This window comes from Halichoerus grypus, chromosome 7 (assembly GCF_964656455.1).
Source record: "Halichoerus grypus chromosome 7, mHalGry1.hap1.1, whole genome shotgun sequence".
In the NCBI taxonomy this organism is placed as follows: domain Eukaryota; kingdom Metazoa; phylum Chordata; class Mammalia; order Carnivora; family Phocidae; genus Halichoerus; species Halichoerus grypus.
In genome coordinates this window covers 61814102-61886190 of record NC_135718.1, presented here as the reverse complement: position 1 = coordinate 61886190, position 72089 = coordinate 61814102, and the positions used below count along the sequence as shown (strand labels likewise).

General features: G+C 42.9%; 2 long non-coding RNA genes across 3 annotated transcripts in view; one reads left to right on the top strand and one right to left on the bottom strand.

The window, feature by feature from the left end:
• The first annotated feature begins 23320 nt into the window (after window positions 1-23320).
• LOC118519330 (uncharacterized) lies at window positions 23321-33742 on the top strand. The gene is made up of 3 exons (XR_004909108.2): window positions 23321-23637; window positions 31422-31577; window positions 33426-33742. It is a non-coding gene; the product is annotated as an uncharacterized LOC118519330 (long non-coding RNA).
• Window positions 33743-69674: 35932 nt separating this feature from the next.
• LOC118519329 (uncharacterized) overlaps window positions 69675-72089 on the bottom strand; it is a 5603-nt gene continuing 3188 nt past the window's right edge. The window contains exons 2-3 of one of the 2 annotated variants that reach the window (XR_004909107.2): window positions 71568-71720; window positions 69675-69698 (exon numbers count right to left, since the gene is read on the bottom strand). This is a non-coding gene — a long non-coding RNA (uncharacterized LOC118519329). Of the gene's footprint in view, window positions 69699-71519; window positions 71721-72089 lie in introns of those variants that run through there. The other variant, XR_004909106.2, reaches the window with a different exon arrangement.

The window sequence follows — 72089 nt, the reverse complement described above, 5'->3', positions numbered from 1 at the left end:
TTTAACTCTGAACCCACTTTCTACCCTTCCTCACTCTGCTCTGTGCCTTGCTCTATCATCCTCTTTGAACTGAATCAACAAGCTCACTTGACCTTTGGCTTCCATTTGGGAAAAGAATGAGGTTGGGCTATCTGTGCCCTGCACAGTCAGGCTGCTACCCATAGGCTGTGTTCCTCTACCCAAGCCCAGTGCCTGGCAGGCACCTTCTAGGTGCCCCTCCTCCCTGGGGGTCTGTAACTGCTCCTGCCCTTGCCTCCCACGGGCCTTTGGGTGTAACAGCTCTTCATCCTCGCATGACCTGGAGCACTTCACAGCCTTTGCTGGTCTTCTTAACTCTGTCCATACCTTTTAAATAGTCCCTTCATCAAATTTTCCTCAGTTATCCAATTGAGTATGCCACCAATGTCTTGCTGGGTTTCTGACTGACAGTGTGCAAAATGGGGAAATGTGCCTACAGTCCAAAGAGCTAATGTCTAATGCCCCGTTTCTTCACCGGTTTGCTCAAGGCCAAAGCCTCAAGGCTCTTTGGGTTCAAATCATCGGAAAACTAAGAAATTTGGGCAAGATGACCTCTGATATTCTGTGATTTTAAGAAACCCTTTGCTTAGATAATGAAATAGTTACTCCTCTATTAGCTAGAAAATGTTAACTTGATCTGGATTCTGAAAAGAGCCCAGTTTTCCAGAACCTTATCCACAATTGTTGTAGCTATACTATTGACAATCAATCTGAACTTGGCAATAAGACAGCCAGCAAATCCCAGTCCTTTCTTTGCCCTCACTTTAGCTACGTGTCAGTAAGTTGCTGTAAAATCGGGGTTACATTTTTTAAAACAATCATTACACAAATAACACATCTTTAAAATAGAAAAGTCAGAATCTGTAGCTAGCAAAGAGATAATTCCTGAGCACTTGCTGTGATGAGCACTGGGTGTTGTATGTAAGTGATGAATCACTAAATTCTACTCCTGAAACCAATATTACCCTCTATGTTAACTAAGTAGAATTTAAGTAAAAACCTGAAACCACAAAAAATAGAGAGAGAATTACTTTTAACATTCACAGTTGAGTTAATGTATGTAAAATGCTTACCATGGGGCCTGGCACATTGTAAACAGTTAAAAAATGACACGATTACCCACCTCTCTTCCTTCTCTACACGCAGACAGCTTTCCTGATCTGCCCCTAAGGATTCCATCCTCATTCTCATAATTAACTGGGTCCGTGTGCCCTTCCCTAGACACACAAGACACACTGATGGTGTTTCATGGTATCTCCATTAGAGACGTTTGAAGATTTTAAATAAACTTGACACTGAAATTAACTTCAATCGGCAGTCGTCCCCCCTTGACCTTCCTCCTGTGCCAGATACTGTAAGTGTGCAGAGAGAACAGCAAGGCACCATTGGAACCCAGTCGATCTGGTGACTGAAAAAGGCAGTTTACGTTCTTACTCCCATTTATCCAACACATATTTATTTGATGCCTGCTGTGTTTTGAGCCATGGCAGAAACACCAGGATGAATCAGATGTTAATGTTTTCTTAAAAGAAATGTCTGGGGGCACCTGGGTGGCTCAGCCGGTTAAGCCTCTGCCTCCAGCTCAGGTCATGATCCCGGGGTCCTGGGATCGAGCCCCGCATCGGGCTCCCTCCTCCGCGGGAAGCCTGCTTCTCCCTCTCCCACTCCCCCTGCTTGTGTTCCCTCTCTCGCTGTGTCTCTCTCTGTCAAATAAATAAATAAAATCTTAAAAAAAAAAAAGAAAGAAATGTCCGTCAGAGGGTGGGGAAAATCAGATAGCTTATGAATACAGGTAGAAAGTGACGTGGGCCACGGAGAAGCAGGGCTGGAGTGCTGTGGCCCTTCAGTGATGGGAGAGACTCGAGAAAAAAGAGTAGAGTTCATACAAATGCAGGTCACTGACGCCTGCTGTGGGTAGTGACTCAACCTGTCTTAAGACAATTACCTTAAATGTAAGGATGTGGTCCGTGTCCAGGGCATTTTGTTCTGCCAGGACGGAGATGCTGGCCAAGTCTGCCATGTTGTACGCCTTTATAACCGCAGTCCCCCTCGCTGCCACAGCCACCGTAACTCCTACCCATGGCAGCAATGTGTCCAGCACTTCATCTGGACCTGTGCCCTTTGCCAGTCTCATCTTGATCAAAATGGCCCCTCTATATGTCCGTTGTCCTTCAGGGTCCCCGGGTGGCTGTGGCCAGTCCTCAGAGAAATACTCACCAGCGCCATAGGCACCATGGACGTGACACGAGAGACCTCTGAAGCCATGAGTCTATTCTGTCCATGTTTAAAGCACAGTGGATACTTAGTCAAGGTAATAACCAATCAGTGGGTTTTGACCAGCTCAATCACAGAAAAACCTCAATAACTAGCTGGGACACTGCAAAGGTTAATGCAACTTCGGTTTGGTTATCACATTGAACTCTCTATGAATGGCATCAGCTAATGTTGTGCCAAGTGCAATCTACTCACCAAAACTTGGAGGCCCTGACTGAGAAAGCCACAGGGTTTTAACAGCTAGACTTGTCAGATGAAAGGACAAACGTTTTTAGATAAAACATATCACAAGTAATTACATTGGTTTCATGTTTTAAGCATACTAATGGCAAATGGCTAATGCATGTGGCTTTGTAGATGTCTTTCCGAGTTGCATCTCTATCTTTGTCAATATAACAACATCTTACCTGGGTATAACACCGTGTGATTTGGGTAACACATCATTCTTTTACAAGACTGTATTCTGGAAAGGTCAGCACTGTGCCAGCCCACCCACAGCCTCTTCTGTGGGGATCCACCCAGCCCACACTTCCTGCTGAAGGGGCAGGCCCAGACTGCCACATTAAGTATTCAGTGCCCCACCTCCTCTGTCCAATGATGACTAACCCTGGCCCAGGCCCCTGGGCCAACTGGACGCACAGGGAATTACAGTCTGCCCTAAAAGATGGACTGGACCAATCAGATTCTCTCTTAAGGCCCTGAACTTGAAGCAAACATAGCCATCAATTAGTACTAGGACCAGAAGAAGACATGTAGTGTGTTGCCTAGTCATAGAAATAAAAAATCCATGAGCTCCTGCAGCTGAACATCCAGGAGCCTTTGTGAGCTCTGGGCTCCTTGAGGCCAAGACTTAATGTGGCTCCTGTTCTTGGATTTCCATGAAAATTCCTTTATCATTTAAAAATAAAAATAATGTGACAGGGGTGCCTGAGGGGCTCAGTCAATTAAGAGGCTGACTTTTGATTTTGGCTCAGGTCATGATCTCAGGGTCGTGAGATAGAGTCCCACTTAGGGCTCCATGCTCAGCGGGGAGTCTACTTCTCTCCCTCTCTCTCTCTACCTCTCCCTCTGCCCCTTACCCTGCTTGGGCTCGCTCTCTCTCTCTAAAATGAATAAATAAACCTTTATAAATAAATAAATAAATAAATAAATAAATAAATAAATAAATAAATATAACGTGACGTAATACAATATGCTAAAACCCTTTGTCTCCAGCTGACTTGAATGACTTACTATTCCTCGCACGAAGAAGAGCCAGACTGAAAACAATGAGAAATTAAAACTGGGTCCCAGCTGAACTCCTTCCTGGGCCATGAAGTCTTCTAGAGAAATCATGAGAAGAAAGACAAACTGGCAATGTCTTAACCACTACTGGGAAGGCAATAGAAACCAAAAAAAAGAAAAAAGGGAACCGAAAACCTTTAAAGACGACTTGGAAAGTGTGTGCGTGTTGAGCCCCCTTTTGAGTATACGGTGACTTATAGAACCAACACCATGAATGGAGAAGACATGGCCTCCTCAAGCTCTCTCCCATGAGCGAGACGTAGCATTTGAACAACCAAACTTAAAATAGACGACGAACGACCCACTGCTGGTGATGAGATATACTAAAGGCACAGGAGTCACAAGTGATGGAAGCCAGTTCACAAGAAAAACAGGATCGGATTTGAGGCCACCTCAAAAGCAGGTGCTCAGTGTAGGGCGTGTCTACATGGCCCTAGTTTTTGTTTCCACTCGGCTTTGGAAACTAAATGACACTGCTCTTTATTTAAAAATGTAAATGTATTGGGTCATATAGACCGTGTCTAAATAAAACACAGTTTCCAAATATCGCCTCAATGGTGGTATTCCATGGCCAAAGATATTTCATGGCTTGGAGTTAAATACAGTTTGGCCACTATCTAAATATTCAAATTGATTTAGAAATTGAATGATTATCATGCTTGATCCATGAAGACATTCCAGTAGTTTAAAAACTAAACTGTAAATTGAATTTCTCACTACTCAGATAAATTTTTTCTATGCCTGCATTATACTAATTGTGTCTGCTTGTCAAGGGGAAGCAGTGTGGTGATGTGGCTAAGTTACAGACTTTGGAGACAGACAGGCTTGAGTTCAAATCCAGATTCAATGACTCTCTAGTTATGTGGCCTTGGGCAAGTTTCTCCTGCAGTGTCTTTATTTCTCAAATAAGGATGATGATAATAATAGTACATACCTTACAGGATGTTGTAAGACTTAAATGAATTAATGTACATTAAATGCTTAAAGCAGGGATGCCTGCGTGGCTCAGTCAGTTAAGTGTCTGCCTTTGGCTCAGGTCATGATCCCAGGGTCCTGGAATCAAGTCCCGTATTGGGCTCCCTCCTCAGCAGGGAGCCTGCTTCTCTCTCTGCCACTCCCCCTGCTTGTGTTCTCTCTCTCTCTCTCTCTCTCACACACACATAAATAAATAAAATCTTGAAGAAAAATGCTTAAAGCAGTCCCTGGCACATAGGAAATAATCTACAAATGTTTGCTTCTATTACTCGTATTATTTTCATTGAACTCACGAAGTAAATCATTGAGGACATGGAAATATTGTGCTTGGTGTGTACTTTTGTAATTTTGTTTAAAACTCACAAGGGGAGGGTAGGAATTATCATCTCAATTTTACCGTTGCAGATGCGAAGCATAGAAAAAAGTTAACTAATTTGTGAAAAGTTGCCTGGTTATTAACTGGCAGAGTTAGGATTCATTAATTCACTCAACATGTTTTTATTGAGCACTGGCTACGTACTATCCTAGGTGCTGGAACACAGAACCAACCAAACATGCTTGCTTTCATTGAACTTACTTTCAACTAGGCGAGACAGTCAAAAAACAGGAGAAGTCAGTAAAATGTATAGTAGGGGGGATAGTGGAGTGTTCTGAGTAAACAAAAACAGGCAAGAGGAGAAAGAGCATGTGTGTGTGTTGCGGGGGAGGGTTGGAGTTCAGAATGCAGTTATGGCTAGCATAGGTAACTAGGGATGGTCTTAAAGGGGAATGTTTGAGGAGAGGTTTGAGAGAGATAAAAGTCATGGGGTATCCAGGGGAAAAGGTTCCAGGCAGAAGAGGAGCATGTGCAAAGGCCCTGAGGCAGGAATGTGCCTGGCATGTTTCAAGAAGAGCAAAAGGGCCAGTGTGGCTGAAGCAGAGCAAATAAGGAGAACAATAGGAAATGAGGTCAGGGAGGGCTCAGCTAACATTGGTAATTGTTCAAGAGAACCCTGCCCCATGTTCCTGTTAACTGGGGTTCTGCCTCCACAAAGCCAACACATCTTAAGAAGCCACTGATGGAAGAGTCTCCCGCTTGGAAAGGCCATCTCACCTCCCATCCTTTCCATCCTGTAGAGAGGAAAACCCAGGCTTGGCGTTGGCAGTCAGGTAGTTCATCAGAACTGGAAACCACCTAACCAGCACCCCCTCAGCCCACTGGAAGCAACCATGACGGTGGTGCTCAGAGCCCTTGCAGAGATGTGCTGTGGTCTCTCTGAGCTCATCACCGCACCTCCCTAGGCAAGAGTTTCAATTCAAGGTCATTTTTGGTTCCTTTTCAGTAGCAGACTCAGAACCAGATCTATTCAAGTGTAGGAACAGTGCAGACACATTAATAGACAGACCCAGTGGGGGTTTTATTTTCCATTTCCTCCTCCCTCATATTTATTTGTTTCTCATCTCCTCTGCGTGGTAAAGGTACCCTTGCAGGATATTTTCAGATGAAGTCTGAGAAGGTAGGGTGGAGAATGGAAGGTGTCACCCTAGGTTGGAACCCACTCCTCCCCCAGACCCTGCCAGGCTCTCTGGAGTTGGGCTGCCTGGGTTCAAATCCCCATTCCCCCACTTAGAACTGGGTATGATCATATCTGTTTCTAGTAAGCTTCTAGTGAGAATGGAATGAAATCACTGAATGCTATTGTAGAATTTAGCCAAAATTAGGGACCGCCTCCTGTCCCTGGGGTGCCGTTGCAATGAGAAAGATGTTTCAGGACTCCTTAGAGGTATCCAAATGGTGTGGTTGTATCTGAATTTCCGCTTAAAGCATGATTCAGATATTTCCTGTGTCCTGTATCCAGTAGTTCCTCTACTGAACATTCTTGTCTTCCTCTGCTGGGTGGTCCCAGACCCCCATCCTGATAAGCCTCTTGAGTTCTTAGAAGTAGCCACGGGGCGGTCTCAGCCCTGTCTGTGGTCTAGAGAAGCAATAGCCCCAGTGCCTCCAATGGGGATGGGATTCCAACTGCACTGACTGCAGCTCCTGGAACAGACTCTGAGCTGTTCTTACGTCGTGAAGGGCGTTGAGGTATATTTGCAAATTCTCTGGTAGAAATATGAAACAATAAGCAAGTGCCCTTTCTAGACAAGGAGGCCTTTAGTGAAAGAATCTACGGGGCTTATATTTTTCCTCCTTTGGTCGAATTTATCTTTTGGGAAAAGGACACACAGAATTTAGTGAATGTTGTTCAGTAGTTGCAGCTTATTAACTCTATGTGTTCCTGTAGAAGGGAAAAAAGAAATCACTACACGGTTATGCCAGGAAGTCTCCCATGCCTAGGATATAGCAGACAGTCAGTGTTACTACTGTCAGTGCTGTAAGTCAGTAAATAAACGACACATTAGTAACAGCTACCTCCGTGCATAGGAACAGCCCAAACTATTGCCTTTGGATCATTGTAATTGAAAAAAGTGTCCTAGAAATGTTTCCGTAGCTCACTGATTTAAACAAACAATGTTTTCTTATTGGCCCAGAGCTCCATCTCTGAGATGACTTATCAGGGTTCCTGCCGAAGCTTCAACAGGAAGACCCCCTTCCGATTACGATTTTTTGTTCACGTAGCTCAGGCTTGTCATCACACAGGCTCAGTGTCAAATAGTAAAATGACTTTGACACAAACCCCTGAAATGTATTTAAAAGCCATAGAAAGGATTCCTCGCAGACCAGAAGCCAAGTGCAACATGGATGTTGACCCCCGGCTTAACTCAGTTGTAAGTTTAGATTGAGATGTGCCAGGACTTTCTGAAGGATACACCACAGGACAAAAGAACCTGATTTAATGATACAGACCCACCAGTCCCACTCTTCATCCTATCCCCAGAGACATGCCCACCAAAACGTGTGTGCAAGAATATTCATAGCAGCTTTATTCATAACAGTCCAAAGCTGAAAACAATCCAACATCTGATAGTAGTAGAATGCATTAATTGTAGTATATACATTCAACAAAATACTATTTTTGTATTATTGTTATAGAATAATACAATAAAATTATTGTTATACACAGCAACTTGATAGGATCTCAAAACATACTGAGGAAACGAAGCAGAAACAAAAACATACACACTGTATGATTCCATGAGCATGAGGTTTTGAAGCAGTAAAACTAACCTAGAGAGATGGAAATCAGTGGATCTCCACTGACCAGCTGAGGCAGGGAGGGTGTAAGGGAATCGGAAGCGTACAAAGGAGCCTGATGGTTTCTAGAATATTCTTGATCATGATTGGGGTTATATTTCCATGGGGTATACATATGAAAAATTCACCTTCTGTGCATTTAGTATTTGTGCAGTTTACTCTGCATTAAGTTATACCTCAATTTTAAGAAGAAATATAAGGAAACAAACAAAAAATTAAATCTAGAGATAAACAAGACTTGCGTTTTCTGGGTGGCTTCTCTAAGACTCTGGTATTGCAAACCTAAGAACTATGACTCCTCTGTGAGGAGAGAAAATGTGAATTCCACCTTTTTCCACACTACCCAGAGAGGAGTCCCCACACCGTCCTTCTGCGTTTCCTGTCGTAACTGAAAGGGAAACTTCCACAATGTCCAGAGCCCTTGATGTCCTGCCAGTGAAGGAAGAGGATGCCCTCAAATTCCTTGCAGCAAGACCCACTTGGGTGGCCCTAACCTTGGCTTCCACATGGACCAGTACATCTGCGGAAGGAAAAGTGAGGGTATCTACAGCATACATCTGAAGAGAACCTGGGAGAAGCTTCTGCCTGCAGCTCGTGCCATCTTTGCCCTTGAAAACCCAGGGAGTTGTGAGCGTCCTCTCCTCCAGGAATGCCGGCCAGCGAGCTGGGCTGACATTTGCTGCTGGCCCCGGAGCCACTCCTACTGCAGGCCGCTTCACCTCTGGGACCTTCACCAACCAGATCCAGGCAGCCTCCCCGGTGGCTTCTGGTGGTGACTGATCCCAGGGCTGAGCGCCCATGGGAGGTCCCGCATGATCTCTACTTCAGCAGAGAGCCGAAGAGACCAAGAGCAAGCCGCTGCTGGAAAGGCAGCGACCCAGGGGGAATTTCAGGGTGAATGGGCTGCTCCGGCTCCTGAATCCCCTGCTACTCAGCCTGAAGTCGTGGCCCGGTCTGGAGTAGGGGCAGGTGCCCTCGGTAGCGACTCAGCAGTTCCCTACTGAAGACTGGAGTGCTCAGCCCACCTGCTCCCACTGCCCGGGCCACTGAATGCGGAGGAAAACCCATTGAGTGGCCTTAAGCTGCTCTTCCACAAAGGCAAGCAAAATGGAAATAAGGCTGGAAAAAATAAACAGCTTCTAAAAGTCGGAAAAAAAAAAAAAGTGAGTTCCTTACAGTTAGATTTATCCCAGGATTACGATGTGGGATATTTATTCATCATTAACCAGCATTATGGAAAGTTGTGTGTCAGACAGTGGGCTAGCTGCTGGCAAGACGTTGGGGAACAAGACTGTTATATCCCCACTGTAGAAGATGGGGCAACAGTCCAGAAAGCAACTAGACACATTATTCTCTGATTCTGAAATGTGACACAGGCTCTAAGAAGAAAGCATGGGAGAGGTGTTCTATGAGAAAGAGTAAGAGGTGGGCCTAGGAAGAAAGTCTCCCAGAGAAAATCACATATGCACAGAGATCTGAAGGCCGGGTGGGAGTCAGCCAGGAGAATGAGGGAGAGAGGGAGGGAGGGAAGAAAGGGGCAGGGGAGAGGAGAAGAGAAAGAAGCATGGGCGAGGACTTGAGTTCTCCGATCTGGGATTCTGGGAGAATTCTAATGTGCCTGAACTGTAGTGGCGGGGAGGGGAGGGGATGCAGAGAAGAGGGAAATGAAGCTGAGGGAGGAGGATTATACTGGGGCCAGGTTGTGGAGCTCTTGCCAGACCAAGATTAGGGTTCTGATCAAATGCCAAGTATAGTACAAAGAGTCGACGTGTTCTAAGTAAGATCTAATTTACATTTACAAAAATTTCCAAAATTCCAAGAAGAGAATAAACTAAAAAGAAGTAAGAATAGGGGTGCCTGGGTGTCTCAGTTGGTTAAGTGTCTGACTCTTGATTTCGGCTCCGGTCATGATCTCATGAGATCGAGCCCCAAGTTGGGCTCTGTGCTCAGCGGGGAGTCTGCTTGAGATTCTCTCCCTCTGCCTGCGCCCCCCCCACCCACTCTCTCTCCCTCTGATCTCTATCTCTGTCTGTCTGTCTGTCTCTCTTTCCCCCTCCTACCCCATCACAGCAAACCCTCACACACTACCTGCTAGACCCCAGCTGCAATGAGAGTGCAGGAATGATGGTGCACACTCAGGGCCCCACTACAAATTCCAATGCATCACTCAGTTCAAGGAAAGGAAATCAGGCGTAAATACTGCATTTACTCAACGTTGACTATGTGCCAGCCACTGTGCCATGTACTTTCACATTTGTTAGCTTGGGAACTGTGATGGACTTCATATGTTGGAATCTAAATTGTGATGGTGTCAGGAGGTGGGGCCTCTGGGAGGACATTAGGTGATGTGAATGGAACCCTCATGAATGGGATTAGTGTCTTTCTAAAAGGGCCCCTGGAGAGGTTCCTTGCCCCTTCCACCACGTGAGGGTATATCAGATGATTGCCATCCATGGATCAGGAAGCAGGTCCTCACCAGACACAGAACCTGCCGGGAACTTGATCTTGGACTTCCCAGCCTCTAGAATATGAGAATAAATTTCTGTTGTTTATAAATCAGTCAATGATATTTTTATTATAATAGCCTGAACAGACTAAGACATATATCAAATTAGATATTATTATTTCCATTTTAATAGGTGAGGAAACTGCAGCTTGAAGAGATTAATAATCATTTTATTGATGTCTCACAGCTATCTTAAAGGGCAGAGATAGGATTTGAATTCAGAACTATATGATGATCCCTTTATGAAAGCTGTATGTCATGTTTATAACAAACATCAAGAAGAGTCATCCAAAGGAATGACTCTCTAATGGTGAAATTTCAGACTTTAAAACACCTAGATGAAGGCAGATACTTTTGAGCACTTGCTATAGGCAACACCTTACTCTACCCTGATGGTGACTAATCGCAACCCAGCTCCATGCACAGCAGCTGGCGGCCAGTGACGTCTGAGAGCAACCATTAGGAGGTGGGGGTGGCTGCACAACTCCACAAGCAGTGACAGCAGAGCTGAGTTCAGCTCAGGTTTGCTTGGGCAGGTACAGCCTTGAGTCACTCTGTGGCCTCTTACCCTGGGTTTCACTACGAGTCACATCTGATCCAGCTCCAGAGACAGCACCAGAGTCTTGTGGGGAGAAAATCAAAAAGGGCATGAGAGGCTCACCAATCCTGGGTTTCTTCCTGCCTGTGACGGTGACTTTGCCCAATCACCAGGAACAAATTTCTATACCCTGGGGACCCCGGGAAGAAGGATGAATCAGTTAGAGTTTGATCAGAGAAGCAGAGCTGCTCTGAGTGACACAGAATAAGGGATTTGTCATAAAGGTTAGACCTTGCCCAACGATGGAAGCTGGTGGAGTCGGGGGCAGCTTGTGGCCTCTGCACCTGGCGGGGGCCTCAGCTCGCTGTAGGTCAGCGGCTCTGGGAATCAGGAAGAAGCACGGGACTTAAAGCAGGGCAAGCAACCCAAACTGGAGGCACCGGAAGCACCAGAAGCAATGAGCATCGGCTGCAACCCATGGCTGCCTCTCACGGCCAGTGATTTGACCAACACAAGGCACCTGCCGGAGCCAGCACCTTCTCCATGGACCTGCACACACAGCGAGCCGGTGGCTCGGAGACTCTGTAGGAGGAGGCTGGGTGGCAGCTGGAGGAAGTGCGGACTCAGGTGTTGCTGCATGCCCACAGGAGGAGCCTCTAGGTCAGCCTGAGCTGGGGGCCCGCCTGGAGTTGATAACAGTGCAAAGAGGAATACAAGAAATATTTTGAAGGAGGGAAGTAATGGTTCGTGGTGCCTACTTGCACACTGGAGCAGAGATGCTAAGTAGGAGCCAAGATTCCAAGCCTGGGCGCCGTGAAGAGACACAGGGAGGCTGGGGGTAGGGCGTAGAAGAGAGAAAAGAGGCTGTGTTCCATATGGAGATTCTGTGGGTCCCACCAAAGATCAGTGTAACCTGCCTGAAGAACCTGGCTAGTTGAGAGCAGAAGGGATGGGCGTGAGAGGAGGCCTGGCTGAACTTGGGAATGCCCAAAGGCAGTTGACTTAGTGTCCACAAGGTGGTCATCATGGCCACAGTCAGGGTCCCTTGGGAATCAGATGGTACATTCAAAGGGCCAAAGAGCGATCATGAAGGGACTGTTACAGTGATCATGAAAGATCAACCATCCTCCTCGACCTGAAGAGAAGAGGGAATGATGTTCCCTGGAGCCCAGTGAGGGCCATAGGGGTGGAGGAGGCTGTCCAATTAGAGCGGTGGCTATGGGAGAACGCAGCTACTCCCCGAAGCTCCAGTGGTCAAGGAGACAGTAAGAGGAATACATACTCCAGCTTTTCTCTCCTGACACCTTCCCATTTCTTAAGAACAGTTCTCATTGGCCAAACCCAAGCAGAAGCCACAAGATAAGGAAGTGTGGGCAGAAAAGGGTGCACAGACCTTGGGGAGAAAATGGAGAATAACCAGAACATTGACCCAGTAGGATTCCTTAGCTCAATGTCATCCTCGGAGCAAAAGTAGAAATAATACATTTTTATCACTAGTAATACATACTTGTGTAACGTTTTATGCTTCATAGAGCGTCTTCACATAGATTCTCCCTTCTGAGCTACACAGCACCCCTGTATAGTTCTTGTGAAGTAGATAAGACCTTGCTATTCAGGTCAGTTTAACTCTGAAGCCCAGAGAGGTTAAATGATTTATCCGAAGTTAGTCACACAGTGAGTGAATTATGAAATTCGTATTCGAAATAAGGCTCTCTGACTCCCAACCCAGTGCTCCTCCCCAGGTGTGAAATTTATTTCCCTGGGAAGACACCATTGCTGTGAACGACATGACGAAATTGCTGTCCTGAATGTGGTATGTCTCCTGGCCCCAGCCCCGCTGGGGGTTCGGGGCCTTCCTGGGTTGTTTTCAATAAGCAAATATTCCTGACACTTCAATTATCCCAATCCAAACAATGAACACACTGTGTAAGAAGCTTCATAAAATTCATTCAGTTGGATGCAATGAGAAAGCTTTGTGTGTATTCCCTCAAAAAAAAAAAAATTATCCAACAAAACAGAGATTGTTGTAATGGAAATATCTAGGCTAGAAAAAAAAAAAAGGCTCTGTGTTTTAGGAACCTGGCTCTGATTCTTTCATCTTCATCACTGTGTCTTGGCAGAGAAAGTGTCTTCTGTCAGGAACCCATGTCTTCCTTTCTACAAATCAAAGCAAGGCCTTCTGACATGTGGATAATGCTGAACTGTGTTTGGTAAGGTATTTTTTAAAACTTTCCTATGTTGGGTGTCTTGTCATTTCCATATACATCCTCCCGAGCCCCTCCTTCTACCCCACTGTTATGAGTTGAATTGTGTCCCCCAGTAAAAATATGTTGAATCTCTAACTCAGTAGAGTAACTCAGAATGCGACCTTATTTGGAAATCAGGTCCATATAGAGGTAATCAAGCTAAAATGAGATCATTAGGATGGGCCCTACTCCAATATGACTGGTATCCTTTAAAAAGGGGAAATGTGGACACAGAGACAAACACCCAGAGAGGGAAAATGATCTGAAGAGACAGGGGAGGATGGCCATCCACAAGACAAGGAATGTCTGAGGCCACCAGAAGCTAGGAGACAGGTCAGGACCAGATCCTTCCCTGGTGCTTCTATGATGTATACACAGTTATGCCCAAGATGTAACCTGAAAATGGTAGTTATTTCCTTGGCAGAACTCAAGGTTTTATCAAAACATGTCGAAAGGCAATGTTAGGAAACTTTATATAAATTAAATATCACTCCTCCTCTTTTCTGCCCCTCGAGAAGAATTCTAGTATCAGTGGCTAATGTGTTGTTACCTAAATTCATTAGGACACTTTGGGTTACAAGGAATAGAAAATCCATACCAAAGTGGCTTAAACAATAAAGATGACTTCTGGGTTCGCACACCTAAAAATGCAGATATAGTCTTGACTTTAGACCTGGTTTGATCAAGGCTCTAGATGAATTTCTCTGTGACTCTTTCAATCTTGCCTCTTTGGTGTGTAGCTGCCTTCCCTCATGGTAGCAAAGTGATTGCAGTGTGTCTCTCTGAAGCCCACAGTTCCCAGGGGAAAAAGGCTCATATACTCCAGAATCCCCAGCAAAAGTCCTAGATGTGGTGCTGATTACACCATCCCTAGCCAATCCTAAGGGAAATCCAACTGTTGATTGACTTGTGCCTGGCCTGTGTGGTCTAATCACTATGGCCAGAAGCCTAGGACTCCCTGCTGGCTTAGTCATTCAGGGCCTACTTCTGGAGCTGGAGGGGAGTGACCAGACAACCGGATTGCTACTGGATAGGAGATGAGCAAAACAGATGAGGAATCAGCACAATGTGCCATCCAGGACTAAACCTAACCTTTGTACATCACCCTTAACATACCAGCCTTACATAAAACCTTGCCGTATCAACACTGTGAGGATCTGACTTTTAGGAAACATGAGCTTGGGCTATGACCATCTGCTACACTATGAAATCCAGAATATGAAGGTTTCTTTTCATATCTTAGGAGGGGTTGTGAGTAGAGGAGGTGAGACTGTATTTATTTTATTTATCAAGCACTGTTCCAGTTTCTATGGCGACATAAGAAGTTATCTCAAAACATAGTATCTTAAAATAACAATGATCATTTATTATGTCTCACTGTTTCTGTGGATAGGGAATGCGGGCCCCGAGTCGGTGGGCATTTCTGGCTCAGGGTCTGCCCTGTGCTTGCAGTAATTAGATGGTGGGGCCTGAGTCATCACAGAGGATGCTCTGCTCACTCCAGGATACCTTCAACAGCTGAGGCTCCTTGGCCATCCCTCTGTCCTTGTGTGGTCTCTTCATATGACCCCTCCAGTGTGGCAGTCTATGGCAGGGATCCCAAGGTGCATGCGCGCGTGCGCGCGCGTGTGTGTGTGTGTGTGTGTATCTATATACATATATACAGAGAGAGAAAGAGACAAAAAGATAAGCAGACCCATGTGACCCAGACACGGAAGCCAGCAGCTTCCCTTCTGCGTCCCTGTGTTCACCAAGGCAACATAATGTCCCACTGGGTCAGGAGGAGGAGAAACAGACTGACTACCTGTTATTAGGGAACATTTTATTTATTTATTTGAGAGAGAGAGAGCACACACAAGCATGAGCAGGGGGGAGGGGTAGAGGGAGAGAGAGAAACAGGCTCCCCACTGAGCAGGGATCCCGATGCTGGGCTCGATCCCAGGACCCTGGAATCATGACCTGAGCCAAAGGCAGACACTTAACTAACTGAGCCACCCAGGCGCCCCAAGGGAATGGCAGGGTTCTTGATAAAAAAAAAACCACTGTGTCTGTGTACGGACAATATAATCTGCCACACTCAGAGCGTTTGTATACCCTGCAGTGCTCTAAGTGCGTTACAAATATCAACTCACTTAATGAGCTGGGTACTAGGCTTCTTTTTGCAGAAAGCAGATGGCGTGTTCATATGTGCTTGGTCCTCACTGTTGCAGCACCTAGTAGCTCAACTTCCAAATGCCAAGACTGGGCCTGAGACTGTCTGCCCACTGTGTTCTGGCATGCCGCATATGTTGGGCAAGAAATATCCCCTAGGAGTAGCCATCAACTAGTCATCAACAGGAATTAGTGTATACATTCTCTGGCCCCCTTGCCCTTTGGTTGGCAGGGCGTGGATGTCATTCTGGGGCACATGTTCTAGCCTGACCTCCCAAGTTCCCCAGGGGGGTTAAGCTCCAATGGCCACAGTGGTGACCTGCATGGTAATACAATTCAATCAGCTGCCGTCCTTTCCCTGTCATCTTCCCATCACTACTACTTCCTACCCATACCTCCCACATAAACTAGGTGGATTTGAAACTTTGGTGGGGGGAACCCAAACTAAGACTTTTAACCAGCCCAAGATCCCTCAGCTAGGACTTCAATTCCAGATTACAACTTCAAGTAGTTTTGAGAAACCCTTTCTTAGCACCTTAAACTATGTGACATTAGAGAAAAGGCAGTACTGAAGAAAATAAAAAGCCCTGGGAGAGGAGATGGAAAACATCCATTTCAGACCCTGGATGCTCCAAGGTTACATCCGCCAAACACTTATCGAGCTTCCAGTGTGAGTCAGCCATTGCACGAAATGCTAGAGAATCACAACTAGCTTGATTCTGGGACGGACATAAAAACTCCTGGCCAAGCTCGCCCTCAAGGCCATGGTGGGAACCATAGTAAAGCTTTTAGATGAGAAAGGCTGCCTCCGGTGTAAGACTCATTTCGGTAGCTCTGGGACTTCGGCATGACCCATTACGAGTGAACTAGGGTGATTGTGTCAGGCGGCTCTGGTGGCCATAACAAAACGCCACAGACTGTGTGGCTTACACAACAGAAACTATTTTCTCACACAGTTCTGGAGGCTTGGTCCAAGATCAAAGTGACAGCCAGTTCAGTCTCTGGTGAGGGATCTCTTCCTGGCTAACACGCAGCATCTTCTTGCTACACCCTCACATGGGGGGAGAGGGTGGGAATGAGACAGAGAGAGAGCACGCACAAGAGAGCGAGCTCTCTGATGTCTCTTCTTTTAAGGGCACTGATCTATCAGATCAGCCCCAGCCCCACCCCCACCCCTGATGCCATTTAACCTTAGCTACTTCCTTATAGGCTGTATCTCCAAATACAGTCACATTAGGGCTTGAACGTAATTTTGCAGGCACTCAGTTCAGTTCATAGCAGTGAGATTCTGGTAGATTTCTGCAGGTGCGCCCACCTCTTAAAGCATTTTGCGTTTGGTTTAGTTCGCAATCATAATCATTACCGGTGGCAAGTTAACGTGGAAGCACTTATGACTACAAAAGATAGTTTTAAAATGTAAAGGGCATACATATTGTGTGATTGGATGGCCCAGTACCCCATCTTCAACTACCTCCCAGGGCAATCCGTGCTGCTCCACTTGTGGGGGGGGGGGTGCAATCTGCGTTAAAGAGCCTTCGTTAAAACATCGCCCACTTTTCCCCAGAATCCAAAGTTGTTTTCCTAGCAACATGCCATCTCACTCTCCAGTCTTCTGAGTGATACCTGTGTAATAAAAAATAAATTAGAAGCATGCTGCTTTGGCCAAACAGCTGGATTTCATAGCTGCTAAACAAACCAGCACAATCTTGGACTTTAAGCCAAAAACTCTGATTGGTGAATCTCATCATTGTCCCTTTTCTCTCTCTTCATAGACTAATCAACAATCATTTATTTTATAATGACTGAGGAGTTTCTAGGTGTGAGGCATTGTGCCATCTGCTCTTCATAGGGCTGTGCTTCCAGCAGCTAACAGAAATGAGAAGAGGTGAAAAGTCAGTAGGACCAGGCCTCAGTCGTGGACCTGTGGACGCCCTGTCCGTACTCACCTGGCTGCACCTGTGAGAAACCCTTTACCATGTTCTGGCAGCTTCTCACTCAGGTGTCTGTACTGCTCTTCTCTCTTCCTGAGGTTACCTCTGACCCCACTGGGGGCAACCCTCAGTCAATGCCCAGCCTCCCTCACTCTGATGGAGGATTCTGAGGTAGATCAGTTTCCCAGAGAGTCCTCAGAACGATTGTGCACAAGTGGTAGCCCACATTTGAACAGACACTTTATTGACTTCTCTCCCTTCTTTGTCTCATCTTCCACACTTTGTCATATGTTGGTTCTAGGATTCGTTTCCCAAATTCACTGCCGGAACCCAAGCCTTTGTCCTGGCAGCTTCTTTTGGGGAACTCAAACTGAGACCATCATTTACTGAGGTCAGCAAGTACCCAGCACGTGTGCCACCCTCTCCATTCCAGTGCTCTTGACAGACATGCCTATGGACCATGGCTTCTTCCCACTGAATCAGGAAAACATCTTAGAATTCTCTGAGCAGCCAGCAGGAGCTGACCAGTATTGGCATGTGGGATGAAATCCACTTCCCATCCCAGCCATAAAGAATAAATGTTAAAAGAGCAGTAGTCAGGAAATGTTTTAAGAGCTTAGGAGCAGGAGAGTTGGACTGTGGTGGGCTAGAGAGAAGAGAAAGTATCCACGGTGGTAGGACCTGTACTGAACCTTGAAAAATCGCCACGGTCCTGACAGAGCTTCCTGGGTGGTGAATAACAAACAGGATAGATAGGGAGATGTGCCCAGTATGTTCTAAAAGCAGAGGATCTAAGCAATAGAGGAGTTTATATTGACTCCACTAGATGGATTATGTCTAAGATCTTGAGAATTTTTTCCTACAAAACACGTGTAGGTTTTAGTTTCTTGATCTCCCTAATTCCGGTGATTTTGATCTTCAACCAACTGGATCCATTCATCACCCTGTATCAGACTTTGAAACTGCCCCTCTACAATCTTGAACTCTGAATGTTGTCTTTCTTCTAAATTCCTCTCTGACTCTTTCCTTCAAAGTTCTTACCTCCTCCTATCAACCCCCATAATGATGGCTCTAAATTATGAAGATGGTTCAGAAATTTCTGTCTATCCTTCACTTCAGTTACTCGATGGATATTTCCAACTGGTTGTCTTAACAGCCACTCAAAGTCCACATGCCCCAAGTCAAACTCATCTTTACCCACAAAACAGGCTGGCTTGCTGCTTCCCTAGTTTTCTGAAGGGCGCCACCATTCCTCTCTCTATCAACCATGCTCTCGAAACCCAGGAGGAAAGAAAACAAATCTAAAAAGAATGCCAGGCTAACCCACCCCTCCACCTCCCTCCCCTCTAAAACCCTCAGTTTGTTTCTCAGAGTCCATAGTCTCTCATGATTCATCTCTCCCTCCGATTTCCCCCTCTTCATTTTTTACTTCCTTCTCCTAATGTCCTCCATGCTATTCCTTATGTTCCACAAATAAGTGAAACCATATGATAATTGACTTTCTCTGCTTGACTTATTTCACTTAGCATAATACCCTCCAGTCCCATCCATGTTGATGTAAAAGTTGGGTGTTCATCCTTTCTGATGGCTGAGTAATATTTTGTATATATGGACCACATCTTCTTTATCCATTTGTCTGTTGAAGGGCATCTCGGCTCTTTCCACAGTTTGGCTATTGCGGACATTGCTGCTATGAACATTGGGGTGCATATGGCCTTTATTTTCACTACATCTGTGTCTTTGGGGTAAATACCCAGGAGTGCAATTGCTGGGTCATAGGGTAGCTCTATTTTTAATTTTCTGAGGCACCTCCACACTGTTTTCCAAAGTAGCTGTACCAACTTGCATTCCCACCAACAGTGTAAGAGAGTTCCCCTTTCTCCACAACCTCTCCAACATTTGTTGTTTCTTGCCTTGTCAATTTTTGCCATTCTAACTGGTGTAAGGTGGTATCTCAGTGTGGTTTTGATTTTAATTTCCCTGATGGCTAATGATGATGAACATTTTTTCATGTGTCTGTTAGCCATTTGTATGTCTTCTTTGGAGAAGTGTCTGTTCATTTCTTCTGCCCATTTTTTGACTGGATTATTTTTTTTGGGGTGTTGAGTTTGAGAAGTTCTTTATAGATCTTGGATACCAGCCCTTTATCTGTAGTGTCATTTGCAAATATCTTCTCACATTCTGTGGGTTGCCTCTTTAAAGGGGGCACGTACTGCATGGAGAACTGGGTGTTATACAAAAACAATGAATCGTGGATCCCTACATGAAAAACTAATGATGTATTTTATGGTGACTAACATAACATAATAAAATAAAATTAAAAAAAATTTCAACTAAAAAAAAATAAAATAAATAAAAAGAATGCCAGGTACCACGCTACTTATCATCACCCCGTAGTCTCATTTAATCCTCACAACAGGCAAGGAGGTAGACAATACTGTCTCCATTTTTAAGTGAGAAAACAGAGGCTAAGAGGAGTTAAAGAATTTGCTTGAGATTGGAAAGTAGAGCTAAAAATAGCTTTAAAAAATAGAGCTGGGATTCAAACTCAGGTCTGTTTGACTCTAAAGTTTGTGTTCTCATCATTCTTCTCAAGATCTTTTATTTTCCCCTGAAATAACTCTTGCCTCTGTCTATCCCTTCCATTTCCCTGCTACCACTCCCATCTAATGTCACACCCCATGGGCGAGTCTCTATCAGGTCTCCCTGCTCATAACAGCCGAGGGCAGCAGGTACACACAGCATAGCAGTAGGTGCGTGCTATGGGGAGACTGATGTTCAACCTGCCTAATGCATGGTTTCTGGCCTCAGAAGAATGTACAACTCAGCAGAGACTATAGGAGAGAGATGGTGGGAGGACTGTGAGAGGAAAGGGTAGGAGGTGGAGAGAGGGGAGAAAGGAATTGGGTGTGGGCTAAGGAGAGAATCTGCCAGTGTCATGGTTTGCTATGGAAACCTTTGGTTGGCTCTGCCCCCAGTCTATTTCTGGGTACTCTTCCTCACCCCTCCCTGCTCTCCACACAGGTACAACATGGGCAACCATGATTGTAAACTAGGACCTCCTTCCCCTAACATCATCCTAAATGTGAAACCAAGCAGCCTAAAGAAGCTCTTCTAGATGGTGTTTGTGAACATTGGTTGGATTTCTTTTTAATATTACTAGCTAACATTGTCAAGCTCTTACTCATGGGCTAGACTCTGTGCTAAGCACTTTCTAGGCATTACATTATTTAATCCACACAACAACCGCATTCTGCAAAGAGGTGGGTTAGGCTCACAAAAATGTACCTGGGGTCCCAAGGTTGAGACTGCCAGCTCTAGGACCCTGTATACTTCACCACTATGTTAAAGTGACAATCCAGCATATCCTCCAAAAAAAAAAAAAAAAAAAAAGGTTTTTGTCACAAAAGTAATATAATCATACTGTGTGTGTGTATTTGTGTGTATGTGGTCATTATAAAGTATAGATAAACAAAAGAAAATAAAAAATCCTATTACCTCACCATCCAGGAATAACTACTGTTAACAGGTTGGTAAATATGCCCCTGGGCTTCTCTATGCCTATACACACTATTCTTCTTTAATGAAAATAGAATTATACAGTGCAGATAGTTTTGTAACTTTTGTTCATAAAACAGTGTATTGTGGATTTCTTTCTTTATCATTAAAATAGTCTTCTAGGCTACAGGAGGCTGTATAGAGCTGCTATCTTTTCTTTGAATGGATGTACCACAACTTATTTAACCAATCTTTATTATTAGACATTTAAGGTTTGGGTTTTGTTTGGTTTTTCAGCCTTGTACTTTTGTAAGTAATTCTGTGATGGACACCCATATGGTCAAAGCCTTCCAAAAAGGCTCATCAGAGCCTCCTCCAAATCCCTCAACACTCTGCAGCTGGAGGGAACATGGCTTTGGCACATAGCGCCTCATCTGTTTGGAGTGCTCCTCCTCACTCTCCACTTACAACCTCTCAAGTCTCTGCCAAAATGTAACTTCTTCAGGAAGCCTTCCAAGACTTCCTGGTTGGATCCGGACTGGATCAAGTCCCTTGGTTGTTTGTGCTCATGGACCCTACATAGTTCCTTTGTTGCACTTAACATATTTGTGATTCACTAACCGGTCATGTAATTCTTTGTCTAATGGCGATCTTCCTTATTAGATTATTAGTTAGTTCTGTGAGGGCAGCATCTGTGACTCATTTTTCACTATGGTATCCCCAGAGCAGAGCAAAGGCATGCAGTAGGTACTTAGTGTCTTTGAAAAAATAAATGAATGAATCTTTGTGGACATCCTTAACTATTGTCTTGAGTAAAGCCAAAGCATGGCTCAACTGACCAGCACATTTTTATGATTTTTCATACCTTGTTCAATTGTCCTCCAGAAAAGCAGTGATTCCTATCCCATCATTAGTGTGTACGTACAGTGCAGGTCTCCCTTTTGTGCGCCTTCAGACAAACTATCATTTATTTTTTGAAAGCCAGTTAAAAAATGACTGCCAAATTACATCAACAGTATTGAAGTTGACCCCAAAATCAAGTTATGTATAGATAGTATGGTCAGTTACTATTTTACACAATGTACTCTGACTCCACAGAGCAGATCTTTCTCCTTATGTATTTATTATGACTGTATGATATTAGTTCTACTCTCAGATCCTAGGTTACCTGATTTTTACAATGATAACTAACATTTGCTGGGGACCCACGCATCAACACACCATGCCCATGCTTTTCCTGCATTGTCTTATTTAATCTATGCACAGCCTTAATGAGATAAATATCATGATGACTCTCAATCACAGATGAGTAACTGAGGCATAGAGAGGTTAGGTAACTTGCTTGAGGTCACACAGCTAACCAGTCATGGCATCAATATTTGAACGCACATAGCCTTGATTCTAGAACCTATATTCTGAGCTAAGCATTATACAGCTTCCAGTTTCAACAAATAGCCCCTACCTTTTTCGATCCCACTCTAAGCTGCCTTGAGTCAAAAATATCTTGGGTCCAAAATTATTTCAAAATTGTCCTTCTAGAGATAATTTAAGGACCTACTATCTGCCATACACCTTATATCAACTCATTTTCAGTACTTTTATTTCAGTGTTATTATTATTACCATTTTACAGACGACAGACTGAGGCTCACATAAGTTATGTAACTTGCCCATACGGCTAGGAAGCAGTGGAACCAAAATCTCAATCAACAACCTATAACTCCTTGCCGGTTTCCCCAGCTGGCTCCCAGCTATTACATGTTGTTTATTCATTAACCATTTTTTTTTTTTTAGCCAAGACTTTTATGAAATAAACTCATCTGCTGGAAAAAAGTACTTGAATAAGAGAGAGAAGATTCTAGTTCCAGTGTTGCCGCTGACTAACTCTGTGATCTTGGGCACAGAGGAATCATGAGCTGTAAAGACCCTTCTACTTCTGGGGGTGCCTGAGTGGCTCCATAAGTTAAGCGGCTGACTCTTGATTTCCGCTCAGGTCATGAACTCAGGGTTGTGAGATGGAGCCCTGCATCAGGCTCCACGCTCAGTGATGCATCTGCTTAAGATTCTCTCCCTCTGCCCCTCACCCCCACTCACACACACTCTCTCCCACTCTCTCTCGGTAAAATAAATAAATAAAACAGATAAATAAAAAAGCCCCTTCCACTTCTAAACTCTGCAACCCCATGCACTGGGCAATGGAAAGAACATCAACTCTGACCCCAGAAAGATCTGTTTTCAAAATGTGGCTTGCCGCTTCCCAGCTGACGGATCTTGGTCATGATGGTTAAGTGTTTTGAACTTTATTTTCCTCGACATCGAAATGGAGATAATAGGTTCCTTGCTGTATAATTATGAGGATTAGAGCTAGCACACGGCACGATTCCTGTAGCGTGGCTGGCGCCCGGGAGGAGAGGGGCGCTGGCGGCAGTGCCCGCTGTGCTGGTGGCTGGCGGGTGGCTTCCCTCCGTGGCCTGTGCCAGCCTCGGTCTCACCGGAGGACTCTGCCCGCATTCGCCTCTGCTCAAGCGAACACACGCTCACACCTTTGAACTTCCCTGTGACTACGACACAAACTTCTCAATCTCTCTTCAGGTGACCTTCACTTGTACGGAAAATCTGAAACTGTACAGTCAGAGTTGCGTAACTGTGAGGCTGGCCTATAAAGGAAGCCGCTCTTCTCTTCCTCCTGCAATTTGTTTTTTCTTCAGCAACTTGAGGCATTCCCCTTGTGGGCGTGTGATCTCCCCAAAGGCAGCAATAGCTCAGGCAGCCACAACCACAGCCCTCAGCCGCTGCAACTGAGCGTGCGGAGCACCTGGCCTCCTGCAGGGCCAGAGCTCTGAGAGGTTCCATCTGGTGGCTGCCCGAGAAAAGGCGGGCCCAGAGCAGTGAGTGCGGGAGCTGGCTGGCCTTCCCGGTGCAGAGCTACCTCTGGGAGAACCTCGGTCGAATGCCAATGACGCAGGACCCCAGACGCCAGAAGAACCAACACACTCAGATGGCCCTCTGCCCACTCTAAACGCACCCTTGGCTACGGTCCAGGTAGGAAAGTGAAGGGTTCCCATGTCAGTGCAGGGTCATGTTACAGGGATAGCAGGAATTTCTTAATTTCAGAAATAGGACAAGAGCTACAGAAACGGGCTGTCATCTCTCGGGTGGTCCTTAGCCTGGTCACACTTCAGTATCACTGCGAGACAAAAATGGGCAAAAGATGCGGCCAAATATCACGATAGCGAATTCTTACATCAACCTCACTACGTGCCAGACACTTAATAATCTCTAAAACCCCAAAGGGTAGATAACATTATGTTCACTTCACACATGAAGAATGGGGGGGAGCGGGGCAAGGGACTAAATAACTTGCCTAAAGTCCCGCAGCCAGTAAGAGGCGAAGACACGGTTCGAATCCACATAGCAGCTTGGTTTCAAGCACTAAGCTCTAAACCGCTATGTTTCACCAGAGAAAAATTTCAAAGGACTGATCAAAATAGGGAAAAAATGCTTAACCTCACCAGTGAGGAGGGGATGGCGTGGTGAAGTGCGCATGTGCAAATACCCTGAGCGTCTACATCGGCCTTTGCAGAAAGGTGATTTGTCAGGCTCTATCAGAGGGTCCCCTGTGAATTCCCCTTGGCAGGATCCCACTGCCAGCGATCTATGCCTCTGGAATACACAAAAAGCGTTATGTACGAGGATGCTCCATATGGCACTGTCTGTGCGAGATTGCTAGTCATCTCTGTCTGTGACTCAGTAAAGCACCTGGCACTTGCTAGGCGCGCCAGGACTATTCACAGGAATATATGAACAATAAGTATTTATTTAGCTAAATAATGATGTGTTTGTCCACGTACTTCAACATTGCTACTAACGATTCAATAGTACACGTGTGACCAGACCAGAGTTCTGCAAAACTAAAATAAATGAAAAAGGCTCTTCTCCTCCCAACTCGGATAGCCGCTACCCGCTGTGTGATCCTGGCTCTGCTGCTCTGGGGCTCCTGACTGGGTCCAGCCAGCCGGACACGCCAGCAGATCAGAAGGAGGAGTGAGAGGTTAGAGGACTGATGCCCCTCTCCTCTCCCTCCAGGACAAGCTGTCGTTTCCTGAGTGGTTGACATTCCTTTCAGCCCCAGCTAGGCTCAGCTCTCTCTGAATGGTGCCCCTCCTTTATGGCTATGACTCACACCAGCTTGATGACACCTTTCCTTCCCCTTCAGGTCTCAAAGAGGGGACAGTTTCCGTCGTCGCTAGTCTCCCTTTGCATCACCATCCCCGTTGCTTCCATGCACCTGCCCTCACCTCTGTAGCTACTATCCAGCACGTGCTATGTTCTGGGAATCAATCCTGTACTGGTGTTACCAGCATAAGGAAGTCAGTCCCTTCCACCTGCTGGCTTGGGGGGGAGCACTTGTAGCAGAGATCTCTCATGGACCCATGCAGGACTTCTTCCTCCACATCTGGTCAGGGCTCAGCTCTTTTCTAGGGGAAAATGAATTAAGATGGTGTACGTTCTGTTAAATTACTTCCTGTTCAGGTGTCAGTTTCAGATAAATCTGAACCCAGTGAAAACATCCATGCCTCTAGAAAGCTCCTAAGAACTTTATCCAATAGAACAAATGTAGTGAGTTCAAGGAGGCCAGGGGGAGCTAAGTGGAAGTAAACCTGCTTCTCTCGGGTGTCCCCATTTCACAGAAGGGCACCACCAACCATCTCGTCCCAAACCTACAGCCCTAAAATCTCTTGCTCCATCTCTCAAAACTGCTCTCTGCTTCACCCTCTCTTATCCATCATCATTTCCATTGCCTTGGTCCAGGCCCTTACCTTTTCTCGCCTGGCTTGTGATGGGCATGAGGAGTGGATTGTGTCCTCACCTCTGAATTCCCAACCCAGCCCCGGGTCTGGCATCCGGTAGGCCTTCAAGAAGGTTGATTGCATGACAAAAGTCTATCACAGTGGCCTCCCGTCTTTAGTCCTCCACCCATCTATCCTCCCTCCTACCCCACGAGGTCTTTCTCAACCAGAGATATGCTTACATTATTACTTGAAGTCCTTCAGTGGTCCATCATGGCTCTTAGTGAGGGGTCGCCAAACTTTCTCTGTAAAGAAAAAGCAGATATTTTAGGTTTCGTGGGCCATGTCATCTGTTGCAACTCCTCAACTCCGCTGTTGTAGTGTGAAAGCAGCCATATACGGGACCTGATGAATGAGCTCAGTTGTAGTCCAGTAAACCCTGACTGACAAAAACAAGGGGAAGACTAGACATAGCCCCCAGGCTGCAGTTGCCAACCCTGTTGTAAACCCGTCCAAGCTGTTCGGCGTGGCCTAGGGGTGGCTCATGGCCCAGCTTCTGTCTAGCTTGTCCCCTGGCACTCCTATGTCACACATCACTCTCCAGCATCTTACAATTCCTCAGATGTGCTATGTGCTTTCCAGTATGTGTGACTTTGCACTTGTTTTTCCTTTCCAGAAATCCCTTCTGCCATCTCTGTCTCTGAAACATGTCTTTCAAAACCCCTTGCTTGTTGATGTCTTCCCTATGTACCCTCCCCTCCCCTGCCCTCACCCTCCTTCTGTTGCCTTTTTGTTTGCTCCTGCTTCCATGATTGCACTTAACCCTCTCTCGACATTACTTCTCGACATGTCTGTGTCCAGTTATGGAAGGGGTTGATGCCTGGTGCAGAGATGCTTAGGAAATGCTGTTAAATTGAATTGAAGCCAAGGTACAGTGATATCTCAGTACAGTGATTCCTGGTTTCCCAGAGACAACTCCAGTTTTTGCTTGTGGCTCCAACATAATTCTTAATTAGTGCCCCTTTTTACTCTCAGAAGTGACCCATGTTTATGGTAAATGATGTGGTTGCCCCACCTTTCAGCATCCTTTGAACCACAGTGCATAGGTGGCTGGGCTGCCTGGCCGGTCCATGGGTCAAGCAACAGAAGGGCTCAGGTCTCCTTGCCAGTGTTGGCCAGCAGATCCACATCCCTGGCTTCCTCAGGCCTGGGCCTGAACAGCCGTGGGGCCAGGCCAAAGAGGTTGTCCATACAAGTTCAAAAGTCTGTGTGCATGCAGCCCAGTGGGCTAGGGTCCCTCGAGGCATCCAACACAGTCACACTTTCAAGGAGGGTACAGTCCCACAGTGGCCAGTTCTCCTACCCATGACTCAGAACAACCCTAACTGAAGCCAGAACAGTGGGGAGAGAGCAACAGGACTTCGTGCTCAGTGCAGGAAATCCCTCAAACCCTGGTTCCACCAGGGGCAGGTCATTCACGGTGCCTGTCTGTACGAAGTGGGGATACTTTATTATAGCGACCGTCCCTCATCAAGGGTCAGAGAAGTAGCTCCTGGACAAGGTGCCCAGAAAAGAGAAAGAGAAATGCTGAATGCCCATTCCCCCCACCCCCACGCCTCCTCCACTTGTTTGACAAGCAGTCTGGTTACCCTAGACTCTTTCCTGAACTTCCTCCCTCCTCCCCCGCACCTCAGACACTTCCATCTCTGTTCCCTGGGCCCCTCACAAGAATACGAAATGGCCACCCGGATGTGGGGCTGCATAAGGAGCCCTTGGTTCTTTGAAATCCATCTCAAATCCAGGAGTGGTTCCCACAGTGCTCACAGCTCTGAAATCAGAGTAAAAGGCAACTGAATGCATTTACCAAAAATGTGTCCTTCTGCATGTAAGTCTCAAAAAGTTATCTGTACAACCATCTCCCCACAGCTGCCCTCCCAAAAGGCCAGCCTTATTATTTCCAAGAGAATCGAGCTCCTTCTTGACCTCAAGGTTCTAACTCATGACCTTGAATCTATGCTCCTGACTTTTTGTTTAATAAGTCATTTGAGTAGCTTTTGAATAATTCCCACCCCAACCCCAGCTACATTCAGTTTTTCCAAAGGAACATGCCTCCCTCATTGTGTATCAGGCAATGCCCTGCTTTAAAAATATATGCCAAGAAGCAAAAATGCAAACTTTGAAAACAAAGTGATCACTAGCAGACATTCAGAAGGATTCTGTGCACAATGAGCAGTTTCTTTACAAATTGAAAGTGCTCCTGAATTTGTTTGTAACTTCTGAAAGCAGAGACTTCAGGAACCCTGTCAAATAAAGACCATCTCTCAAATTATAGCAGAAGGAAAACAGGAATCAATTTATTCCAAATTTCTTGGAAACACTTCTTTTTTGTCCCCCATCTTGACTTACATTACATAGAACACAGGGGTATGATTGAACTATAGCCAAAAAATAAGGTAAAATAAAATTTTGCATCAAAGAATATGACAAAACAATTTGGTGGCAAAAGTTGTGAATTCTGAGACTTTTCAGCAAATAGGTGATTTATTACCCTCCATGCACAAGATACTCCATAAGCTTAGAACAGAGGGTCATAGATGATCCAGGAACGCTCCCTGTTCTCAAGGAGCTATCCATTCGGAGGATAAATAAGAGAGAATATGAACAAGTTACATAAAGCAAATGAGTTATGAGATCTTGAACAATTTATGCAACCTTACTAAGTCGGCTTTGTCAACAATAAAAATGGAAGTTGGTATCTCATAGGATCCCCATGAGATTTAGAGGTGATGCCAGTCAAGGGTCCATACAGTGCTGGGGAACAGAATAGGCCATCATCAGGTGTTAGCCATCCAACTCCTGTAGCTCTCATCCAACCACATGTGTCTTACCTGGTCATTGCAGAAAGTAGAAAGGAGAGGTTATTCAGCTAGGAGAATCAAGGAAGGCTGCATGGAGGAAGTGGAATGTGAGAAGGTCTTTAGGGACGGAGATGGGGCCAGGAAGGAGGAGTCCACACTCAGGAAGTGTGTGAACTACAGCAGGAGGAAGGACAGGCTCAGCATGAGCCTAGGCCAGGTTCTAGAGGCTGTGGACAGGTCTGACTAACATAAAGGATACCTAACAGGGAAAAACAAGGGGTTAGGCTGGGAACAAAGGTTGAGATCAAATTTTGAAGGAAATTTGACCTTCCATGCTGAGATATTTGAGTGTTATCCTATAGGCCATAGAGAGCTACCAAAGGTTTCTGAGGAGAGGAGTAATATTCTGAGTTATATGTGAGAATGTTTTTCTGGTAGCAGTGGACCAAATGGATAACAGTAAAGAGACTGATCAAAAGGCTATGTTAATAGCCCAGGCAGGAGGTTAATGAGGGCCTAAGGAAACTCAGAGACTTTAGAATATAAATGAAGGAGACATTCTGGAGGAAGATCAGCAGGCCTAATTTCAGGAAGGATGGCTGGAGTCAGCTTCCAGTAATTCACATTTTGAACTTGGGTGTGGATGCCATTAAAAAAGTTAGGGAACCCAGGAAGAGGAACTAGTCTCGGAACCAGGTGAGAAGACATTTGTAGCTCTAGGGTCTGACTCGAAGCCTTCTCCTGGCAAGAAGGCCTTGGACGGAAATAACTCTCTTTCCTCATCTGTGAAATGGGGATATCTGAGTATATTCCATAACTTCACACAAATATAGCTTTCCTGATTTCTAAGTTTGGGTTTCTCAGGGGCTGGAGTCTCTTCAGTCATGATTCACTATAATTTGGGGAGTAAATGAATCACCCCCTGTGAGCCTATTTATATCTATTACGAGTTAGTCAGGAAGCCTTACACAGGCTGGCAAAGTCATCTATGGGCCCAACATTCTAAAAGCATCAACTTGGAAGCCAGAAGATGGGTTTCAACTATTTGCTAAATGTCAGTTTCTTTGGTGTATAGAATTCCAACAGCAGTTATTAAAACCCAATTATAATACTGTATCTGTCAGGGTCAGTCAGAAAAATGAACCATACTGAGTATTTTAACAGAGAGAATATAATGTAGGGATTTGGTTAAATATGTGTTGGAGGACTGATAAAGCAAAATGAAAACGGGGACTAACACCAAGGTAATAATAGTTGCCACCACCAGTAAGGAGGACAAAGAGAAAAGAATGGGGTTATCAGAACCTACAAGCTTAGAGAAAGATCCCATGGAGCTGGGGCTCAGAGCTCCATGAAGGGAGCACTGCCCAGCTCGTGCTGCTTTCTGAGGGGTCCAGTGAGGCTGATTCTAGGAATGCTGAAAGCAGATGAACCAGAACAAACTACCACTGCTGGGTGAAGGAGTAATGCTGGCTTGAGCAGCCAAAAAGGAAGAAACAAGTGCCCTCTCCTCTGCTCCTTCCCTCCTGCCGCCTATTGGAGGAACAAACAGGAAGCCAGCTAACAAAGGAGAAATAATTTACAGAGTCCCAGCATCACGGAAACTATAGAAGGGAGAATTTTGAGCTGAGAACAAATAGTTAAGTAACTAACATGAGGACTTTTACATCATGACACATGTACAGATTGCCGTACTTATTTTCTGAACAAACAACCACAAAACATAGGAACTGACTCAGATAATAGAGCATGGGCTAGAAATATTAAGCTGTTCTCCTGCAAGCCTCAAAGTAAAGGAACAACTATTTTTTTTGGGGGGGGAGCAAAAGTTCTTGTAATAGTGGAATCCGTTACGTATGGAGATTGAGGCAGATGTGCCCAATTGCTCCCACTGGTTTATGCCCTTGTATAATCCCCTCCCCGAGTTAGAATTGCTCTTAACTAGTAGAGTAGGCAAAGGTGATGAGATGTCACTCCTTTGATTACATTGTGTTATGTGGATTCTATCCTAGCAGATTGCAGTGAGAAACGTTCTCCTGGCAGCCTTGTCTTCATGGCAAACATCCATGTTGTGAAGTGCTAGTGGCTTCTAGGAGCTGAGGGTGGCTTTCAGCGACAGCCAGTAAGAAGCAGGGACCCTCAGTCATTCAACTACAAGGAAATGAATTCTAAACAACAACCTCAATGAGCTTGGAAACGATCATCCTCAGAGCCACCATGGCAAAGCCTGGTTGCAGCCCTTCTGAGACCTTGGGCAGAGGACCCACCTGAACTGTGTGCAGAATCCTGATGCATGGAAACCCTGTTAGTAAATTAAACTGTATTAAGAAATGTGTGTTGTTCTCTGGAAAACAGTATGGAGGTTCCTCAAAAAGTTGAAAATAGAGCTACCCTATGACCCAGAAATTGCACTACTGGGTATTTACCCTGAAGATACAAATGTAGTGATCCGAAAGGGCACATGTGCTCCGATGTTTATAGCAGCAATGTCCACAATAGCCAAACTATGGAAAGAGCCTAGATGTCCATCAACAGATGAATAGATAAAGAAGATGTGGTATATATATATAATGGAATATTATGCAGCCATCAAAAAAATGAAATCTTGCCATTTGCAATGACATGGATGGAACTAGAGGGTATTATGCTAAGCAAAATAAGTCAATCAGAGAAAGACAATTATCATATGATCTCACTGATATGAGGAATTTGAGAAACAAGACAGAGGATCATAGGGGAAGGGAGGGAAAAAATGAAACAAGATGAAACCAGAGGGGGAGACAAACCATAAGAGACTCTTAATCTCAGGAAACAAACAGAGTTGCTGGAGTGGAGGGGGTGGGAGGGATGGGGTGGCTGGGTGATGGACATTGGGGAGGGTATGTGCTATGGTGAGCGCTGTGAATTGTGTAAGACTGATGAATCACAGACCTGTACCCCTGAAACAAACAATACATTGTATGTTAATAAAGAAAAGAAAAGAAAAGAAAAGAAAGAAAAGAAAAGAAAAGAAAAAAAGAAAGGAAAAGGAAAGAAAAGAAAAGAAAAGAAATGTGTGTTGTTTTAAGCCGCTTGCTTTGTGGTAATTTGTTACACTGCAATAGAAAACTAAGAGGGGGATGATCCTTATTTGTCTATATCCCCTAGACGTTCAGTATTGGCCTAATGTTTATTGCAGCTAACATGGGCCACGAGTTTTCAGTCTTCAAAAAGCCAGTATGGGAGAGCAAGCCGACAAGTACGCAGGCCATTCCAGCCGGCGCGATGTGGTCACGATGCAGGTGTGCCCGAGGGGTCTCAGATCCTGGAGGAGGGCAGGCTGACAAGAACAGAGGTATGAGAAGCCTTCAAAGGATGAAGTCTTAGTTAAAGGAAGATTAATTCGCTAATTAGGAAAGGGGGTTTAGGCAGAAGTCCAAAAAAATTAGATTGTTCTGGATAGCTGATCAATTTTCTTCAACTTCATACATGTAGCAGAAATCAGAAGGGGTTCTTCCGTAAATTGTTTTGCTCCCATCAGATTTACACTCATATTTCAGCATTCAATTGAAAATCCAGAATCCAGAAGAGGCAAAAAAAAAAAAATGTGTGCTTGAACTTAAATATGTCTCTTTATAGAGATTAGATTAACAATTGTTTGTCTTAATAACCAGCACTTCCTCTTGAAACTGTGCCCAAAACAACCTTAAAAAGCTCCGATTTCATGAAACGTGTCACTTCCTCTCCACTCACAGCCCCCTTTTTCCTTCCTTCCCCTGGGTCTCACTTTTTTTTTAACATAATACTTCAGTGTTTGAAATAATATCCCTCTTTGGCAGGCTGATATGCCGTAACTCCCATTTTTCTGGGGAGATTTTGATCTCAGCCAAGGTCACAAACAGCAGAGCTAAGATTCAAGTCCTCACCCCAGGAGCCTCTAGATGAGCCCCATAGCGGTCTTCTTGTCATTGTCTGACCTTGGATGGGCCTCCCACCCACGCCCGGACTTCTCAGGCACCTCCCTCCCTTCCCATAACTTCATGGAGCCAGTTCTTTGGGACTCACACACATGGCCAGCCCAGCCATGCCACTCATTTTCATGCTAGTCAGGGAAACTTTGGGGCAGAACCATGATGGTGGAGACCAGCCCCTCCCGGCTCGCTTTGGACCTGACTGCACTGCACGAAGGAATGGAGGACAGAGCAGATGAAAGAACAGAGGGAAGGGAAAGGTGACCATGGTTGCTTTCAACCACACCCAAGTAATGAGCTGAGAGATTTCTTGCATGTGTGGCCAAAGACTTAAGTCCCTGACACACTCCTGTCCCTTTCACATCAGGTTCCCAAACATCTGCTGATCAACCTCTTACCCAACTCAAGTTATCATGGAAGCTGCTGGGGAAGAACCCTGTCTTCTGTGAGTTCTCTAAAGTGCCATGTACCCCTCCTCCCACAAGGGCAGTATAATCAGTCATGTAGAAACACTGTGGGGCTACCATCTCCTTTAAGGTGGGCTATTAACTTTTCAGAGAGTGTGAAGAGCTACTACTCTATTTTAAATAAAGCTAATGCCAAGGGACCCACATTCAAAGTTCTAAAACAGCAACTACTCACCCACCACCACCCACAGATCAAACGATTGAGATTTTCAGCTTGGCCTATTATTCATTTAGAATCAGTACTGATTTCTATCTGGATGATGTAGTCATTCAAGCTGACATCTCAAAGAGCATCCAATAGTACAGTCCCTCTGCCTTAAAAACATTCTAGGGAGGTCCTATAGCAGCACCCTCCATAGCTGTGAGCTGACTTCTCCCAAATATAAGAGTGCTCATGAACTGGGCGCCTGGGTGGCTCAGTTGGTTAAGCGACTGCCTTCGGCTCAGGTCATGATCCTGGAGTCCCTGGATCGAGTCCCGCATCGGGCTCCCTGCTCGGTGGGGAGTCTGCTTCTCCCTCTGACCCTCCCCCCTCTCATGTGCTTGCTCTCTCTCATTCTCTCTCTCTCAAATAAATAAATAAAAAATCTTTAAAAAAAAAAAAAAAAAAAAAGAGTGCTCATGAACTGACCTGAATCACCTGCTTCTCTGTACCTTGCTGAGACCATGCTCAGACCAGAGACGCCTAAGCTGGAGGCATCAGAGATGGAAGCCCAGGCAGCAAGGACTCATTTCTTTCTTTCTTTTTTTTTTTTTTTTAAGTAGAATCCATGCCCAGCGTGGAGCCCAACCGCGGGGCTTGAACTCGTGACCTTGAGATCAAGACCTGAGCTGAGATCAAGAGTCGGGCATCCAACCAACTGAGCCACCCAGGCACCCCAGCAAGGGCTCGTTTCTGTTGGAGCGCTGGCCTTCGACACATTGGTAGCCACTGGCAGAGACTTTGAAGCCAAAATTACGACTCAATACTTGCTGCAGCCTTCCCTTTAACTTCTGAAGTGAAAAATGTGGGGCGGGAATTGGGGTGGGAAATGGATGGGTGGAGGGAAAATAAAAATAGAGCCTCTCTTTTAAAAAATACAATTAACTTAAAAATTAAAAATTAAATAAAAAAAAAAGGCACTAAGAGAAAAGTTTCCTTAAGGAACATCTTTGCTGTGTGTCAATTAGTGAGCCTGCTCTTGCTGTAGGTTTTCTCTGCCGCCTCAGAGCCAAATCTTCAGCCTCCCACACAGATCTGTGAAACCAATTGTCTTCCCCAAACATGTGGTAACCACAGAGAAGTGAAATTAATAAAACTGCTCCAAAAGATGATTTCTAAAGATGACATTCCTACTCTAGTTTTAGGTTTTCTTTCCTGCGGCCAAGTAGGGGTCTGAAGGGGGAGTAGGAGTTGTGAGGTAAAGGATCTGGGGCTTTTTTTTTTTTTTTAATTTTAGAGTTTTTAGTTTAACATAGTTTTTTTTTACTGGGGGCTTGGCGGGCAAAGAGGACTTAAGGGTGGAAGCCAAAAAATGCAAAAGCCAGCAATTATGAACTGATCAAGAGAGGCCTGTCATTCCTGACATGCATGTCAAAGCCAAGGGGGGTTGAGGCCCGCACTCAACGCCCCCACAAACCCCCTCTGTTTGTTTCTCTCACCCCCACCCCTTGGTTGAAGACGACCGCTGAGGGCAGCGTGGATGATACACCCGACCTGCCACCAAATGAAGAAGGCCCGTCTCAGCCGCAGCCCTCACAATGCCAGGAAGACAAGCAAAGGCCATCAGTCTCCATTACGAAGACAGTATTTTCCTCCCATATTATCCTGTCTGTCATGTCCTCCCTGGACTCCAAAGGCATCACTGTCTCATACATCATCACCATTTCTCCCCACAAAGATGGAGAGCCCGCGGGTGGGGTCCTTTCTGCCTACTGTCCAGCCCTGGATGGCCAAGGGCCTTCCCCTGCTGATAGAAGCAATGCTCAGCTACCAGGGGAGACATTTGCATTCCAATTAGGCCCGGGCTTTGAAGAGTGGGGGAGGACAGCCAGTTTGTAAATCAGAAGTTTAAATAAACTTCCACAATCTCTGGAGCTGCTGGGAGAGGTCTCCGTGACACTGAGTGGGGAGGGAGAGGAAAAACCCCCAAATCAGAAGAGCTCAGGGAATATGGATACACTGAGTCTTGACAGAACAAAGGCACGTTGTCTCTGAAAATTGGAATATGTATTAATAGTTGCATTTAATTAAACATGGGATGCACCATTTTTTTAAATTTTATTTTATTATGTTAATCACCATACATTACATCATTAGTTTTTGATGTAGTGTTCCATGATTCATTGTGTATAACACCCGGTGCTCCATTCAGTGCATGCCCTCTTTAATACCCATCACCAGGCAAACCCATCCCCCCACCCCCCTCTCCTCTAGAACCCTCAGTTTGTTTCTCAGAGTCCATAGTCTCTCATGGTTCATCTCCCCCTCCGATTTCGCCCCCTTCATTTTTCCCTTCCTACTATCTTCTTTTTTTAACATATAATGTATTATTTGTTTCAGAGGTACAGGTCTGTGATTCATCAGTCTTACACAATTCACAGCACTCACCATGGCACATACCCTCCCCAATGTCTATCACGCAGCCACCCCATCCCTCCCACCCCCCACCATTCCAGCAACCCTCAGTTTGTTTCCTGAGATTAAGAATTTCTCATATCAGTGAGGTCATATGATACATGTCTTTCTCTGATTGACTTATTTCGCTTAGCATAATACCCTCTAGTTCCATCCACGTCATTGCAAATGGCAAGATTTCATTTTTTGATGGCTGCATAATATTCCATTGTGCATATATAGACCACATCTTCTTTATCCATTGATCTTTTGATGGACATCTTGGCTCTTTCCATAGTTTGGCTATTGTGGACATTGCTGCTATAAACATTGGGGTGCACATACCCCTTCGGATCACTACATTTGTATCTTCGGGGTAAATACCCAGTAGTGCAATTGCTGGGTCGTAGGGTAGCTCTATTTTCAACTTTTTGAGGAACCTCCATACTGTTTTCCAGAGTGGCTGCACCAGCTTGCATTCTCACCAACAACGTAGGAGGGTTCCCCTTTCTCCACATCCTCGCCAACATCTGTCGTTTCCCGACTTGTTAATTTTAGCCATTCTGACTGATGTGAGGTGGTATCTCATTGAGGTTTTGATTTGAATTTCCCTGATGTTGAGCACTCTTTCATGTGTCTGTTGGCCATTTGGATGTCTTCTTTGGAAAAATGTCTGTTCATTTCTTCTGCCCATTTCTTGTTTGGATTATTTGTTCTTTGGGTGTTGAGTTTGATAAGTTCTTTATAGATTTTGGATACTAGCCTTTTATCTGATATATCATTGGGATGCACCATTTTATTAAATTCTCACAACAGTCTCGCTTTACATTTACAGAACATTTTTTAGGGGACAAAATTGAGGCCTAGAGGCTCAGCCAAAATTAGAAGAAAGCTATTTGTCTGATTTCTAGATCTTGATACTGCCGTGTATGAATTGGAACACTCCAGAACTTATGCATACTTCCTAAATAATAATGTTAATAGTTACTACTCATTGAGTCCTGCTATGTGTCAGGCGCTGTTCTAAACACCTTACGTACCTATTTTCATTTAATCTGCACAGGTAACACCTCTTTGAGAGACAAACATCATTATTATCATTATCTATACTTTCCAGCAGGGGAGACTGGGGCTTAGGGAAATTAGGTAACTCACCGTATTGCCCCCCACTAGCCATTGCTAGAGTTAGGATTCAGACTCAGACTCTAGTGCCTCTATATAGCCAGTATAAATACTGATTTGCTGTCCAGAAGTCTAAACTAACACGGTAGAAGGAAGCAACCATGGAGCATAGGAGCATTCATAACTGGGTTCCTCACCAGTGTTAATCTCGATGAAATCAGTTGAAAATGAACCTCAAGGCAAGTCTCAAAGGAGAAAACATGTCACTAGAGTGGGTGAGGAAGACCCAGGCCTTGCCTTCGTTTTGAGAGGGAAAGCCTATCAGCTAATGGTGACTATGAGCTTGGTTCTTTCTTGGTGTCAGCATGTGAAACCACGGCTTGCTCTCCAGCAGGCAGTGCCATTGGGCAGAGGAAGGAGACCAGGGCACTGTCTGCTTGGCAACAACCAGCATGCAGCCCTCCAGCTCTCAGGTCTGCCAGTAGGCTGGGCTAAATGCACCCTTTCAGCCTGTCTCTGCTTGAAGAGGGCACTAGTTTGTCCTGGGTCCCCCCAAAATTGAACTGGGCAAGTCTACTGCATGGAATTTGACTCACTTGCTTAGAAAAGGGCTGCTATCATGCTCAGTGTTAAGGCAGCAGCAAGAGAAACTCCACCTAACTCAAAACGGTTGTAAGAGACCCTATGGTTTCCTAACTACCTGTCAGTTGGTCCCTTTCTTTCTGTTAATAGAACCCTGATCTTGTTCAGGTAACCTTCCTTCTCACAGTCTAATGTTTCACTACACCCATATGGTAACTCCATTCCCTGTGCCAGTGAGTGACCAAGGAATGGACAAATGACAAATTTGTGGCCAATCAGCTGTGAAGGGGGGCTGTGGAAAGGTTTCTGCTCTGAATTTAAAAAGAGAGAGAGACACACAGAGAAAGTAATTATTTTTTTCTTCCACTTGAAATTGTCATGACAGGATGTGATGGCTGGAACTACAGCAGCCGTGTTGCTGCCTCAGGCTATCTCCCCTGAGAACTAATCTAACCACTCTGAGAAGGGCAGTCTAAAATGACGGGAAGAACTTGAGTCCTTGAAGGCACTGTGAAGTCACCAAATTAACCAACCCCAGAACTCTCCTACCTTGGACTTTTGATTATGTAAGATATATATTTTTCCTTATGTATCAACAGAGGTCCGTGCAGGAAACACTGGTTAAATGAAATTAAATAAGATAATCACACTTACTTGGCAGTGCCTGCCATGTAGGAAATTTTAGCTATGATTACATCCTTCATATGTGTCCAAAGCTCCCAGCTCTGTCTTCTCTCCTGCCTTTTGAGTCAAAAGGCTAATAATGAAGACAACTGGTCTATATAACCCATTTCAGGTCTTCAAGAAGTCTCAGAAATATTCAACCTAAAAACATGTAGGTTGAACCATGGCAACAGTCTGAATGGAATCTATGCAAAGCAAAGAAGTTTAGAGATTTGAGCTAATACTACCACCTTATCTCACCTGACTATAAAGTCATAAAAACCCACAATAAAAGATATAGTTTAGAGTTTTCTTGTGGATTTCCTGGTTCCATTAACTGAATCAAAACAGAAAATAGTGTCTCTCCTCTTCTTTGTAAGTTGCACACTTTATGAAGAAAAAGCAATAATATTCCCAGCCAACATGTGCCTGTTATGTAATAAATACACATTATAGATTCTTTGAAAAGAGTGTGATTTATAGTTGGATCCTGCCAACTACTTTGAAGCATACCATTTTTCACTTAAGGCTAATTAGAGGATTCTTAATTAGCAAATCTTACGTCCAATTGATTAGACAATGAAGATTTTTTCACAACAATTGTAATATTTAGTTCTCTTTTTCTCATTTTGACAAAGCAAACTAGAAAGATATCATTTATAAAAACCTCCCTTCAAGGTCTACAAAGCTTATAACCTGGAAATGATCAGAGAGAATGAGATATATAGACTCTCCTACCCTTGATTTTGACTTGCTTTGGGATCTGGAGTAAGTCATGTCCTTTCTGATCTAATTTTTTCCCACCTATGAAATGGGGAGGTTGAATTAGATCAGAGTTTCTCAACCTTAGCACTACTGGAATTTTGGATCAGATAATTCTATAGATGTTTAGCAGCATCCCTGGCATTTACCCACTAGATGCCAGTAGCACCCCCCCAACCGCTATACCACTGCAGTTGGGACCATCAAACATATCTCCAGGCATTGCCAATGTTCCCTGGGGTGGGGAGGCAAAATCACCCCAGCTAAGAACCACTGAATTAGATCAGGGGTCATAAATGCAGACAAGGGTCAAGCTATTATACAAATGAGAGAAATAGTCTAGATGAAAGAAAGGCAAATTCGAGAACATGTATTCTATCAAAGGGGGAGAACACTCTTCACCGCTAGTGGATGCTCACCATATGTTACAATTGTTCAAGAGAGGACATGAATCCCATGATTCCATGAAATGACTTCTTCTTCTTCTTTTTTTTTTTTTAAGTTGACAACTCATTCCTTGTAACAGTTAAGAAATTAGGTTCTGGAGGTAGACTGCATGAGTTCAAATCCCAAGTTCAAATCTTATTGACTTCAATATTTGGCAAGTTCTTTAACATTGCTAGGCCTGTTTTCTCATCAGTAAAATAAAGACAATAATAATACCTATATCATAAGATTATTGTCAGGATTAAATAACACAACACATCTGAAGGGATAATGCATAGTAAGTGCTTAACAAATATTAGCTATAATTATTCCTAAGTTATAAAAATACTACAAGCCAAATTAAATATAACTATAGATCAGATTTAGCCTAAAGACTATAGGTTTACAACTCTGAACTACAGGATTTCAAGGGTTTGTTCAGGTTTCTAAGGTTTTATGATTCCATTTTATGGAAGCAGAGACACTGATTAGCCTCTGATTAATTCTGTAGAATCTAGTTGAGGAGACAGAGCTCTGACATTAGCAAAGATCATGTAGTCAGAACAGGATTCTAAGCAAATGGCAAAAATATATGTTCTTGAAGATAGAGGTTGAAGAGCCATCCATGCTTTTTATTTAAGAAAAGATTGGGTTTTGTTTCTCTTTTTAAAAAATGTACGTAAAAGAGAAGAGTATCAAATTTGGAAACTGACATCCTCAATAGTATCCTCTTAATAGATGCCACGACAATACCATGAGTTATTACTTACTTTCTAGCTAAAACAAATTGACAATTATAAGTTGGTATCATTAGCCCAATGGCTTTTCAGTGAGATAGCTGATAGAGGCAATCATAGATTGGCTTCTCTATCCTTATCCTCCCACTGGAAAGCAATATATCCACTCCTGATCAATACTTTGATCTGAGTTACTTATAATGCTGTCAGACAGGAGTGTTTGCTTCACTTCAGGGTGAAGAAATAAGATAGTTTTGCAAAATTTAGGTCAGACATGAAATTGTCTTGGGCAAGCTGTTATTCCAGTCTAGAGCCACATAACCAAATCAGCACTTCAGACGGTCACAGAAACTAAAGGGGTGGCCTGAGGAAGTGCCACTGCCTTTATTAACTATGTCATGGAGGCACCTGGTGGCTCAGTCGGTTGAGTGTCTGCCTTTGGATCAGGTAATGATCCCGGCATCCTGGGATCGGGTCCCGCATTGGGCTCCTTGCTCAGCAGGGAGCCTGCTTCTCCTTCTGCCTCTGCCCCTGCTTGTGCTTTCTCTGTTTCTCTCTTTCTCTCTGACAAATAAACAAACAAATCTTAAAAAAAAACAAAACAACTATGTCATGGAGGTATGGAGTCGAATGAGCTCATGGTAGCCCATGTGTTTGAATCACATTTCACGAAAATGATTTGAGAACATGTCTTAAATACTTTAAAATAAAAGCTTAAACCACCTGGCCCATATTTCCCCTCCCAAGAATCTGTCATAAAGAAATATTAAGAAGCTGGAATCAAAATGTATGCATAGAGATGTTCCATATAATGTTATTTATAATAGATAAAGTAGGTACTGAACTAAATGACAAATATTTGAAAAATGTAAAATTAATTAAGGAATAGCCAGTTAAAAATGGTATTTCAAGGCGTATTTTGCCGCATGAGAACATTCTTAATATATAATGCTATGCAAAAATGGTGATAAAAATTGGATATACAATGTGATACCAATTGTGTGTGCGTGTGTGTAGTACATCAAAATGTGAACTCTAGCTATTTTTAGGTGGAATTATAAGTAATCTTTATTCCCATTTATAAACTTCTCTGCATTTTCTAAATCCTTACATGGACCTCAGGTTGCCTCACACAGTTGTGTAGTTGTGCCTTGCAGAAGGGAACCAAGCCCATGGAGCACTCTGAGTCATGGGCACATGCACTACCTCTGTTCAGAGAGGATGACTTTTTCAATTCATACAATTTCATACAATGACACCATGAAGGATACTGGTTCCCTCTTATATTTCTATAGTCAGAAAAAAAAAATGTAATATAAAAAAAACAATATACCTATCAGTACCAGGGGTGGATAAGAGTCTGTGTGGAAAAGCCTCTTTGTAAAAAGAATTATATTATAAAAGAATTAATTATAAAATTACTGACTGATGTGATTTTCAATTTAGAATGAGAAAATAAATCACACACTCACACACACACACACACACACACACACACACACACACAAATCCTGGAGGTTTAGAAATGAGATCTTTTCACTCTAGTAATTTAGCAGAAATGCTTATATGGAAGTGCTCTCTGGTTGTAACCTGGCTCCCCTCCCCATCAGAACACTCTCCAACCCTTGGCAATGCTCAGCTCTCTTGGGCGGGGGGGGGGGGGGGGGGGTTTCATGCAAGTGAAGGACCCTGGATGAAGCTTGTGTTTCATTAGTGTCACAGTAAATCTGGCTCTGATCTTCAGGGAAAGAAAAACTGGATAAACTCAGAACCAGATGTTATTTTCACAGGTAAGTTTGCCTAAATAATATAGTTCCAAATCAAACAGTCTGAAAAGTAATTTAAATACCCAGCACTGCTAAAAGAACCATTTTATTTCATTTAACAAGGGCATTCCATAAATGCTCATTAATGCTTATTAAAATTTGGGAAGTTTTCTGCTTTATCCGGGGATGCAGCCACCTTATGTTTAATATTAATTCACTTTTTAAATTTTTATAATTTTAAAAAAGTTAATGTCAAGGTCCTCTGCCATACCTAAAGCTCTCCACTGGGTCAGGACAGCTAAAAAAAAAAAAAAAAAAAAAATCTTTGGGAGACCACACCAGCTTCTTAGGGCAGAGAAATGGTCTAGGATTCAGAGCAGCTCTGTCCCTGGTGAGCCACCAAGAATATTGAGCTAAGTTCCTATCATGGAAAGGTAATAACAAAAGAGTGCTCCTTCAGTTAAAACAAAACAAAACAAAAGTCCAAACAATAATCAGGACAGACTTTCATATAAATACTATCAGTGAAAACCCAACTGCCAAAATTTAATCTAGATCGGTGGTTTTGCAACAATTTTAGAAAGAGAATTTTTTTGAACCAAAACTTATGCCAAACTCTAATATATAAGTGAATAAGTATTTTAAATATTTATACATTTTACCCACAATGTATAAAAACACCTAGAACTATAACTATCTCCAACATGTCATCACAACATGGCATGTTATGTGTTCCTATCTCAACTGACTCCTAAACTATTTTAAAGTTGACAATGGCATATGTATGCTGCCCAACCTCACATGTTGGTCATAATGCCTGAATCTCAAAAAAAAAAAAAAGACAAGTATGGAGTTATAATATTCTTTAAAAGAAAAAAGATTTTTTATATATTTAAGAGAGAGAGAGAGAGCACAAGCAGGGGGAGAGGCAGAGGGAGAAGCTGACTCCACAGGAGGGAGGGAGCGCAACACAGGGTTCTATCCTAGGACCCTGAGATCACGACCTGAGACAAAGGCAGACGCTTAACCAACTGAGCCATGCAGGTGTCCCTGGACTTATAATATTCTTATTCAGTGACATCCAGATAAGTTATTCAAATTTGTGCCAGAATGGGAAAAAAAAAAAACTACTGTAAATAAGATTGGAAGACAAATGATATAGTCTGAAGGGAAATATTCACAATACATATAACAGACCATATATGTGTGTGTGTGTGTGTGTGTGTGTAGAATTGGGATTCCAGAAAGAGGAAAAAAAAAAAAAAGAAAGGGACAGAGAAGTATTTGAAGAGATAATGGCTGAAATTTTTTCAAAATTGTTGAAAGATATCAACCCACAGATACAAGACCAGCAAACCCCAAACAATCTAAAAACAAACAAAATCCACACTTACATACATTATAGTCAAACAGTGGAAAACAAACAACAAACTAAACTAAACCAGAAAATCTTGAAAGCAAATGGGAGCTTCAAAAGGTGGGAGGAGGCACATATTTTATATAAGAAAAGAATAATAAGAATGAGAACTAGCTTCTCATCAAAAGTAGTGGCCAGAAGACAATAGCCTTACATCTTTAAATGCTGAAAGAAAAAACCCTGCCAACTCGGAATTCTATATCCAGTGAGCATATCTTTCAAAAGTGAAGGTGAAGTAAAGATGTTTTTAGACAGACAAAAGCTGAGTTTTTCCCCAGCAGACTGCACCTCATGGAATGCAAAAAGAAGTTCTGCAGGCTGAAGAGAAATTGTATCAGATAAAAACCTGGCTCTGCAGGAAGAAATGAAGGACTCCAGAAAGGGAAATACGTCAGTATATCAAACATTATTTTGAAAATATTTTCTTATACGTGCAGTATGTCTAAATTTCTTTAAAATGCTTTTAATCACTTAAAGTAAAAATAACCATGCATTGTGGAGTGTATAGAATAGGCAGAAGTAAAATAAATGATAAGAACATACAGGGTCAAAGGATGATAATTGGGAAATTTACTGTTCTGAGAACAGAGAGAATGGAAAAAAGGCAGTGTTTGAAGAAATTATCACCAAGAACCTTCCAGAACCAAAAAAAAGATAAGCATCCTCAGATCAAATGAGTGCCACCACTCATAGGCACAACCGGATTTTTTTTAACTCAATCTATAGGCATCGCAGTGAAATTTCAGAAACTCAAGAACACACATAAAATACTAAAAGAAAACTAATTTTTAAGAAAGAAAATTTTAAAAAAATCTTCAGACATTTAAATCTCAGGAGGTTTAGCACTCACTGGTGATCTTCTAAAGAAATACTTCAGAATGTACTCCAACTGAGAAACAAATGAACATAGAAGAAAGGAGTGGGATGTAAGAAACACTTATAAACAAAGAATACAATGACTGGATTAATTCCAAATAAGTATTTATTTTAAAGGATTGTCAGAGCAATTTAGAAGTCATATTCTGTATTATATGAACATTGAAAGTGGAGGAAGCACAAAGAGAAGTAAAGGTTCTTGTCTCGATCTAGAGAGGGACAGAGACTGATTATAACTCTGGTTTTTATTATAAAAATATATGTTCATGGATAGGTAACAAAAACTACAATGTAAAAAAAAACCCTTTAACCAATAAAAGGATAGAAATGGAGCATATAATTTTAAACCAACCGAAGGGAAAATGGAGCAAAGAGCAGTTACTATCTTTATGTTTGTAACAGCAAAGACAATTATATAGAAGGATAATACGAAACTTATCTGTGTGTTTTTATGTGTGTATGTTTCTGTGTAAACATTGTGTGCATCTGTGTGTATATTTGGTATGAGTCTTTGGGTGTGTGCCTGGTGTGCATCTATGTGTATACATCTTGTCTGTGTCTGGATATAAATACTGTTATATAGTATTTTTCTTCACAGAAATAAGATCCTACTGTACTGTTTTTCCTTTTCTACATAGAATGCCCTAAATGTTAAAGGCAACCTAACTACCAACAACCCTGATGGGCAACAAAGCCAGGAAGCTTGATCATCCTGGGATGATCCTTAATAAGGGTGTGGTGAGGATTAAATGAGCTAATGTATGTAAATCACTTGAATGATGCCTGGCTTATAAACAGCATTCTGTAATCGATGTGATATTTAAGATTCAGGGGAAGTACGAAGAGGTAGGAATAGAGCAGGACCAGCCATGGGCTTATGTTTGCCGGGGTTGAGTGATGGGCACATAGTGCTCTACTTTTCGGGTATGTTCAAATTCTTTATAATAAAAATGCTTTGTGAAAAACACTCTATAAATATTAGCTGTCATGATAGGAAGTGCCAAGAAGAAACGTATCTTCACTTTGGTCACAATTTTATTACAATGAGAAAGATAAGATGTCAGTACATAAAGCAGCTGTTAGACAAAGGTACAAATGTCATTTATTCTTGTTCTATGATGTGACCTTAGAGGCTTTATCAAGGTGTTGGCCCTCCTGCCCCTCCCCCAAACCCCCAAATCTGTCTCTCAGGCAGCCTCATGGATGCCTGAAATATTTTCAGGAAAACCTTAGCTTAAGTTTTTATAACCTAGTCAAAAAGGTGGGGGTGGGGGTGGGGAGAGGAGTGGGAAGGAGCAGAACTAAATAGTTAAAGCAAAGCTGCAATCATTGTCCTTATAAAACATACTGACATGTTTATCCTCTTCAGAGACAAGATTTTGATGAGAAGAAAAGGGCCCCACCTGGGTGGCAGAAAGGGAGGGGGACCCAGATGGGGAAGTAGACCTCTCTGTCCAGACGGGCTTTGTGTCAACCCTAAAGGAAGCACAAGAAATTCCTGCAGGAGGGAGGAAAAGAGCCTTCTTAGTCTTGCCACTCAAAGTGTGGTCTACAGACCAGCAGCTCCAGTACCACCTGGATGCTTGTAGGACCCACAAAAACTCAGCCTCACCTTAGACCTACTGAATCGGACTCTATTTTAACAAGGTCCCAGGCCATTCTCGTGCACATTAAACTGTGAGAATGTTATTGCCTAACCCAAGACCTAGATATGACTGACCCTTAGTAAATACCTGGAGAGAGAGCTTTCCGAACAGATGGAGGAAAACAGCGCTAGCTTTGCTTTTATTCAGCAACTTTGCATTCATTCTGCATCCACAGGGTGTATAGAATTGTGTGATGCTGTAGTTCTTTGTTTCTCAGCCCTTATTATAAGTTAGAATCACCTGAGGTACTGTTAACAACAGCTGTTGGGGCACTTGGGTGGCTCATTTGGTTAAGCGTCTGCCTTCAGCTCAGGTCATGATCCCAGGGTCCTGGGATCGAGCCCCATATTGGACTCCCTGCTCAGTGGGGAGTCTGCTTCTTCCCCTCTGCCACTCCCCCCTACTTGTGTTCTCTCTCTCAAATAAATAAATAAAACCTTAAAAGAACAAACAAACAAAAAACAACAGCTGTACAGGTCCCATCCTCAGAAATTCTGATTTGATTGGTCTGAGAGGGACTTAGTCTAAGATGATAGCATCAGACTGTTTTCTCAAGACATGTAGTACTAAGTAATAGGACTCCTGGTGATGAGCCACTGAGTCTACCCTTGCTGAAGACAAATGCAGTGAAGATGCAGGAGTCAATGCCACAGAGGAAGGGAAAATTAATCCCAACCTTATACTGTCATTTTCCCTTTGCAGATGCCCCAGAATATATGAACCTATTGCCGGTTCATGTGGGTGGTTGGAGGGGAAGGAGACTGATGTGTCTGTGATGGGTTTTATACTGTTTGACCTTTCTCCAAATAGATTAACCTGTTGCCTGAGTCATGACCCCTTTGGGAATATGTTTCCTGTAGCCTCTTTTTCTGCCCTTCCTCCTTCCCCCAACACACACATACAACAGGGGCTAAAAATTGTCACATAGAAGCTGGGTAGCCTCAACTTCTGCTGAGTCTCCTTTCTTTGGCTTCCTTGAGCTTAGGGAGGTAAACAGAACAAAACAACCTTGAAGCTGTGCTTTACATGGCTATTCCTGAACCAACTACCAAAGTGTAGATTTTAGTGAACCCCCTTCTGGTTGGGAATTACTTATTTCTGAACAACCCCATCAGTAAGGAGGTGCCCGTTAGCATAATTGGTCCAGTTGCATCCTTTAGCATCCATTACCAGAAAATTTAATAAAGTAATCATGTCCTCTGCCTCTCTGTTTTTAACCTGGCTTAATTAAAATTATGCCCCTTGCTAAGTAATGACAATGGAAGGGTGAAACTTGGGTTATGGCCTGTCTGTGCATTGTTTTCTCGTTAAAAACTTTTAGCAAAGTGGGGCACCTGGGTGGCTCAGTCGATTGAGCAACTGATTCTTGATTTTGGCTTGGGTCACTATCTCAGGGTCGTGGGATGGAGCCCACCTAGGGCTTCGTGCTCAGCGGGGAGTCTGCTTGGGATTCTCTCTCTCTCCTTCTCCCTCTGCCCCTCCCCCCTGCTTACATGCTCTCTCTCTCTCTAAATAAATAAAATCTTTTAAAAAAATAAATAAAGACTTTTAGCAAAACTCAAATGTCTTCACGATAATTTGGAATTCATTGAGGCAATTCAGGCATCTCAGTCTCTTTTCCTTTGTCTTCATGGTCTCATTCAGGGATAAGAGAAATGAGAAAATGAATGATAAGAGAATAATCAAAGCTAAATCCAAGTTAAGAAGAAGTAAATTAATACACGAAAATCACAATGTCTGATGAAGGAACGGGTGTAGGTGCAATTAGCTCTGACTTCCAAACGCTTTGATCAGCTGGAGCATTTAAAACTTCTAAAGGCATGAGATGCCTGTGCTGAGGTGGCACTATGGAAGGGAGAGGCGTGATTAAACTCCAGGCTGCCTGTCAGAGATGTTCCAGTCTACTCACTTGCGACACTTCTATGGAGTTTCTGTATGAGAGCAGGCTGTCACGTTCAGGAAGAGACGGCACCCTCATCCTGACTCCTCCTCCCTTTGATGCCTGTAGAATTTGGCCATTAAAATCTGCCTTGGGCTAAAACTCAGCAGGTAAGTTTCCAGTCCAGGAACAGCTTTGACAAAATTTTAATAAAATTAGAACCAGACTGGCATTAAGGGATTTGAGTTAGAGAAAAGTTGATCTATATATGTAGGTAGACATGAGAATGGCCAGATTCTCACTGTGGGATGCTACATAGCAGTAACTCTTGGCCTGCTCGTGTTTGGTACACAACTACTAGCGTCCTCGATCCATGAATTTTCTTAGACATTGTGAAGGCATTTCAAAGGTCCTATGTTTGGGTGAATTTCATGAACTTCAGTATTGTTCTGTACTAGCTGGCTAAAAAGATAAAATCTTTAAGAAGAGTGGAAGGTATTCCAAGTCATTTGAGGCATTTGCTTAAGTTTTGTTTTAAATTGATAGAATAATTGCATCACTTGAATACACAAATGTGTTTTCATTTGAAAACTCAGTCTTGTAATATTTAACTTTTCTATAAGATTCTTGGTACTTTAAGCAAAGAAGATTGGCTTACTTCTGAATATGGGCGGCACACACACCTCTATGTTTATTGCAAGAGATAGAGTAGTGGCTGTACTTTATTCAAAAACACAGAAAAAAAAGATCAGAGGACTTCCAAATATGTAATCAATCCATTTGATTCCTTTTGCCACTCTCTTTCCACATACCTACACCACGCAGGGGAACTGCAAGTCCCAGTCCTGTCCCTTATCATTTATTAGGAACCGTAGGTACTCATAGTGATGGAATCTTTGCATCAGTTTGAGTTCTATCCTACATACTCAATACATAACCAACACCTTACAGAGAAACATTGGAAGCTTCCTCTCTAACATTTAGTCTTGTCTAAGGTTATTAAATAGAGAAGCAACCACTTGACATATACAATAAGGACCTTCCAAGTTACTTTTTCAAGTATGCCTTATAGATGTATTATACCAGCAAAAACTGAACGATCCCCACAAAAATGCTTCATTTGTATCCTGTTCTCCTTGGCTCAGTTGCTCATTTCATGAAAGTCAAAGAGAGACCATGTTCTAAGAATGTTATGTAAATGATCTAAAATTAGTGTGAGACTATTTTCACCCTGCCCACCCTTACTCTACTGATGCAAAAAAAAAAAGAAGAAGAAGAGGAGAGGAAAAAGGAAAAGAAAAAATACAAATCAGAAGCTATAAACAGTCTGGCTTCCATGAATGCCTATACCCTAATACCAATGAAGAAAATATATTTGCTAAATATTCATCTCTTCATAACTAGAACCACTCTCAACTACCATTTGATCTTTTTGGGATTCAAACTGGCATAATAACATTAAAATTGGGTTTTTGTGGGGTTTTTTGTTTTTGTCTTTAACACATATAGAAGCCAACTCTTTGTTTTGGGTTAATCTGTTTTCTTGCTGCACTGGTAGATTGATTTTGTGTACTTATATGTTTTTTCTCCATTTTTCCTGATGTCATAGTTATAGACAGTGTGCTTAACCTCTGCATGCATTTCAATACCAGAGCTAAATAGCAGTGAAAGGCTTGCAGGACAAGTTCTCCTAAAAGCACATCCTCACTTTCTAGGTCAGCTCTTCTCCTTAAAAGTGTAACTCTTTTAAGTGTTCCTAACAGAAAATTTATATATATATTTTTAAGGTTTTATTTATTTATTTAAGAGTGAGATAAAGTGAGAGACAGAGCACAGGAGGAGGGGGAGGAGAAGAGGGAGAAGCAGACTCCCCGCTGACCAGAGAGCCCGATGTGGGGTTCAATCCCAGGACTCCGGGATCACGACCTGAGCCAAAGGCAGACACTTAACCAACTGAGCCACGCAGGTGCCCCCCAATGTTTAATGTTTCCTGGTTTTTGTCTCCAGAAGGCCCTTTTGTATGAATGCTCTAACTACTTCAGGCCAGGGTCAGGAAACTCCTTACTGTGAGCATCTTGAGAGTGTTTCATTTCTTGGGTGTATTTTCTGCCTTGACAAAAATCTATCAGTTGGTTGCAGGGTTTTCTTCCATTGTATTTTGGACCAGAACCCTCCACATCTCATGTGCCCATTAGTCCCTGGCTAGGGCCCAAGATCAGATGACTTCCCACAGAGCCAAATATGGAGAAAACAAAACAAAACTCACTGGGCCTTATGGCAGGAGGAAGAAGAGGGATGTTTCACTTTCAGAGCAGTTTAAACTAGACTGTATTCCCATGGTGCAGTAAGAATCCCTCCTACATGGTGCTCATGTTTGAAAGGGTTATGGCAGGTGGTATTTTGCCATCAGTATGCTCAACTCATGGTCAGTAGTAGTTAACGTGTGATCCCTGATCTGACATTACCTTCGATCTAGTTGAGGGAATAAGCTACAGACACCTACAATGACTAGTAAATTGCTGGCAAACAGATGCTAAGAGATATATGTCTGAGGATTCGCTAGTAAAACACGCCAAAATCTATTGTTCAAGAATCTGTCAGTTCATAATGGTTCTTCTGTAGATATCTACCCTAAACACAGCATCCCTAATAATAGTCCTTGCTTCCAAGTTTAATTCAAAACTTCTTACCATCACTAATTTCTCATTAACCTCCTAGTCAGTGAGATTCTGTTATAGCTTGATGGAATGATTTTTTTTAAGGAAAGAATGGTGGGACCCAAAAGATACTAGGAGCTGTCATATTCTGTCTTCTAGTTATTTTGGCCTAAAGATGACTGCTATGACTCAATAAATCTATTATTGGAATCAACACTTTTCTAAAAAAAGTGACTTACTGTTGTAACTGAACAAACCCCACAGATCCAAAAAGTCATGTGGTTACAGAATCACATGAGGTGGTGAAATGTCAGCCACAGACATCCACCAAAAAACACTATAGTGCTCACTTGCACAATCAAAACAAACTTATTAAGCACTACACTATGCCAAGGAAAGTATAAAGGTGAATGAAAACCAACGGTTAAGTAATGTAACAACTTAATAAAATACAGTGTGATAATTACTATTAGCAAAAGAATCCGAAAGTATCATGGGAGCACCTATAGGAAAGAAAACTTTTTAGAAGGAATCAGGAAAGGCACCACAGAGAAGGCAACTTTTGCTTTGGGTCTTGAAGAATGAATAGGAGTCATGAGCATAGAATGAGTAGCAGGCACAACATATACACATAAACTGTATTTGCCATTTTGAGCAAAATGAGGTTTAGAAGCATGAAACACACATTTCCAAGTGAGTAGCTTGGCATAGTTGGAAAAAAAAGAGCATGGAGGAGGCAATGGGGCCATGGTTAGGAAAAGATAATGGCTGGATTGTGAAGGGAGATATATATCTATATATAGATAAAGAGCAAGGAAGAAAACTACTAAATTCTTTTAAGCAGAAGAATAATGTGATTAATAAGTAAAGGATAGGGGTTCCTGGGTGGCTCTCAGTTGGTTAAGCGTCTGACTCTTGATTTCAGTTCAGGTCACGATCACAGGGTCATGAGATTGAGCCCCGTGTTGGGCTCCATGCTAGGCAAGGAGCCTGCTTAAGATTCTCTCTCTCAAGGGGAACCCCCTTATACTGTTGGTGGGAATGCAAACTGGCGCAGCCACTCTGGAAAACAGTATAGAGTTTCCTCAAAAAGTTAAAAATAGAACTACCCTACGACTCAGTAATTGCACTACTAGGTATTTATCCAAATGATACAAACATAGTGATTTGAGCCCAGATGTCCATTGATGGATGAATGGATAAAAAAGATTGTGGTATATATATACAATGGAATATTACTCAGCCATCAAAAAGAATGAAGTCTTGCCATTTGCAATGACATGGATGGAATTAGAGGGTATTATGCTAAGTGAGTTAAGCCAGTTAGAGGAAGAAACATGATTTCACTCATGTGGAATTTAAGAAACAAAACTGATGAACATAGGGGAAGGGAAGGAAAAATAAAATAGGATAAAAACAGAGAGGGGGACAAACCATAAGAGTCTCTTAACTATAGAGAGCAAACTGAGGGGTGAGGGAAGGAAGGTGGGGGGGGTAACTGGGTGATGGGCATTAAGGAGGGCACTTGATGCAATGAGCACTGGGGGTTATTTGCAAATGATGAAACACTAAATTCTACCCCGAAATTAATACTACACTATATGTTAGCTAACTTGAATTTACATAAAACTGAAAAAAAAGAGAGAGAGATTCTCTCTCTCTCTCCCTCTGCCTCTCCTCCTCCCATCTCTAAAAAAAATAATAATAAGTAAAGGATATATAGAAAGAGAGATATGAGGTGGGCAAAGAAGGCCAATATTACAACAGCTGGGAAAAGACATAATGAGAACCTGGACTGGTTATATATTTGTTTGGTTTCACCTTGTTCTAGAGAAAAGTGAAGGTAACATCCAAAGATACATAAATATAAAGGGCATAAAATAAATGTGGATCCAATGAAAAATGAAAAACAAAGGTCACAAGGCTCCATTTAGGGTGGAGCCACAAACCAAGAGTTAAAGATAAATGCTCTACATATTTGTTACTGATTGACTAAGAGAAGTACAACTCACTCTTCTCAGGATTGACATGAGACAGGAACATCTCCTGAGTGAAAGGAGGTCTCTGTAAAGTCATGAGTAACACCCCTGATCATCTCTTTTTGGCTAGCTCTCTGCAAATCTGGTTTGATACAGGGTTAAATTTCATCTTCAAGCCATCCTCCCTTCATGTTGCTTTTCTGGGCTAAACTCTTATAAAAACTGGATGGCCCAAAGCTGGAAAGGGCTCCAACTAACAAGAGTCTCATGTTACTGTGTGCTGCCATTAATCACAGGTCTTTTTGTCTTAGTAGATGAGCAAGTTAGAGAAAGGACTGATCTCTTTTCTAAAGGTTGAGAATGGCTCTTCATAAGAATGGTGAAATACAAAAGAAAACCTTTCTCTACTGGAAGTGAGCCAAGGGAGAGTATAAAGGTAAGGCAGTTCCTAAACAGAGGCAGAGGTGATGAGGATGGAGAAGAGAAAAGATGTTTGAGAAATATTTCCAAGGCACAATTAATAGAGCTATTCACTAATTGGATATGAAAAATGGGGGCGGGGGGAGAAAGTAGAGTTGAAGTTGCCTTCAAAGTTCCTTGCTTGGGCACTTGGATGAATGGTGGTGACAGAAGAAACACAATAAGAAAGAATAGGTAGGATTTCTGGAAAGCATGATTAAATCCAATTTTGATAAAGTAGTATTTGAAGCAAGGTGTTCTGGAAGCAGTTAAAAATAGGCATCTAAAGCTCTAGTGAGAGGTCTGGAATGAAATGATAAACTTATAAATTGCTGACCTCTTGAAAGCAGCTAGAGACCTGCTAGTGTACCAAAGCATCCTGGGAAAACCCAGAAAGTGAAAGAAAAGAAGATGAGGGTGGGGGAAAAACAGGTGGAGACGTCCAAGGGGAGTATACTAGAGAATAAACAGTGAGAGTTAGGCAGATGACAAAGAGCTAAGAAAAGGCTCAAGAAAATAATTCAGAAGTTGAGAACTTCTAGGGAAGAGAGGTATTGCAGAAGCCCATGGAGGAAGAGGAGGAGGAGGAGGAAATGGCCAGTTGAACCAACAAAGTTTTCAGGGGGGATAAAATTCAAAAAAGATGCCACAGGGATCATCAGTAATGTTAGTTACAATAGTTTCTGTGGAAGTTATCTAGAGATCAGCTCTAGAGGCCTGATACATGGTGGATCACAAAGGAGTGGAGGAAGCATGGGTGGGCTACTCATACAAGAAATCTGACAGTGAAGTGAGGAACGAGGATAAGGCAGTAACATGAAGAAGAGGTAGAGTCAAGCAAACATTTTTGGTTGACAGATGTTATCCAAATAAAGTGACTTACAAATGAGTCTGTGAAATTCCCTCTTAAATCCAACCAACTAGCATTCCTATCTTCATAAGAAAGTAGCTTTATGAGTTAGGGAAGCAATAAGTTGCAAATAAAGAAACCAACCTAATGTGCTGACTTTAAGGAAGAGGGATTTATTTGTCTCACATGACAAGAACCCCAGAAGTACAAGTTAGGGCTGAGGCAGTGCCTCAACAATGGAATCAGAAACCCAGACTCTTACTATCTTTCTGTTCTGCCACTTGTAACTCATGGTTACAAGATGATTGCTGCACCTTGGGGCTGCTTTGCAGAAAGGAAAAGAAGAAGGAAGGGCAAAGAGTAAAAGGGAAATGACTACTGAGTCCATCTCTTTTTCTCAGTAAAGGAAAAACTTTCTCAGAAACCTCACTCAATTACTTCTGCTTGGTTTCCATTGGCCAGAATGGTGTCACATAGCCACCACTAGCTAGAAGGTGACTAGGTAAAAGGGAGTTAAGCAGAAAAGTTAGGTCAACCCTCACTATCACTCACAAAGAGTGTCTGTCACTCTAGTGAATGATGAAAAACAGATAAACCACAAAAATGAAGACAAAAATATAAAATCTGCCTGATAAAAAGAGACAAGGATAATTTTATATGCTTCCCCCTTCTACCTACTCGATGAAGAGTGGCCCCAGAGACAGAGTTGAGGAGAGTTTGTGTTCTTGCCTTGACCCCGTCAAACAGAAGATCACTATCCCAGACCCCAGCTTTAAACCATATACTCTTAGGCAATGCCTCGTACTCTTCTACTTGTTGTAGATATCTAAAAACCCATGGTTACCACCACTCCTATTTCATAAAGGTTGATCTCCAGGCTTAATTACTATCATTGTCAACATTATTCCTGACCTAATTCTTAGTGATTTCAGTATCTAAGTAGATGATCTTTCTAAGAGGCTGGACTCTTAGTTCCTGGACCTCCTTCCCTCTGATGATCTTATCCTCCACCCTAACTTAGATCCTCTTTCTCAAGGCCATACTTTAACCCAGTCCTTACCAATAACTGCAACACTTCCATAATCTCTATTTTAACTATCCTACTCTCTGTCCCTTACCTCCTATTTTTCCAGCTCTCTCTCTCTAGTGCTTTGACTCTGAAAATCGTTCCACTGCACTACAACCAACAATCTATTGGGTTCTACCTTTTTACTATCCACACCACCTTCACACACTCATTCCTTTACTTAAATTCCATAGTTAATCAGTTATTGCCTTGGATCTACCCTCAGTTCTCTTGCTCTGTCCTCCCTTTAACTTACTTACATGACAAAACCCAATCTTGATTGAATCTAACTCCCTACCTACTTCAGACCTGTACCCAAAGAGTTGAATATAACTGAAGAAAAATATAACATTTTGAATAGATTCATCTTAAATGCTTGGCCACTAATACCAAGGGGGCCCTGAATGCTGCTTGGCAATCCTACTGCATTTTGCTGTTCCATTCACTCTTCCACAATGCTAGACAACCATGCAACACTTTTCCTCTCTTTTCAAATCTCTGACTTCTTCTCCCTATCCATTCTCATTTATAGTTAATTACCATTCTTCTTATTTCTCTTAAGAAAATGGTGGAAATCAGAAGAGAAATTCCACGTGTTTCAATACCACTTCTCCCTATAATAGTCTGCCCTTATTCTCCACCTTCCCACCTATTACTATAGGAGAACTCTTCAGGTCCTGTTTAAGGTCAAACTCCTCTGGTCACCCTCTAGTTGTTACCAGTCTTGTCTACCCAAAGACATTGCTTCGATTATGGCCTCCATCTTACCTCAGTAATCTGTGTGACCTCTTTTTAAAATCATTCCTATCAGTGTCCAAATATGTTGAAATTTCCCCCATCTCAAAAAAAAAAAAAAAAGTTTGATCCTGATATCCCCCTCCAGCTATCATCTAAATATTCTGTTTCCCTTTGAGGGAAATACCTGAAAGGAGTTTCCTCTTCCCATTGTTTGCAATTTCCCTCTCCTTATTCTTTCTTGAACACATTCCAATAGGACTTTTGTTCCAGTCACTTGGCTAGAAATCTCTTCTAGGTCACCAGTGAGTTACAGGTTGCTAAATCCACAGTCAACTCAGGCCTCATCTTACTTGACCTATCAACTGCATGTAACAGGTAATAATTCCTCTTTGACATTTTCTTCCCTTGGGCTCAGGGACATCAAACCCCCTACTTCCCTCCTAAATCACTGGCTGCTCTCCCTGGCTGATTCCTTCTCTTCCTTGCAAATCCTAAACATTAGGTCACCCCCTGATAGTAACAGCCATCAAAACTCATCTCTTTTCCACGTGTACCACTTTCTAGGATAACAATCTCATCTGGTCACATAGCTTTAACTGCAGGTATAGACTGATGATTCCCAACTTTGCATTTCCAGCCTGGACTGCCCCCCATACTTCCAGATTTCTACTTCTAGCTACCTGTATGACATTTCCACTTGGATATGCAGCAGGCATTTCAAACATAAGATGTCCAAAAACTAAATCTGATCTTCCCTAACCTCCTCCCTGGCTCCCCTGCATACTTCCCTACCTCAGATGAAAGCAACTTCATCCTTCCAGTTGCTCAGGACAAAAAACTCATGGTCACCTTTGATTCCTTCCTCCCACCCCACCCATGCTCATATCTAATCCATCAGCAAATCTTGTTAGCTTTGCCTTTAAAATCTCTCTAGAATGTGTCCTCTTCCCATTACCTCCACTGCTACTACTCTGGTTCAAGCTGCCATCACATCTTGCCTGAATTACTGTCCTAGCTTCCTAACTTGTCCCCTGCCCCCAACCTGGTCCATCTTTAGTCTATACTCAACATGGCAGCCAGAGTAAACATTCATTATCTCTCTCAAAGTAAAAGCTGAAGTCCCATAGTAGCTTAAAGGCCCTGCATCCAGAATTCTGTACCTTCTTTGTAGATGTGAATCTCTTTGGCAGACAGTTGAAGTCTATATATTCCTTCTCAAAATAACATTTTTAAGTGCATAAAATAAAGACATAGGGTTAAAAAAGAAACAAACTATACTGAAATACAGTGAATAAAAATTAAATAAGTCTAAATTTGTGATATGTTAATACATGAGCTTCTTTATTACATTAAATAACAATATTTAGCAGACCCTGAGTAAGAGTTTTTGCTCTGGACAATCTGGTTCTTGCTACCTCTCTGAACTCAGTTCCCACCACTCTCCTCCAACCATTTGGCTAGAGCCACCCCGGCCGTTTTGCTGGTCCATCAAGCATGCTTCTGCCCCAGAGACTTGGCATTTGCTGTTCTCCAAATATCCGCATGGGTTATTCCTGTCCCTCCTTCAGGTCTCTGATCAAATATCACCTTGCCAGTGTTGCCTTCCCTGGCCACTCCATTTAAAATGGCAACTCTCCCCCATACACATACCTTGGCTCAAAATTTCCTGGTCTATTTTCTTCGTAATATTTTCACCATCTAAAGATAGATAGATAGATAGATAGATAGATAGATAGATAGATAGATAGATAAAGAATGCCCTGGTTAATTTTTTTATTGTCTATTCATGCATACATACACATAAATATAATTTCTATGAGGGCAGGGATTTTTATCAATTTTGTTTATTGCTGTATTTATAGCAACTGGCACATTATTGGTACTTAACAAATATTTATTGAAAAGACAAATAAATAAAATGAATTTCTCCATTCCAGATGGGTGACTCTGAGGGCTGCCTCCTTCTGAGCCGGGCATCAGGCAGTAGCCGTGCTCAGAGAAGTGACTGCTGACTTTGCCCAAGGTTTTGTAAGATCAAAATATCCATTGTCATATAGTCCCCCAAATGAAGCTGATTACTTTGAAAGCCGCACCCTGGCTGCACAGGCACTAGACTGAGTCCTTGACTTGGGTGTTTGACCATCTGGCCACTTTCCTTGGTGCTAAAGGAGAATGGCCTGGCCATGGCCGTTCTTTCTCATGTCAGGGCCTTTTAAATAAAGTTCCACTCCAGAGACCCAATATGAAAGGAAAAGAAAGAAAACTCGGTGATAGATAAGATACTACAACAGACTGTCAGAATCTTCACAACAGAATAAAATAATGCTCAGGGTGCTGTCGATGAACGCAACCACGAAAGAGCACACCATTTTCTTAACTGGGGCACCATCCAGTTAACATATTTCTCCTCCAAAGATGCCAATTTCAAACTATGACTATTGATCTCTATCTAACCCTGAAAATTAATGATCCCAGAGAGAAAAAGTGACATTGAATCGTTGGAGGATTTCAGACAATGAAAATAAAACTAAAGGGGCTGTGGTAAGTTCTAGACTTGATAAGTGTGCATGTCACAGTTTTAATGCATTGTGTCGAGCATAACATATAGAATTAGAAATAATGGGTTTTGTTTGTTTTAGTTTTGTGGGGCTTTTATTTTGTTTTACTTTGAATCACTTCCATTTGAAGGCTCCATGGAGCTTCTAGATTCTTAATCACCCCAACCTCTTCCTTCTGTTCCCTTAGCTACTTTCTGTAGCTACGATTCTGAGATACTTTAGTATTCCCTTTTGTATATTTTCAGCCTTCCAGCACCTGTTTAACTACATCCTTATTAAATTCTATTTGAATGAGGAGAGATGTACTGTGCTTGCCTTACATTGATGACAAAAATCTGTACAACATAGTTCAAAATATGTGATAAACATGTTTTTATAGCAGGTTTGCCATGGGCAGAGAGGATCCTCGATTTGTGTGTCTAGTGCTCTTGTTGGATGTCCTTCATGCAAAAGTCAGGTCGTTTTTAAGAATCTCAAGATTTGAGATTCGAACCTGTTGAGTGGCATTTCCTTCCTGCGGAACACACAGAGGCAACTGGAACTGCTCGGGGTCTTGGTCTGTCATTAAAACGGTCACCAACCCCGGACAGAATACTTAGGATCTCCTGCCAATTCTAAGAAATGCCTTAGAAACGACCTGGAAGAGAAGACAGCCCAGCAGTGATGCTATTGCTTTGCTGCAGAGGATATAGAGCATAGACGTGGCCCATTGGATCAAGCACCACGGAGACCAGAAAGAGTCACAAAGAAGAATTTCCGCGTGGGTTTAGGAGCAAGAGGATCTTCAGTGATCTTAGTAAGTGTGGTCTCTGTGGAGCGGGGGTGGCAGAGGCTGGTGTGGACAGACTCCAGGAGTGAGTCAGGGCAGGTTTTTGATGCATCATTTCATTAGTGCTTGGGAGTAGCTGCTAGGCAGGTGGGGAGCCCTCTGGGGTCTGCTAATGCTGACCTCCGGCGCTCTTGTGGGCACTGACTGTAGTTTGTGCACAACCTGGGGCAGGAACTGAATCTGATAAGAGGCCTGGGAAATCATATTCTCCTCCACTCAAAACTTGCCGGTAAAAGTCTACTACAAAGCATTTTCCCCTCCACTCCCAGTGGCCCAAAGCCAGCTGTTGCCCCAGAATTGTTCAGGACTATTCTTCCTTTCCTAACTACAAAAAGTATACAAATGCACCCTAACAGCACAGAGAGATTTTCTCATCCCTGTTTCTCTAGTAGGGAAGGGAGATGGATTTCCTCGATCATGTCTAATCTCACAGAGGAGGGGCAATGCCTGGGGCTCAGAGTTCGAACAGAGGGGGCTTACATCCTGGCTGGGCCCAGAAACTTGCTGAAGTTCTCTGACCTCCAGTTTCTTCATCTGGATTATAAAAGAGATGATGGTATTTTCCCCCAAAGGGCTGCTATGGGAAATAATTAACCAAGCATCTAGTATGGAGTCTGGCCTGGAGTAGGTCAGGAGTCAAGTTAGTTGTTTTCAGGAGCCTATTTAAAAAATCATTAGATTGCATAATTCTATCTCTCAAAATTCCTTCAAAGAAAATAAATATTTAAACTCCGTTTCGGATGCTCTGGGGAGATTTGCAAGTAGTTGGAAGATCTTATCTTTCAGGAAAACCTTCTGATTATGCATTAGTTCATTCTCCCTCACCAATCCCCGCCCCCCCAACAGGGTTCTGACTGTGACTGCTCTCCACGGATTTCTGGGTTTAGAAGAATTCAGGAATTTTTGGAGTTAACTGAAAGAAATGAGGGCAACCCTTCAGGGCAGAGGCCCCACTCCCTCTGCCATCCTTGGGGTCTTCAGACTACATTTAGAGGTGCCCAGACTTCAGAGCTGTGATGGACATGTGCAATTTTGCTCTCCAGCAACTTTCCCCTCTCCTCCTGCAAAGGCCCTGATTTATTGGGATTATTTATGTGGAGGTGGGGTTTGCTTATAGTGGGGCATCTTCCCTGATTCTCAGCCCCATGGGCTGTGGGATTCCACCCACACCTTATATGCTTAAACCAATGGGATCATGGCCCTCTCTGGTCACAGAGATTCATTCAGGAGTGTGCATGTGACCTAAGTTGGTCTCTTCTGGTGAATTTCAGGGATTTGACAAGAAACTCTGGGTCAAAATCTTTGCTCTTCTCTGATGGGGTTGGCCTTGTGATGGGATAAACCTGGAGTTTCTGGGGGTATGAGGTGGAGCCTGGGAATAAGTCTGACACAGGAAGGGGCAGGATCAAGAAGAGAGAAACTTCAACTCCAAATCTAGTCATAAGCGAAATCAGCATCTGAGTTTTCAATGGCCAGAGACCGTAAATTCTCCATTGCGCTGAAGCCAGGTCAAGCCTGGATTTTTGTCATTGGCAAAATTTGTGACTGCTACTTGAGGAAACCTCAGAGTATTTGAACCAGTACTTATCAGAAGAGATAAAATCCTGACCCTCCTGGAACTGCTACAAAACTTATGATTGATTTCTCTTAGACACTACATTCTATATACCTGCCAAAGGAAATCCTCCATTGGCTGCCTCCAACAGAGAAATGGTAAAGAAAGCAAAAATGTGATTTAAGTAAAAAAAATCCACATAAATTCATAAGGTACTTCCCCACAAGCCAAACTCCCATGATCATTTTGCAGATAAAGTCTGATAATAATAATATGCGCAATAATGAAAACAACAATAAAGCCTTGTAACTACCAATAACATTCCAGGTGGTGTCAACAAATAATACATTATATGTTAATTAAAAAAAATATTCCAGGGTGTATGAGGGCCCAAGTATTTTTAGTGAAATGCCTCATCTATGAAAAGTAGACCCCTGCCCCCATTCCTGCCTTGAGCAAAACCTCTTCCTTAGGAGCTTTCTGAAGGCACCGAGTGATACCAGTCTGCAACCTACAGAGGATTGCCTTGGTGGCAGTCCAGATGCTAACTGCCTAGAACAGTAAGTGAGTCATAATTTGTACCAGAGATGTTGCGGTAATTACAATACAATGAAAAAGCCAGAGCTTTTAATTGTTTCCATGTCAGGATAGACCTTGGGCTTGTGGGCTAGAAGCTAAGAAACTCAGCCAGCAGCAGGCTCAAAATCTGACATCCCTGGCTCTTTGTCATTCACATTTTTGCCCCGAGGGCCAACCAGGTAAACTGTCTACAGAGGCAGGGCAGTCTCTGGCAGATTCCAGCTGGGTTCTGTGTGAAACAGAAGCAGACTCTTCCTTTTCTTCTGAGCGTTGTATGTAACAGGTGCTCCAGGGAAGGAGAGACTGAGGCTGGCCAGTGGCAGAAGGTTAAATGAGGCCGATGGGGTCTTCCCTGCAAACCCAGCCATCCTCAGGAATGTGCCTTCCCATAACACTACCTGGGAAGATGCCCATGGCAAGAGAGAGAAATCTGCCTGTCTTCCCTTCTCTCTCTCTTTCTTTCTCTCTCTCCCTCCCTCCCCCTTCTCTTTCTTTTTTTCTTTCTTTCTTTCTTTCTTTCTTCCTTTCTTTCTCTTTCTTTCTTTCTCTTCTTTCTCTCTTTTCCTTTCCTTTCTTTGTATTTTTTTCTTTCTTTCTTTCTTCTTTCTTTCTTTCTTTCTTTCTTACCTCTGAAGGATCTGGAAATTTTCCTTAAGGAGTTCTGGTAAATAAAAAGTAGACTTCCTAGAATTCTACTAATAGCTTCCACCACTGATTTTTTTTTTTTCCTGTATCATTTAGTTTTTTTTTTTTTTTTTTTTTTTCCCAGTTGTAAGCAACAGACACTGATTCTGGATAACAAACAAAACAGATTTTATTGTAAGGATATGAGAGAGCTTACAGAATTGAAGGAAAAACTAAAGACTCAAGCATGACAAAGTTGAGAAACAGAAGTCTGGGATCCAGGTAGGAAATATGAACTTTCTTTTTAGGGTTCTGCAATGACCACTTTCCTTCGTTGCAATAACTGTCCTAAAGAGTCAAATTCCTGGGTGAGAGAATTCAATGGGCCTAGCTTGGTTCAGCTGCCATGGACTTGGATCTCAGGGTCCCTTGACAGACAGCTCCACCAAGACTGCTCTCAATAGAGGAGGGTGAGTTGCCAAGGGGTCATCAAGAAAAGGAAAATGGCACCTGGCTGGACAAAAAAACCCATAGATGCCATATACAGTGCCTTTGATCAGGCTGCCTCCTCTACCTGGAATGCCCTTCCCCACTGCAGACTCTAGTCCAGCTCAGACACCACCTCCACCAGGAAGTCTTCCCTGACTCAAACACATACCCTCCCCAGCTGCTGAGTTGGACATCCCACAGTCTTCTGGATTCCCTTCTCTTACTGTTCTTAAAACACTGGAGTGTGGGCACCCGGGTGGCTCAGTCGGTTAAGCATCTGTCTTTGGCTCAGGTTATGATCCCAGGGTCCTGGGATCAAGCTCCGCATCAGGATCCTTGCTCAGTGGGGAGCCTGCTTCTCCCTCTGCCTGCTGCTCCCCCCTGCTTGTGCTCTCTCCCTCTCTCTCTCTCTCTGTCAAATAAATAAAATCTTAAAAAAAAACAAACAAACACTGGAGTGTAATTCTCTGAGTATCTGACTTTCTTGAGAAAAGAAACAATTTATTATTCAATCTTCTATCCTTAACACCTCACACATAGTGGGCACTCAACAGATGTCTTTTGGATGATCAGTTGAAAGGAAAAATGGGCCAGTGATGAATCTGATACTTTGTAGAATCTGGACTATTTTGACTTTAAATTATAGCTATATCTTTATATAGGCAGAAGGATTCAACTATAATATATCAATCCAATAACTATCATCTTCAAAGCAGTACCAATACAAAATTTTAAAGGATTTGTTGCAGCTTTTGGAGCTTAGAATATAAGTACCTGTTTATTTTGTACTCAATAGCTAGTAAAGCAGACACTTAGTAAACACACCAGGTGAAATAAATTAAATCAGAACAATTCACCTCAAATAGCTGCTGGTGCCTGTTTGTCTTTCCAGTGAAGGTCTAATTCATCGCACATCAATCATGCTTTCCCATTCAAGCTCATTTGAAAATGCCCACAAATTTATAAAAGAATTTGTCAAGGGATCTTCATGTGGGTGTTTCTTGGTTCGGAGGGCGCTGATGCACAGGACCTGGTTGGCTCCATCGAGCTGCGGGTCTAGGGAATGCTGAGAAAACTGGTGCTCGCTCAGAACTGAAGTAGGGACTAGTGAGCAAATTGGATCCTCCTCCCCTCTCTGGCTGGCCGTCCCATGCAGCAGAAGCATGTTTTCAACCTTCTTCTCAAGACTGCGTTAATGGTTACCTTGGTAAGGCTGGGAAACCCTGGGTGTGGCCTTGAGCTCCTAGGTCAGGTCTGCGATTCCTCTAGAGTGTGCCTTTGTGCAGATACAAAAAGGAGCTGCCTACTATGAGGTCAGATTATGCAGGCACATGAATTAGCAGAAGGTGCCTACTCTGGATGGATGCAAATGCACAAGGTGTGCAGTCACATATCAAGGGGCATCGCTCAGGGAACAGAGCAGGGACTGCGGTTCGGACCCCATTTGGCCAGCATCTTTGGGAAGCGAAAGGATTGCTCACCTATACACGGCATCCCTGCTCTAGATGAGCCCTTTCTCCAAAGAGAGCATGATGCAGACTGAAACCAAGTACTACAAATCCAGAAGGCACTCTAGGGAATAAACAGATTCCCATTACACACTATCTTCTCAGAGACCTAACTGGAAAAGCCATAAGGAAGGACAGCCTCGGCATCAAGAAAGGGAACCCAGGGGCGCCTGGGTGGCTCAGTCCTTGAGTGTCTGCCTTCGGCTTGGGTCATGATCCCAGGGTCCTGGGATCGAGCCCCTCATCGGGCTCCCTGCTCAGCAGGGAGCCTACTTCTCCCTCTCCCACTCCCCCTGCTTGTGTTCCCTCTCTCGCTGTGTCTCTCTCTGTCAAATAAATAAAATCTTAAAAAAAAAAAAAGAAAGGGAACCCATTCTTTTAATTTTAAAATGCCAAACATATGGGAAAGCACAAACATCTGTGTATTACTATCAACAGCCTAGATTTAATAATAGCATTTTATCCTATTTCCTTCAAATCTTATTGAAGCCCCCCTCACCAAACCACTACCATCCTCTTCTTCATCCATCTCCAGACTCTCCTCCAGTTGGTATCTGTTCCGCCCATGCTCATTTTTCATACTTTCTATGTATTTTTACACAAACAAGATATACGTGTTTTAAAAAAATACATGATTTAGATGTACCTATATAATAAATACATATAAGCGACATATATTATATATAAATATATAATAAGTACATAGTATAATGTAACATATAATATAAATATATAATGTGAACAATGTAAAGTTTGGTGTCTTTTCATATTTTTATCTAAATGGTATCATGTAATCCAAACCCTTCTATATAGTTTGTTATTTGCATGCCACTGTTATCTCTCAGAGATTGATCCATATTGGTACATGTAGCTCTATCTCATTCACTGTATCTGCTGTATAAGATTGCATTGTATGACTAATTCACAACTTACTTGTCTGTCCTGTTCTGGATGGGCATTAATTCATTCCAGCTTTTTGTCTTTACAATGATGCAATGATCATTCTTGTGCCTGTTACTTTGTATACATGTGCAAGACATTTTCTAGGATATGTACTTACAAGTAGAATTTCTGGGTCTTGGGATATTCACTTCTTCAGTTTTGAGAGATATTGCCAATGTGGTCTCTAGAGTAGTATTCCCAACTTGCACTCTAACCAGCAATATGTGAGGTGTGTTTCCCCAGAGCCTCATTAAAACTGGTTTTATCAGATGATACCATTTTGGCCAGGCTCACGGGTATAAAATAGTATCACACTATGGTTTTAATTTGAATTTCCCTTGTTATTAGTGAGATTGAGTTTCTTTTTCTGAGTGTCCAGTTCAAACTATCTGTCCATTTTTCTTAGATTATCTTTTCTTATTAAGTCATATGACTTTTTAAAAATAAATTTTATTAAGAATTCTTTGTTGATTATAGGCATTATAATATCTTTTTTCAGTCTCAAGCTTGTACTTTAACTTTGTTTATTGTGTCTTTGTTGGTACAGAAGTGTAATATTTTAATATAATCATATTTTAAAACCTCTTCCTTTTGGTGTATGCCTTTTGAAACATAAGCCCCTATGTTTAAAAGTTCCCTATATTTCCTCCTCAAAGTTTTAACCTTTCTCTTTCATATGTACATCTTAATTCCATCTGGAATTTACTTGTGTCTAAAGTGTGAGGTAGGGATTTCCTGTTTCCATCAATCATCCCGGCACTTGACTAATTCTTCCCCTCTCTGTAGATTTGTATTTCCATCTCTGTTGTGAACCAAGTTCCCATGTGTTCATGAGTCTGTTGTGGAGACCATTCCATCAGTCTATCTGTCTCTTCCTGTACAAATACCAAACCCTTTCATTACTTTCAGAAAATGCAGTTTCACTGATACCTGAAATGATGCCATTCTTTGGGTGAGATGTGAACACCTCCAGGGAGGGCAATGCTCTAAATCAATGACAATGTGATGTACATATCTTGCTTGGATTCCTTCCAATCTGCCAATCCACTGAGAGAAGTGTTGACAGAGAAAATCAGAGAAAGATCCAGGGCACTCAAGGCTTCCAGAAAGGAGAAAGAAGACAGATTTAGATAGAGAGGTTCTTGGGCAGGAAACAAAAAGAAGATATCTCCAATTACTCAGGTTTTTTCTAGGCTTGGCCTTGAATGTAAATACATTTGTCCAGAAATATGGTACTTCGATATATAAATGTGCCCCCATAGCATTACTGGCCAAGTCTTCCCATAAAATCATAGCCAGAATCATAGCTCACATTTACCGACACATGGGCTAAACACTTGATAGGCATTATTTTATTAAATCCCATAACATGGGTAATTTCCTTGAAATATACATGAGAAAATTGAAACACAGAGAAAGGAAGTGACGTGTACAAGATCATACAGCCCGGTTAGTGGCAAAACTCAGCTTATGTTCCTTGCTACTAGATTACGCTGCCCTTCATGTTGCAGAATGTTCCACGCTAGAGTGGGATTATCTGTTTTTGAGGGGAGGGAGTGAATCTTATTTTACCATTACATCCTCAACCCAATCACTGTGTTAGTCACACAATAGGCTCTCTATCAATATTTGTAGACAAGAATGAATAGATGCATGTTGTCTGTGGGGTCTGCGGTTTCTGAGTCATGAAAGGCCTAAGCGGTTTACTTAGTAGGCTGAGGGAGAAGAATCTTCACCTTACTTCCTCTGAAAGCCATGCCAAACCTCTGTGCTACTTACCCTCAGATGATGGCCTGAGTTACAAACACACAGCAATGTACTTCTTCCTACATCGATCCTGGAAATGTACAAATAGTGCTGGGAATGGGGGCACACAAACGTCTGCACAAGCCATCCTTCCGGCTCGGACATCGGCTTCCAACCTGTAGAAACCTTCCCATTTCCCAGATACGTCAGCATCGCTGATTTGGTTTCTCAGCAGAGACAACACAACTTTATCTCTTCACAAGGCTATGTGCTAAATCTGAAAAGTAGCTTGCAGCCCAACCCCACAGAGGCTGCTGTTGCCGTGGGGATTCCCAGCCAGCACAGAGGTCCCTGCTGCTCATTGGAGTTCCCCAACATGAGACATAAGTGGGCCATAGAACTCATTGGTCTCTGGTCTCTTGGGGAACATCACTACCATGACATCTCCTCTGATGAACTGGTTTTGGGGAAAGCATCTGCAAGGAGGGGGCAGTTGTCGTGTGTTAGGAGATAATTTCAGAAGGCCTGAGTCTCTTCCCAGACTCTGTAGAATTAAATGGATTGATTGGTGATGACTTCATAGCAGGTAGGCTTTTAGCTTCCACCACCTTGGATCACCCTGTTTACCATCTCTGAACTAAGCTCAACCTCAGAACCTCCTCAGGACCCACACTGTGGCCCCTGTTCCAGGCATAACCATGTAGGAAGCTTCCCAGTTGAGAACGTGTCTCAATGTTAACTTCTTTGTGCTAGGAATTCTTATCCACTGTCATAATCATTCACTTGGATTCTGACATTGACTCACAATTCGCTGGAAGCTCTGTACTTTCTGAGTGTTGCCCAGGCATGCAGCTTCCGGATCGGCCCTTACCACCAGTCAGCTGATCCCGCCCTCAGGTGCCACACTCCTTGCCATGGATTCACACACCATCTTGATCCTCCCCGTGACTTGACATGCAATCCCATGGCCTAGAGAAGACCCCTCACTTTAAAAATCCATGCATCGATTTGACAAATACATCCTGAACACCTCCTATGTTCTAGGCCTTCTTCTAGACATGACAACAATGAACAAGTTCCCGCCCTCAAAGACTTCCATTCTGGGGAGGAGGAAAGAAAATCAATACATAAATAACTAGTGCACATGATCTTCAGTAGTAACGAGCTGCAGCAGCAAGAAAAATAAAGTAAGTTTCGAGAATAGGGAGTACCATGGGAAAGAGGAGTCACTTCCTATAAAGGAGCCAAGGAAGAAGGTAACATTTGAACGAGATGTGAATGAATGAGAGAGAAAGCCCCATGAAGATCTGGGGGGCGAACACACCCGGCAAAGCGGCTGAGGTGGAAATGAGTGTGGCAAGATGTGAAGGAACAGAAGGTAGGCCAGGGTGGCTGGAAGAGAGGCAGAGAGGAAGAGAATCGGGGAGACCAGATCACAAGGAGCAGACCATAGATCACGTGGATATTTGAGGCTGTGCTGAGGCCTTCTGATTGCACTGCAAGTGTGCCGGAAAACCATCGGAGGGTGGGAAGCAGCAGAATGATAGGACCTTATTGACGTTTTTCAAGCACTGAGGAGGACAGACTGGAGGGCGGGAGAGTGAGAGCAGGGAGCCAGATGGGACTCTATGGCAGCTGAGCATGTGAGAGATGACAGGGGGGGCGCTGGCCAGGTGGCTGTGGAGGTGATGACAAGGGGTTGGATCAGCACAGATTCTGTCAGCTCTTCCTGAGAGGATGGACAGAGAATGTGTGGGAACAAGAGGAGTCGAGGATGACTCCCAGGGCTTCCTGAAGTCCTGACCTAGTTTAGAGGTATGAAATGGGAAAACAAGCCCATGAAGATGGGTTCCTCACCAGCTGGTCCTTTGGGAGACCACCCTTCTTGGCCCATTCGACCCCAGCCTGAATCCCCAAACCATCAACGGGCATCTAACCCGAATTACAGACTTAATCATAGGGAGAGTTGAAAAGTTTTATGCCTATACTCTTTGTAAACTGATCCGGTGACAGTATATTCCCAGGAAGGCAGTGCTGAGGATTCTTGATGCCAGTCTCAGGCCCCTGAAAACCTGGAAAGGACACTTTGAGTATGGACTGAAGCAGAAAAAGGCCCTTGGTGGGCCTGGTATCTCCTCCCTGTCCCTCCAAGTCCAAGCCCACAGCCACAAGCCCACTGCTAATCAATAATGCCATTTTTATTCATTGTGCCTAGATGCCACCTCACATTCCCTATCAACCACAACACGTCATGCAGCCACTACTAATTAATGACTGATGACTGCCATTCTGGTTCCTGATTGGTCAGAACAGTTTAGTTCCTCAAGATCAGACAATCCTTTGGTAGCCTTGACAGTCTCCTAGCCGGGACAGCTTTCAGCCACATGATGGATGGAGCGGAAAAGGAAACAGATTTATGAAGCTTTGACCCAGACACCTTACATAGACTGTCTTGTCATGTTGTAGCAGAGTTCATCTTTGGTGACAATGTTAATCACGCCCCGGCACACTCAGGCATCCCAGCGCTGCTGTGGTCACGAACTACACCACTGCGTTCTCCCGAACAGTTCTGGGTTCCTAAGTGATTCTGGAGGCCTCTCACCTTTGATTGCCTCCTTCCCAACCAGGACCCCCATTTCCCCATTCTCTCTGCGCACGATACCAGGAAGTAATAGTTTAAACCACATACGTTTATTTCTGCCAGGACATCAACCAGCTGATATGTAATGTCTTTTTCCCATAAAATGAAGCCTTCACTCAATAATACCCTTAGGGTAACATGCGCAGAATGGGAATTTCTGGAATTGTGACAGAACTTCTGGGAAGAAAGGTATTTTGGGGCAGGGAGCTTTGAGCCCTCTCACAAGCATGACACCAGACAGACGAGAGTCCAGGAGGGTCGCCATCCATCATTGCAGGCCATAGAAAGCCAGCCCTTTCCAGCTTGTGACCAAAATAAAGGAAGGGAGTCCTACCAAGGGCCATTTTGAATAATTTTTGGGGCAGAAAGAAAATTACCATGCCATCCTGACACTGCTAAAGTTCTCCTACTAACACTGTACACATAATACCTCAACTTCTAGGTATTATTGGAACTGATTTCATCCACACCAAACTACATGATGAAGAGGCTCAAAAGGGAAATTTCTTAACCGTGTATAGTACTCTGACCACATCCTGCCCAGAAAGGAGGCGCTGGGCTATGGGTCACTGTCCAAGGCATCTAAATGCACAGTCCTGTTTTTTTTTTTTTCAGTTGTTTATTTTATTTGGGGCTCTGCACTTGGACTTTTGAAAAAATTCTTAAATTTTTTTAACTAACCCCACCCACACAAATAGAATGACTCACCACGGAGGGGTCTAAGTTGATGTCTGGTAAGGCAGGGAGATTAAACAGCTACTCTAAAAAGCAATGTCCTAAATTATCCCTGTAGCAATTGCTGCTTGGAAGAAAGGCTCAGAGAGAGGGCATCCTGATACTCTTTCATAGATATATCAAAGTCCCAGCAGAAAATAATGGCACACTCAAATTGTGAAGTATGAAGAGAGTTAATGATAAAGAGACTCTTTTCAGAGATGTGGTCAGGGTATGGGGAAAGAAGAAAGAGCATAGCATCTGGGGCTGGCCACAGCAGCCCTCCCTTTACTCTCCCTGGGCTTGAAGAAGCAATGAGAAGGAGCAGTTTCCAAGGAAACAGAGGACTGTGAGAAGAGGGTCCCCAACAGGTGACAGGAGCTATATGACTCACAGTATTAGGATCTGGGCAGTCCACCTTGTCCCACAGGAAGGGAGTCAGGGGAATAAATACCCCAGTTTCACACTTACCTGATTGCCAGATCTCCTGTTGATGCCTCCCACTGGCCAGTTGCCAACAGGAAGCCCAGGGCAAGGAAGCTCAGTGATCAGTCCACAGGTCAGCCCCCCAGGGCACATAGCTGGGTGGAGAAGGGTGGACACTGGATCTGGGGTGGGGGTGGGGAGGATAACTGGAAAACACGCAGCAGATATGGCACATTTGTGTGTAGGCAAATAAGTCAAGCCCAAGAAAAATAAGACAACTCTTTGAGCCTTCTCTGGCTCTAAAAATTCTCTAACTCTAAATATATTTTGTATAGTCATTTGCTACTTTTCCTTCCAAATTACCCAAGTACTCCCTTAAAAGAATGTATCTAAATCTAGGGTGGGAAATGGGCTTTATCTCACATGTCAATTCCAATCAATGAGTTGTATGGGTCTCCATCGTCTTGTTGAGGATTGGGAGGCCCAACTGGGCTTGGCAAGAATAAGTGCTATATTGATAAGTATGCCCACCATGGGCTCTAGAAGGGCAGGGGCAGAGAAGTCCTCATATTAATATCCAATGAACTAAAGCAAAAGGAGGAATTGAGATAATTATCCAGATAATCTGATTTAAAAAAAATTATCCAGAATATTCCCTTTAAGTGTGTGTATGTTTATGTGTTTGTGTATAACTTCAATCTATCTAGTACAGAAAAAATTTTATATGAGTACTGCAGACACGATTATCATGTCAGTTTCTAGGAGCATGAACAGTTGACACTTCTGATTTTATCCTACTGATGGTTTTTATGTTCACATGTCCAAATGGCATAGATGATCTTACAAAAGGACTTGTTATCTTTATGTTTACTCTCTAGATCTACATAGTCCAATATGGTAGCCACTAGTCATATGTGGCCATTTTAATTTAATTAGAATTAAATAAAATTAAAACTTCATCTTTTCAGTCACACTAGCCCCATTTCAAGTATTCATAGGTGCATATTAGATGGTACAAATATAGAACAGTTCTATCACTACAGAAAGTTCTATTGGAAGGTGTTGCTCTAGAATCCAAGGCTTATTGTTGAACACAGTGAAAATGATGTGTCTGTAAGCATCACTTAGGCATTTTTTATTAAGCTTTTTATTTTAATTCCAGTATAATTAACATAGAGTATTATATTAGTTTCAGGTGTACAATATAGTAATTCAACACTTACATACAACACCCGGTGCTCATCACAACACGTGTACTCTTTAATCTCCATCACCTATTTCACTACCCCGCCCCCCACCTCCTCTCTGGTAACCTTCAGTGGGTTCTCTAATAGGTAAAAGTTTGATTTTTGATTTGTCTCTCTCTCTTATTCCTCTTTGCTCATTTCTTTTGTTAAGTTCCACATATGAGTGAAATCATATGGTATTTGTCTTTCTCTAATGACTTATTTCACTTAGCATAATACTCTCTAGCTCCATCCACGTCATTGCAAATGGCAAGAGTTCATTCTTTTTAATGGCTGAATAATATTCCATTGTGTATATATACCACTTCTTCTTTATCCATTCATCTATCAATGAACACTTGGGCTGCTTCCATAATTTAGCTACTGTAAATAATGCTGCAATAAACACAGGGGTGCCTTATCCTTTTGAATTAGTGTTTTTGTATTTTTTGTATTTAAATACCCAGTGTATCACTTAGTCATTTTAATAATCCTGTTATGTACAAGGCAACAAACTAAGTGCTTTATAAACATTATCTCATTTAATCTGCGTGTGTGTGTGTGTGTGTGTGTGTCTGTGTGTGGTGAGAACACTTAAGTTCTGTCAGGATATTTCAAGTGTATTATTTATTATAGTCACCATTCTGTATATTAGATCCTCAGAACTTATTCATCTTATAACTGAAAGTTGGTACCCTTTGACCTACATCTTCCTGTTTGCCCCTCCCCCAGATCCCAGCAACCACTATTTTACTCTCTGTTTAAATGAGATTAGCTTTTCTTAAAAAAAGATTCCACATATAAGTGATACCACACAATATTTATCTTATGCTGTCTGGTTCATTTTACTGAACATAATGCTCTCCAGATTCATCCACACTGCTGCAAATGGCAGGATTTCCTTCTTTTTTATGGCTGAATAATATTCCATTGTATAAACACCACGTTCATCCATTGCCAGACATGTGCGTTGTTTCCATATCTTGGCTATTGTGAATAATGCTGCAATGAAAATGGGAGTACAGATACTTCTCTTTGAGATCCTGTTTTCATATCCTTCATATATATCCAGGAGTGGGATTACTCATTATATGGTAGTTGTATTTTTAATTTTTTGAGGAACCTCCATCCTGTTTTTCAGAGTGGCTGCACCAATTTACATTCCCACCAAAAGTGCAAAAGGGTTCCTTTTTCTCCACATTCTTACCAAAATTTTTTAGCTCTTGTTTTTTTAGTAATATTCATCCTAACAAATATGAGGTGATATCTCTTCAAGGTTTTGATTTGCAGTTCCCTGATGACTAGTGATGTTAAACACCTTTTCATGTCCCTATTGGCCATTTGTACATCTTCTTTGGAAAAATGTCTATT